Source organism: Dermacentor albipictus, chromosome 1 (genome assembly GCF_038994185.2).
Source record: "Dermacentor albipictus isolate Rhodes 1998 colony chromosome 1, USDA_Dalb.pri_finalv2, whole genome shotgun sequence".
Taxonomy (NCBI): Eukaryota; Metazoa; Arthropoda; class Arachnida; order Ixodida; family Ixodidae; genus Dermacentor; species Dermacentor albipictus.
In genome coordinates this window covers 402,730,967-402,791,914 of record NC_091821.1, presented here as the reverse complement: position 1 = coordinate 402,791,914, position 60,948 = coordinate 402,730,967, and the positions used below count along the sequence as shown (strand labels likewise).

Genomic DNA, 60,948 nt, shown 5'->3' with positions numbered 1-60,948 from the left:
CTCCCTGTTTTACCTGCGTAGTACTTGTGTGTTTTTGTTTTCAATTCTGACGACAAGAGCAGCAAATTACCGGAAATGCAAGTTGGTGAACTTATGGCGAAACAGCTCCCTTCCGATTAAGGCTCTTTGCACGATGTGATTCAGCGCTCCTTCGCCATATTTAGGTACAGTTATGCGTTCTTCGTCTCACGCTCTTTGGAGACCCGTTAATATCTCATTTCGCGCCTTGTTCCATTTGTGTTTCTCTCAAACCACTCGAAGCTCTCGGCCTAAGTATCGGCCGAGGTGAATGGAAAGAGCACTCTTCCGGTTTTAAGCTAATAAATAATTAAGCATATGGCGAATCTTTCAAAGAGTTGCTGTCTCCAACTCAAGTACGTAAAGTAATGAAATGTCTGTGAACAACAAGAAAAACAAAAAGAAACCTGATAAGAGTCTTCATTCCTGACGTTTTCAAGCAAGCGAGAAAGTGGTTCAACATCCCAAATAAAAATTATTCAATAATAATGAACAGCAGCCGGCTCTCGACAGTGTACTCATATAGTTCGCAAGGTATTTTATTCCTTGTTATGTTCGTGTCTGCCCACGTGATATCAGCTTCGCTTTCTACCTTCAGTAATTATATATCTGCATGAAAAAAATACTTTGCTTAATAATAAATCTTAAATAAACATCGTTTCTCTGGGAAGACAAAGAGCCGGTGGCACCTGTGAGCGTTAATATCTGACATCTAATTAGCCTTCCTGGCTACAAGAGGACGCAATTCTAGTTCTCCTTCCTTTCAGGCCACACGTGGCAGGCATAAACAAATGAAAACTAGCAACGAAACTCCTAATAACAGCACTAACTGCGCACTTGCTGCCCACAGGAAGGTTTTTTGTTCATGTCCCGAATGAAACTTTTGGAGCGCTGAAAGGCTTTAAGTTGCTTCTGCCACTTTCAAACAGTATCAGCCACTCAATTTTTCAACGAGAGAGAGAGAGAGAGATGTGTGTAATCAATGGCGCTGGTTACGACCGATTAAGAACTAGTAGTGAAGATACCAATAAAGCAAGGATAATGGACCAAATAAACAAATTAAAGAAAGTGAAGGTGAGCATTCCGAATAAAGTTTCGAAAAACCAGGAAGCTCACCATCTTTTCCCCTCTTCTGCGAGGACCAGCTGTCGCCTGTTTTAGGTGTTTGTATCCTTGTTGCACCTTGGCGTTAATGTGTTATGGTGTCAACTAAGATAACCTGGCAACCGGACATCCTTGTTGTCACAGCTATTCTATGTCGCAAGAAGCTGTTTGGCTCGCTACCTAATTTCTGCTTTGTTCCGCAACAAACCCGTTCTCAGAATCCATCCAGCCCAGTGCAGCAGTTAGGCGATTTGTCACGACGTATACCGGGCATTTCAGCGAACACTTTTTAAATTTCTTAAAGGTTGTCTGTGGCCGATAGCACAATTCTAGTCCATGAGCTGGTCTACCCGAAGAAGCGGACATTACACGCAAAAAAAAATTGTTGAAATGCATAATAGACTAATCATCAAAAATGAACAAATTATGTTTCTAATTACCTCTAGGCCCATATTGCAATGTATAAATTCTGAAAACGGAGTTCGCAAGACATATCTACTTGGAACGTATTGTCAAGATGACACCAGTTTCACGATATTAATTCCGGAAATTCACAAGGAAATGCATTGGCTTTCCAGTGACTTTCTTAACAAACCATCTTGTTATGCAGTCAAGCGCATAAGAAACTGGAACACCAGCGCATTCCTCTTCAAAGTTTGGAAATTAATATCTCGAAACTGGTGTCATCCTGAGAACTGGTTCCAAGTAGATCCACCTTGGCAACTCCACGGCTAGAATTTGTAAATTGCAATATGAGCCATAGGGTAATTAGTTTAAAAGTTACTTAGTGATTTATTGTTAAAAATTCGATTATATATATGATTCTTTTGTTCAAGTAGTGTCCGCCGCTTCGAGCAGACCTCGTCATGAAGTATAATTGCGCTATCTGCCACAGGCACTGTTTAAGAATTTTTTAATATGTTCGCTGAAACACCCTGCATATGTATATAAACGCGTTATATTGGGGGTTAACGCATGCTGCGTTTCTTTCTTACATGATAATGAGTCATGTCCGAAATCAACTTTTCCCGACGCTTATTTATTCCTGTGGGAAACAAATCGAGCAATCTCTCGGTGATATGCGCCAATGATTCATCATCAGCTCGTGTTCCGCGCTTTTCCAGCACGGTTACTTCTCAAAGGTGGCCAAAATTATTGCTCGCGACCCCACTGCGGCATTCGTCCTAATCCGATCTTAGTTTTTAATTGTAGAACCTGATAATTTATTTAAGAATTAATAAAGAAAGTATTCTATTTTATAGCGTTTTTCTAGTGCTGTCTATCCGAGTCATCTGCGAGTCTTCTTGGCCCTTTATTTGTTGTTTTTGACGTGCTTGTCAACAATGGGAGGCCCTCTGCTTGAACGTCACGCATTCGTACTTGTGGCAGCTCCTCGTAAAATTTACTCTAGTTCTCGTATTGTCGCTTATCTGATCTATTTTTTTCGCTACCGTTACGATGGCAGTGATGCACGGTCCTGCAAAAAAGCATCCCATAGAACGTGGTCGTCTCTTGCCACGTGTTGTGCGGTCGTCACCTGCTCCTAACCGCTGGGACACACGCTATATTTCCCAGCCATTGCTAGACCTAATGGTGGCATCGCATTTCACATTCAAATGAGGAAGTTCATCTATTCACTGCGCGTCTGCATAATGCGTAGCGCGAGAAGTTTGTCTCCTCTCCGTGCCTTTCGGGCCCCTGGCGTGGCGTTATCGTTGTCCTAGCGTAATAAACAGAAACAAAAATGGTTAAAATGCCCGCGGCAAGCCTGCTTATGGAAAGATTGAGTACGTAGAATCGTCGAGCATTTTTTTCCTTTTCAGCTCGTAATTCCGTATGTGTAGGGCGTTCGGTAGCTTTATTTTTTTTTCTTTAAACCTCTTGATTACCGCTCCAACGCTATGTTTGCAGTTGTCGGGCCCCATCGTTTAACTCAAGTAGTGCGCCTTACAACGTGAATAGGAACATGCCTAATGCAAATGGCGACAACTGCCCAACGTTCTTCTAGTTCTTCACTAGCGTACTTGCCACAAGTGGCGCACGGGGACGAACCTCATTGTAGGTCCTCGCGAAAGTGTTTTTATTTAGCAGGCACGTTGTTTTTAATTATTTGATACTTTTTCTCAGTGGCATATATCGAGACTGTTCATCTCCTATGTTCACAATAGCTCTGCTTTATTTCATATAATTTCTTCGAACACGTATATTTGTTTTTAATCGTCTGTGACAGATGCCGCTGTCCCACGTGTGACCTAGTGCCTGCGTCATTGGGCACGCAATGGCGCAGCCAATGGGGAGGAGTTCGCGCCACGTCATAAGTGTATAGAATGAGTGGATAAAATGAATAGCTATAATGTCCAATTAACCGCCACTAAGTAAGCGGTCCTTCGAGTGACGAACTTCTCGCGGGCATGGGAGTGCTTTCAGATGCGCCGGCACCTTTTGATTTTGGTCTCACCGAGCGGCAGTTTGAACGCAGGCGAAAGCTTGCGCGGGCTGGGAAATCGTGCAAAAAATTAATTCACAAATTTGACTACGATACGGATACGAAGAACCTAATTAACAGGATGCTGAGAAGCGCCGCCCCTTAGGGCGACGCCGTGGGCCGCCCCCAAGTGGGGACAGTTAGGCCTAACCTAACCGCCGCAACGCAGGCTCTCCGGACAGCCCAAAACTGATGATGGTATTCCGCGCTCTTGATGGCTGAGTTCCACTTATATCCAGTGATCTCCTTATCCTCTCGTAACGAAGGACACTGCCACCGCATGTGTTCTCATTTGCATATCGAATGCAAATTCGATATGCAGCTAAGGCTAAGGCCCCCGCAGCTAAGGCTCTTTGAGCTAAAAACGCAGGGAATAAACTAAATCAATGGCTTTGTACATTTGGAAATTTCGGCCTGGGTGGGAACTGAACCAGGGTCTCTGGGCTGCGAAACGAGCACAATTCTGCGACACCACGGTGGCTCCACTGTACCGGATTGACTAAAGGCGTTGAGGAAGGAAAAATATAGGATGCAGCAGTGCGTCAAGCAGATAGCCTTGGCTAGCGAACGCTCCGTGATGCCATTCCCTTTCACAGTGCATTGCTAAACGTCGGCCCAACGCGTGAGCTCCTGCGATGCTTTTTTTTTTATTTAGCGTTAGTTCGAACGCAGGAGAGAGCTCGCACGAAAAAAAAACAACAACAGAGAAACGTTTCAGCAAAGGAATTCTTTCACATTCCCACATGTAAGCAGTCTTAAAGGGACACTAAAGGTTACCAAAAAGTCAAGTTAAAGTGGTAGAGCAATGTTCTAGAACGTCTAAGGCGTCAATATAATCGCGAACAGAGCTTTAGTAACCGAGAAATTGAGGTAAATGCATGACACGATTTGAGACCCCCCAGCGACATTCCGGTACTAAACTGATGACGTAGGATTTCCCCGTAATTTATGTTACTAATACTCAACTACTTGTATTAAAAATATCATTTCATTCGATTATAAGACGGAAGAAAATGCTACTTGTCTACGTCTACTCGATTCTAACAAAATATAAGATTTTGACGTTACCCTGTATGGGTGGTCGAAAGGTTTCGTTTTCGCTCGACTCTGCGCCGCGCACGCTTTGGAGTTTCAGTAGTTTCGGTATCGCGTCGTGCTGTGCGGGTTCTGCTGGCTCGTGAAACTTTCATTTGGAACAAGCAGCGAGAATGCCACGTCCATGTGATGTCGTGGGATGCCCGAACGGTCCGCGGAACTTGGCCAAGGGCAAGGGCAACGGCGAATCCAACGTTACCTATCACCGTGTGCCAACGAGTGAACCTCTCCGTTCGAAGTGGTTAAGTGCCGTACCTCTGCTACAACTCCTTGGCAAAGAGCCGAAAAATCGCGTAGTGTGCTCGCTGCACTTTCTTCCAGAGGATTACGAGTTGAACGCCGACTTACTGAAGTCGTCTGGAGTGCCTATCAAAGCAATACTTTCCCGTAGCGCTGTTCCGTCGGTCTTGCCTGCATTCTCCGAAGCGCAAGAACAACTGCAGGACGAAGACGGGGCGGTGAGTGCGGCATTTTGTTTCCACGAATGAAAAGCTACAAATGTGCGAATATGTACAGCCATGACATAAAGTTGCTTGTATTTTCAGGCTGAACGTAGCGAATCACAAGCCAGCGCTTCGACAGTCGACACCTCCTACAAAAGCGACGTACAGGTACGCAAAACGCGCGAAAACTGGCCATTACTGGCGCTCTCGCTCGATGACTGCAATGACAGAAATCACTGCACAAACTTGTTGCACCTGACGTGTTCGTTATTTTCTAGGCGACTCGTGACGCGGGGACAGATGCAAGCCTCTCGTCGAGCCCTGCCGAACAAAGTTGCAGTAGCGTTGGAAATACGAAATCCGTACAAGTTCGTCTGCCCGGCAACAGCATTGGTGAGTTTGCTTCTGGTAATGTTGGCATCAGCACTTACATTCAAGGAATGTTCATTTTGATCACAGGTAGTCTCATTTCCATTTACAGTAATAGTTAAAGCAATTCTCACCTACAATGGTCAGTTGAATAGCTTTTTTCCAACGTGACTTTTATTGCAGGAGTTCAAGTTAACACAACAATGAAGGAAACAAAGGAAAAGGGAACGCAGGTTTGCAGGCGAAGGAAGCCCGTGACGTCAACACCTGTGAAGAGGCGTTATAGTGCTCGAAGAGCTGATGGAGCCAAGCGACGGCGACAAACATCTAGACAGGAGGCCAGCTTTCTCACCTCACCTGATGCATCACCGGTAGCTTGCAAAGCTGACAGGCATGACACGACATATGAGCCAGACAACTCGACTTGTACCTTGGATGCAACATTAGCTGATGAGTGAGTGGGACTTATATTTTACTACATAGGAACCCATGCTCAATAATAGTGACATGCAATGATAAAGAGATGAAGTAGCAACTCCCGACACTAATTCCGTTTCTTAGAACCATTCCCCTTTGCAAAAAAGAGCTCAAATGCCATAAGTCTTGGAGCTTGACATTGGACAGTGTTTTTTGCAACTTTAATCAACACAAATTAGAGAGCAAGGTTCAAGATTACCGTTAGAATTTATAAGGAAAAAAACCCTCACAATCAGGATGAAACTTTCACAAAATTATTTCTAGCGCTTTCTATTATGAGTGTCATCACAAGAAGTGTTTCCTGGAGTAATTGGTGCAGCATAATTTATGGAACAGTACCTCCCAGATATAGTGAGGCAATTTAATAATCATGGTGTAAACAGTGTGTATTGTCAAATGCATATATTTGTGAAACCTGACAGTGAGCACTTCCTTTTCCAGAAGCGACGAAGATGCGCATGCAAACCGGAAGGACTACTTCCTTGTCCACAGCACCTGCCTGGTCACCCTTCTGAGTCAGTGCCGCACTTGTTTATCAGCTTCGTGCACAGTGAAGCTGTTTTACACTGGCACACGCATTACAGCAGAAACTGAATGTCCACACGCACATGTGCATACGTGGTCCAGCCAGCCACTTGTTGGAACCAAGCCGAGGGGCAACATCGACCTGGCAACGGCTCTGCTTTTTTCCGGCTCAAGTCCTACTAGTGCTCTCAGGATGATGCGGCTGATGGGTGTGCAAGTCATGAGCGACCAGGCTTTCTTCAATTACCAGAAGGCATACCTTCTTCCTTCAGTCACCACGGTAAATGCACAACTTCCACTTTTCATAATGCCAACCTGCAGTACCTCTGGCACCATTCAAATATGCTCAAAAGGCACTTTATTTCGAACCTGAGTATTAGTTCTAAGCTTACTTTCACCAAGAGAGAGAGAGAGAAATTTATTTACAGAAAGGCAGAGAGGTCGGCCTGAGCTATAACTTGCTCTGGCCTGCTACTCTACACTGGGGAGAAGGGACGGGGAGGAAAAGGGCTGATGAGTGATGATGGTATAAGGAAGAGATGCGTATAGACAAATTCACAGAGTTGTGGCATCTCTAAAGCCTTGCCTCCAGCTCAGTGGCTTGGAGAAAAGCTATAGCGGCACTTGTTACCAGGGCTGCGCTGTTTGCATTAGGCCAAGGACCTAGAAGAAACTCGTCTGATAGCGGTCTCTTATGGATCGCTGCAATGGAAGAGACCATTTGCTGTCGCTGTTGCGTGTACGCAGGACACACGCAAAATGTATGTTCAAGTGTTTCTCGGGCCGCGCAGTATTCAGTTTGGGCTAGTATCACTGGCACCTATCGTATGTCTATAACAGTTGGTGAATGCGACACCATGGCGAATCCGGTGCACCGTGCTTGTGTGGCTTTTTTTGAACTTGTGAGGCATACGAAATTTCATTTCTTGGTCCCATCTGTGTAACCGCTTGTGTCGTCGATCTGGTTGGGTCCAGTGTTCCAACGTACGGTTGCGTATTACTTTCACCAATGTGAACACACATTATTATGATGTTGTGCAGTTCATTGCATCAGTAATGAAAGAACAGTAAATTGGATTGCCATTTTCATTTTATTCAGAACCTCTATATCGCTGATATTGCAGCTTTTACAGACTTTGGCATTCCACGCCAAGGGAACCAACATCAATTTTTTCCTTTCTTCTATTGCTGCCAGGAATGTAACTGAAAAAAATTGTAAGTGTTGGTTGTTGCAGGAAAGCATTTCCTTCAGCCAAAGGATATATTTTTTTCATAAGGCTATTCGGTGAAAACTGGTCCTGGTAGTACTGTGTAAGCTAATGTAATGCATTGGTGGCTCAGATGAGTATGGCTGAAGAATGTAACTTCGTAACGTCAGAAATTCAGCAAATTTGTCCTGCATAATTGAAAATGTAACTGCACTACTTGGGACAAGAACAAAAATCAATGAGTAGGCGAGGACAGGCACTGCTTTTCTGATGGGTCTCTGTATTATACATGTGCTACACATGTACATGCCGTATGCTAGGAACAAAGAATTGAAGTGCAGCATACATAGAACACCAATGAAAACATGACAAGCTTATGTTTCTGGCTGTTAGGCAGAAAGGGTAACTTGCAAGTATGACAAGGTATTACTAACACCCTACATGCATCTTGTTTCCTGCCTTAAAAAAATATCGAACAGCATGTAGGAGTGCAAATAGTTACCTTCCATCCCACATAAACACTATATTTCCAATGCAACACAAAAGAAAATGCAAATGTGTTGCCAGGCAGCAGATGCATTATGTTTAAATGACTCCCTGCATGAGCACAATAACAATGTGCACAATGATGAAGTAGGCATTTTAGTGAATCGTTGTCATGCCTGTGGGGTGCAATCTTTGTTTGAAGAAGCCCAGATAGTGTGGGAAGGCACACTGTGAATGAGCAATCCACCTATCTCATTACTGCAGAAATAAATGCTGTCTTCGACGATCATGGGCATGCTGTGCAGGCAATAGCAAGTCATGTTTTCACTGGTGCTTAATTAATCTGTGCTGCACTTCATTATTCCTTTGTTTCCAGTGTACAATGCATTTACACTATCGTTTGTAATAGACCGTCTCAATGTAATGTCACAGGCTGGCCTTCTCTGCTTGTCGACTTATGGTAATGTGCAGCACAAACGATGAGGACAACAAACTGTGCAGAATGATCCCCGATATAACTACATTTAATTCCCAAAAAACGCCTGTTGGAATACAAACAAAAAGTTAGTAAACCCAGCTATTACACAAGAAGGAAATCCAGCTATTATACAAGATGAACAAAAAGACAGATGGAAACAAACCGCAAGGACAACACGGATTTAAAGATATAAATAACGTATGTGTGGACACCAGGTGCATGAAAATGTGAGAGACTAGTTGAAAATCACGTTCTCAAAAACTATGCACCTGACCAGTCCTTGTGCGACAAGGTTACTTTGGATTGTAAAACAGATATTGATGTCTGGCTGACACGCATGATTCCTCTTTTCTTTATGTTGCATGCCTCTGCCAGCTTGTGGGTCCTCTGATTTCCGTGCTGCAAAACCACATCAGCATCACTAAAAATTGGCATGTGAACTAGTCAAGGTATAGCACATACATAAAAAAGGAATCGCGTGCATCAGGCAGACATCGGTATCACATTTAGAAAGCAAGTAACCTTGCATAGTTTTTGACAAGCAATGATTTTTAACTAGTGTCACTTTTTAATGTACCTGATCATTTTTGTTGCATTTATAAGTCTGCGTTATCCTCAAGGTTTGTATCTCTTTCTACTGTCGTTATCGTCGTGTCATAGCTGGGTTCACGTATCTTCTTTTCTATTAAAACAAGCAATTTCTGTGAATAAAATGCAGTTGGAGTTCAGTGCTCGTCCTGCGCAGTTGTTTGTCCTCATCGTTCGATCTGCCCGTTACTATGAATGCAACCAACTTGCCCAATGTTCCATTCTTTCAAGCATCTATTTATGTCCTCGTCCCCAGTCACATTTTGCATCACTGTGAAGCGCACTCATTAGGACTTTCTTGCTAACTAGTTGGTTCACACTTAAAGGAAGGTTAAAACTGCATGAACAAACTAGGGGAAGCAAAGGAATACACAAGTCTGCACTCATGGTGTATTGTGTGTTCCTTCTACTTGTATTTGTTTTTTTGCGCAGTTTTAACCTTCCCATGCTCATTAACAGCATGAATTCTTTTAGCAAACCTCTCTGTCCCCTGTGCCACTTTTGTGCTTGAACTCTACTCGTGAATTCCTTACAGGTCTGGGATGAGCATCAGAAATCTTTGCTGACAGAGCTCAGCGATACCAGCCTGCAGCTTTGCGGGGATGGGCGATGTGATTCCCCTGGCTACAGCGCCAAGTTCCTCTCATACTCCTTCCTGTGCCCTAAAAAGAGAAAAATCGTACATACAGAGCAAGTTCAAGTGAAGGAGGTAAGTCAAGCAAAAAGCAGTTCAGATGCTTTCATGATAGGTCTTATTATGCAAGCAACATTTACCCCAGCCAACTAAAATATGGCATGCAACGTTGACATGCAATCCGAGCCGTTCAGTGGCTCATCGCAGTAAAGAGGTGGTCCTTCTTTCGAGATTTCTGAACTGGGTATTGCTACGATTACATTTTTCAGGCTGTATATTAATACCTGAAATACCGGGCGCTGAATAAGAAACACCAATGTATGAAAGCCTCTAACCCTACAGCTAGAAAAGAACTAGCAGAACTTTCCAAGTTAATCAACAAGCGAAAGACAGCTGACATAAGGAAGTGTAATATGGATAGAATTGAAGATGCTCTCAAGAATGGAGGAAGCCTAAAAGCAATGAAGAAGAAACTAGGAATAGGCAAGAATAAGATGTATGCATTAAGAGACAAAGCCGGCAATATCATTACTAATATGGACGAGATAGCTCAAGTGGCTGAGGAGTTCTATACAGATTTATACAGTACCAGTAGCACCCACGATGATAATGGAAGAGAGAATAGTCTAGAGTAATTCGAAATCCCACAAGTAACGCCAGAAGAAGTACAGAAAGCCTTGGGAGCTATGCAAAGGGGAAGGCAGCTGGAGAGGATCAGGTAACAGTAGATTTATTGAAGGTTGGTGGGCAGATTGTTCTACAAAAACTGGCCACCCTGTATACGCAATGCCTCATGACCTCAAGTGTACCAGAATCTTGGAAGGACGCCAACATAATCTTAATCCATAAGAAAGGGGACTCCAAGGACTCCAAAGCAGGAGGCAGCAGAAAGTTAGGTGGGCGGATGGGATTCAGAAGTTTGGAGGGACAACATGGTCACAATTAGTACATGACCGGGGTGGGCGAAGCATAGGAGAGGCCTTTGCCCTGCAGTGGGCATAGCCAGGCTGATGATGATGATATCAATACCAGCGGTGTTTTCTGTGCATTCCTGTTTTGCAGAGTGAACAAGTGCAGGCAAGTGCCCAAATGGAAAAAGAGGGTCTCGTAAGAGGCCTCAACTTTCTTTCTGAGCAAGGCGTGACTGTGGGCTCATTGACTACGGACCGCCACTCGGGAATTAAGAAGCACATGCGGCTGCAACATCCGGACATCGATCATCACTTCGATGTGTGGCATGTTGCAAAGGGTACGAAAAAATTCATGTTGTTCGCTTGCAACAGATGGCCTGTGCGTCACCTAGTGCACTTACTGAATGTACATGCCATTGTATAATGGATTGTTCAGTGGATACGTATGCTAAGAAAAGGAAATTCATACAATCACGATTATACCCCTGCTGTGATGGTTATTGCAACATGGCCACGTTTGTCGTAATGTGCTCATTATACTGCTTTCGTCACCCCATCGTGATCATGATACTTTCGTTGTACTGCCTTCATCATTCCATCGGCATCATTATTCATAATTTCATCGTCCATGTCTCATGAGTGTCGTCATACACTTGTCATGCGATCATGATCATGGCTAACCCTGGTGATGAAAAAAATTTCAGTACGAAGCATAAATTCTTTAGCGTGTCAAATTTCACCAGAAAAGGATTTCAGATAAGGAGGAACAATTGTGCTTTGTAAAAAGTCGTACTTCTTATTCAGCACTTGGCCCATTTGTCTGCGTTGTTCTTTACACTATATTTAAATTTCCTGAAACTGAACTAGTCCATAAACAAATACTACTACATGCCTGTTGTGTGCTCATTGTTCGTTCAGCTCCTACAGGAAGTTGATTTGGGATTTTGAAGGAGTGGTATGGCTTTTATCGCGGTAGGCTATTCACTGCCCTCATGGCTCCTCTGTTCATACCCCTTTAGTATTCAAGCTGTATCAGCCTTGGTTATATTCTCAGGCACATGATTCCTTTAATGAGTTTGCTTGCTACCTTGGTTCATACAATGCATACCAGTGCTGCTATATCTTTACGAGGCTTATGGTACGCAAAATGCAGATCCACCTGACATGGAGCAATAGTGTATTGTGCCGTTGCCTTGTTGCAGGCATCAGGAAAAAGCTGACTGCAGCTTCCCGAAGGGCTGGATGCAGTGCCATTACAGAATGGACTCAAGCCATCACCAACCACCTGTACTGGTGTGCATGCGCTTGCGGTGGCAACGGGGACATGCTGGTGGCAGCATGGAGTAGCATGCTGAACCACATTAAGAACAGACATGAAGGACATGGTGGCCTGTACCCCCGCTGTCTTCATGGACAATCCCGCCGCATGCGATGGCTCACTGCTGGTAGGCATAAATAACCAAAGAGCACCAAGATAAAGTGCATGAAAGAGCTGTATTTATAATTCCCTTTCTTGTCAGACTCTCCAGCCTACAAGCAAATTGAGCGCATTGTGGCAGCGCCACTGTTGCTGAAAGACATCCGCCAGTTGTCACCATCTGTTCAGACATACAGCCTGGAGTCCTTCCACAGTGTTCTGAATGGTTTTGCCCCGAAGTCAACTGCATTCACATATGAAGGCATGAAGGCCCGGTGAGTTTGCATAAGCTAATGTTCTAGCAATGAAACTACAGTGGATTATTAATGCTGAGACAAAATAATTTTCTAGCACACTGATTGCTGCGCTTCATTTCAATGAGAACTCCCAGCGAGAGCAAGGAAGGAGCTGTGATGGTGCAGAACAGTGGCGCGTAAAGTCCTCCAAGGTCAGGCAAAGTACCTCAACAGCATGTGCACTCAAGACAGCTCCCACATTTGGCAAGTCAATTTGAAAATACTTGCTGTGCTATGCTTTGCCTACTATTGCAATATGTTATGCAGCAATGTTTGTAAAAAAGGGAATGTTTTAGTCCTGCTGTACTGTCTACCAAAAGCATCGATATCTCTTGCAATGGAGAGTGAAGTGACTGCGACAGCTGTTTTTCACAGAAATTTTCTTAACCTTCATGGCAGTCTGTCCAATGAAGACATTTCGCCAGATCAGTGGAATTTTGCTCAAGATTGCCATGTACTGCCAAAAGCTGTACATCATAGAGATGTGTCACTGAAAGGGTGCAATGACAGACACTTTGCGATACATAACGTGGAACATTTGAATGGCCAATGCTTCCGGAGCAACAATGAAGTCAAAGAGGTGAAACGTTTCCTCAATGGGCTGGCGGCGGAGGTCTATGACATTGGGGTACAAAAATTGGAGCACTCTGCAAAAATGCGTAGAAAAAAGATGGCGATTATGTAGAAAAATAGAGTAAAGTTTCACTTTTCCAATGATGTTAATTTTTATGAGATTAAACAATGTTGTCTGTTTGTGAAATTGATGGTAACCTTATTCCTGGATGAACTCTAGTATATGCCTTAGGACGTCCCCCCTTTTAGGTGTGTGCAGGTATGAAAGGGAAGAAATGCAATAATCTGTTGAACTTTTCTTTTTTTTAGACTATGTGAAAGACCTGCACAAGAAAGTGATGGAGCTGTGCGCAGAGTATGAAACATTCTCCAAAGCACTTGCACAAGTAGAGGAAAGTGTTCCAGCTGCATTCTCATCTCGGAATGACCAAAGAGTGCCCAAGAGAGACCTTGTAGCTGCACACAAAGCACGGTTCCTCAAGTTCTGATGCAGTGCACAGATCGGCATCACACATTTTCTTGATTGTTCCCTGACCGTTAACAATGTGCTCATTTTCAAAGTGATCATTTCATTCCAAAAAGCACTAGCCGCAACCCATACGATACAAAAATGTTAGCTTGTATGCTAGTTAGACGGGCAAATGTAGCTTCACTTTGAGCGAGTGCACCGTTAGTGTGGTTGTAAGAAATTACATTGTTGTGTCGCTTTAGAAAACAATGCCAAAACAAAGGAAACAGCCGGACAAAAGAGAACATTGTTATTTCCTGTTCTGATGAAACGTGTAAACAATATGTCAAATTGCTTGATTTCCTAAGTCCTGGTAAGGAAAGAGTTAAACATGCACACATGATTCTTCCTACTCTGCCATATCGCTGGCATTCTAGTCATCACTAACTTTTCCATTATGTCTTCAGTGACGAAACACATCATCAACAAGAATACAGAATGTTTTACTGCTCAGCACTTTAGCTTTAAAAAACCAACAACCTTGTGACTAGTGACACCTGCTGACAGGTAAGCAGAACATTTTTCGATATCTGATGAGGAACTCAAATGTGCACTGCGATTTATCGATGACACTGTGCTGCTTCCACAATTTTCTTTCCCTCTAAGACTCTGGGTACTTGAATCCTGTGGGCGTTTCTGTGGGAAACGTCATCCGAATTTTCGCGACAGCACACGATGGCAACACAAAACGTTCGCCTTTTCGAAGCCGTCCCCACAGCCAGCGCACAAATTGCCTGTACGCTGTGTACCGGTACCTTCTGTAAAGAAAAAAAAAATACAAAACAATTATTACACACTTGCATAGAAACATTGAGTGAATTGAAGGCACTTCACTTGGTTGGATGGATTGATGCTGTGAGTAGCCTCTGTGGAAGAGGCTGCAGGCTATGGCCCCCAAGCATTTTTTTATTGATATTATTAATACAATTTTTTGTGGCCTCAGGTAAACTTGCATCCCATGTTAAATAAGTGCCCTCCAGGCACTGAAAGTAAACAAGCACAGTTGTAGATCTATTCGTCAGCCAGCTGGAGTATAGTGGCTTTACTTCACAAGCCTAGAAGGGGGTGCTCTCTCCCTACAATTTTTTTTTCTCATAAAACTGCTCCATGTTCAATGTAAATACATTTATAATGTCTTTTTAAGTGGCTAGTTCCCTGCTCATATATTACGTTACATAATGTGCCATGACTTTACTTCAACATTAGGTAGCAGTCGACAGCCAGTGTACAAATCCAATGTGATATCAGTTTTTCATTGTTCGCATGTTTACTATAACATGAATGTGTTGCTCACAGTTCTATTAGGAGGTTCCTGTTGGTGTCAGTGAATCCATCCATGTCAACCATGTGTATTAGCAATTTTTTAAAAACACGAACTATTCTTCTACCCATCCGCTACATCTTGTTGCCGCCCATTTTGCCACTTTCAACCCAAAGATATTTTGTACGCATAAACCTTGACCTCTTTTGCCGCATTACTTTATGAATGAGCATACTCAACTGTCCATTTGTACTTTTATTTTGTATATCTAGCATTCTAACTGTCATTTTTAATATGTAGCAGTCATTATAGATCAATAGTCCTTGTAAATAAATACAGACTTATCTGCTGTTTGTTGGATTTCTTCTAAATTCCTAACCATCCTGAACTGCTTCTATCACTGCATGAATAAACAAAGTGTTTTGCCAAACAGCTGTTTCAACATCTATTAGCTTTGCTGTTGAGACATGTCATGCAGTATGTGTACATCAAGAGGCTTAGTGGCACAATGTCACAATGAGAAGGCTGGCTAAAAAAAAATAGAAAAATGATGCCTACAGACAAACCGACTAAGTATTCCTGAGTGAACCCTTGACAATTCCAAAGTGTGTGATGAGGCCACTATGGCAAATAATGTTAATAATGCAGTGCGCATGACCATTATAAATGAGACAATGCTTTGATGTGCAGCTGTTTCTTAACCAATGCTGAAATTAGGTGCACCAGAGGAGTAACAATCTGGGTGTAACAACTGTATGCAATATGAATTGCATTAAGAGCATCAGAAACATATTTGGATTCATTTGGAAGATCAACTTTACAACAAAAAACTATAGACGTCTCCCCGGTGGTACCTGCGGCCTCCTGGATGAGCATCAGCTTGATCAAACTATATGTATGCCAGGCACATACCCGGAATTTTTTTTCTGCTAGGAGGGGGAACACCCAAGGTTTCTATGCAAAATCGGGGGCGGGTCTACTTTTACTAGTACAAACTTTAAAATTTTCCATCGCTCACTTAAAGGCGCGTCGCAAACCCACAAAATGGAAAAGAAACAAGGTGAAGAAGAAGAAAGAAACAACAAACTCACGCAGGAAAGAGGCACAGAAATGGCACTGCCAAGAACAAGCAAAATGAAGATTTCTAGTAGTGTTTTTCTAAGTAGCTCTGGATGAATTATAGTGAAAGATGTGTTTGCAGAACAATCGCAGTTCTTTTAGGTCCCCCGTTTCCTGCTCTACCAAGTGAAGTACTAAGGCCCCTGGAGTTTCACACAATAATTACTAGATAGAACTCTGGGGGTCGTGTCTAAGGGAGCTGCAATGGGAGCAGTTGAGCCAGCATGGCAATTATGGGAAGTACACGGATTTGCCTAAACTTCATTCTTTCGGCTTCATACAGCTTTGCAAACTCGTCATTTTCGACAATGTACCGCACAGTAAATAATTAAATAAACAAACATTATTAAAATTGTACGACCGCAGGATTCAAACACAGGACCGCTAGGCATAGACGTTCGATACTGAAATCATTATGCTGCGGTGGTCCGCATCGACACGTGACAACGCCCTCATGAATTTATTGCGGGCACGCCAGTACTTTGAGATGCTAGGCGCGTTTCGATTTGGCCACCTCGACAAGCTGAATCGTTGCAATTAGCAGTGATTGTTTGCGTTTGTAGCATCTTCTGCACTTGGAAAAGTATACATTGCTTTGAAATTTATGACAATGAATGCATACAAGTTGTGGTAAACAAATCCACAAACACGAAGATCAGACAAATACGTGTACTTCCATCATTTCTATGGTGGCTCAACAATTGAAGCACCAGAGTTACTTATTGTTCGAAACTCTATGTCAAAACCGACTCGTAGTGTTATTTGGGAAGTTGTGTAATGATGCGTGGCCGCTAGTCCCATACAACCGTGTGGAGCACAGGACGCTATGGTTGTAGACGTACTGCGCCCACCGTGGAAGGTTATTATTATGGGGTTTTCATGTGCCAAATCCACTTTCTGATTATGAGGCACGCCGTGGAAGGTTAGAAAAGCGCCCACATAGGCACAGCAAATAAGTGCCTACGTCGGGCGGCTTGACTGATAACTGTAGAAGAGCAATTCAAAACGCACGGAATCATTCTCCACTTCTGGCGGCGTTTTCTCTACTTCCTTTTTAAATAAAAAGAATTTCATCCATAAATATTTTCGTAAACAACGGCTTAATTTTTTCCATTTTCGCAACTCTTTTTCCCGTTGCCACTTTTCCACGAAAAATACTCTACATTCAAGGGAAAAACCAGACGAGGTAACAGGTGACATTCACATTGCTTATGGGTTCAAGAGTTATTGCAAGGTTTGATTCAAATTTTGAAATTTTTAGGGATCACTAGGAAATGTAGATCGATGAAAATATATCAATGGGGCCTTCCTAATGGCAGCACCTTCAGATTTTGAAACAAACATCAAAATAATGAGAAAGGCGAAAACATTCCGCCATTCTTTAGGTGGGAGAATATCGGTCTATTTCATGCCCTCAGTTCAGTGACTTTTACCTTTCCCTTGACCTGATCAGGGATCGCTTCTATGCCTTGGCCATAACAATACTGTAACAGCAGCCCAGTGTTGACCACGGAATAGCTGGCAAGTCTCAAGATTGATTTGGCGGTGCTTTAGGCGTGGCCGGGAGGAGAAAGGGGGCACCCCCCCCCCCCCGGGCCCCTCCTTGGGTACGTGCCTGATGTATGCTCTCCTGCCCTACACACCCCTAGAGATTTGATGTGCAAAAAATTTTCATTTCTGATGCCAACAATTGTCGACTGGAAGTCTTGACCTTGCTGTGTTTGCAAACTAATTCTGCTAACACACTGAAAGAAATAGTTCATGTTCTCTGTTTGTCCCTTCCAAAACAACCCGAGTAGGCGAACAGCATTTAAAAAAGTTGACATGTTTGCTTGGTTAATAAGCTATGTGTTTTAGCGATCCACGTTTATTTCATTGGTCCAAAGAAAGCTGTGCAAGAACAAGAACTTACTTGTGCATTTCATCGTCCATGGTGTGCCCCCATGAACGAAGTTCCAGGTAGGCCACACGGAGCACGGCAACGTTCAAACACAGAACATTAAAGTCTGGATGTTCCGTGATGCAACCCTGCGGTTGGGCGAGACTTACGGGTGCACCCATCTCGCGACAGCACAGACACTCGTGCTCGAGGAAGTTCGCGAGCACCTGGCAGTGCCCACATTCGCACCTGTAATGTGTAATGCAAAAGTAACAGCAATGCACGAACCAGAAGCCGGTACAGATCACACACGCAATTCGCAATGTTGCGTCCGGCACTGTTGACAGCTCGACTCAGGTCCATCCAACACGAAGCTACAGGCACCGTGCTTGTTTAGGGCTTGGCCCTGAAATGCTTTCAATTGTTAAAACACGAAAATGACACGCCGCGCCATAGCTGGCCGCAAAGGAGAAAACGAGCAGGTTTCGATTAGATTTAACTGCGCATTGCGAATTGCAGGTAACGTTTCTAAGCGACCGATGCAGCACGTAATAACAAGCATCTGTACGTACCAGTCTGTGCTTGAAAGTCGGGACGGCATGTCCATACCGTCTTCTTCGCCCGAGGTCGCATCGCTGCTCCCCTCGATGCTTTCCCGCTCCGGAGAGCCGGTGTCGAGGGCGCCGTCGTAGTACGCAACGACGCCGGCAGCGCGAGCCCTCAGCAGCAGGTCGCGCTCGTCAGTGCTCAAATCGCTGAAGTTGAGCCCAGCATCGCGAGCCAATGTGTCGTTGTCAGGGTCCATCGCGACGAGCGTCGAAGTTTACGTCATAGAATGAGGTACCAGCTTATGGTCGCGCGTTTCTCGTTCCGCTAGCCATCATACTGCCGCCATGCTGCCGCTTTCACTCTGCTGTTGGCTCTGTCTTGGCTCCGTTTCTGGCCGCGCGTTCGCGTTTTGCGCAGAAAAGCCGTAGCGCCGTCTGTGGACGCCGTTCCACTCACCGACGGCGCAACGTCACTATGAGACCGTGATGTCACTTCTCCTCGATCGGAGGGCGGGCGATTTAAACTGTGCTAGAGGCACGCGGACGCTTCAAAAAGCATTTTCTCTTAAAATAAGTCTCTCCTTGGCACGAAACAAGCGTTTCGAGGTTTCTGGGGTGGTATTTCAACAGTCCACGTTGAATTAATAGTAACCTTTAGTGTCCCTTTAAGTATCTCTACTAATTTTTTTTTTGTTCTCTTGCTGTACATTTGTCTAGCATATTGCGTATACGAAATCTAGAAGGCAGCATCTTAAGACTTATCCGGTTTTCAAGCGACCGCAGAAAGAAGTCGCCCGTCGGAAACTAATTCCTACTGTAGCTAATTGCAAATAGCCACTAATTTAACCGCCCAATGCGATGGCTGCTGTATTTTGAGTAACACGCCTAATCAAACTGTGGAACGTTTACAGAGCAGGAAAGGCGATTGAGGCGCCGTATGCCGTCGTGATGGATAGCACCGGCACTAATCTCTCTGATAAGTACGGCAATTTTTTGTCTGGCATTGCCCCAGGCGAAGTACACTTTTCTTGTATTGAGGAGCTCGAGGCAGCACTAGCTCTCTGCAGGCGCTCATCATCTCCGGGCCCAGATGGTATATCATACCGAGCCTTGTGCTATCTCGGAGAATCCGCACGGATAGCACTATTGAGTCTCTACAACACCTCATGGCAGGAGGGAAATGTTCCTGACGAATGGAAAGTGAGCCGCCTGGTGCCAATCTTGAAGCAGGGCAAATCCCCGCTAGAGCTCGCCTCTTACCGCCCAATAGCGTTGGCCAGCTGTGTAGGAAAGATAATGGAACGGATGATCCTTGGCCGCCTGGAATGGTACCTTGAATACTACAAGATTTATCCGAATTCCATGGCTGGTTTCCGACGTGACCGCTCTTCCATCGACAATGTAGTTGATCTCGTTTCATATGTCCAGCACGAAAGGTCCCGTAAACGTTTATCTGCAGCTTTATTCTTAGATGTGAAAGGGGCATACGATAACGTATTACATGAGGCAATTCTCGACGCTCTTGTGACGGTTGGCCTAGGTGGTCGAGTATTTTTGTGGATCGCAAGTTACCTTTCTGCAAGATCATTCTATGTGTTAACCAACGATGGCCCAACTACGCGACGCTACGCCAGCAGGGGCGTTCCTCAAGGCGGTGCTCTTAGCCCGACGCTATTCAACCTCGCTCTTATTGGGCTTGCTGAACACTTGCCAACTACCACCAAAATTTCAATATACGCAGATGACATCTGTGTCTGGACTTCGGCAGTCACACGTCCTCAGGTACGTGCACGGCTTCAAAGAGCGGCTACTTTGACAGCGAGCTACTTGTGTGAACAAGGTCTGAGCATATCGCCAGAAAAATGCGCCCTAGTAGCATTTACTCGCAAACCAATGACGCCTTATGTCATCTCAATCAATGGGCGGACCATTTCCTATGTCAGAACCCACAGATTTCTTGGCGTAATTATCGACCTAGACCTCAGTTGGAGCCCACACGTGGCCTACATGAAACGGCGCCGGACAGCAACCTCCCAGTTGTTTAAATACTTGACAGGAAAGACGTGGGGGATGTCAGTAGACGCAATGCTGAGACTCTACAGAGCTCTCTTTCTCGGTTTCTTAAGATACAGTCTACCTGTACTGACCAACACCTGCAAGACAAATATTCGTGTCCTGCAGGCAGCACAAGCCCAAGCACTCAGAGTTTGTCTTGGTTTGCCCAGATGCACGTCAACTGAGGCAACTATTGCGATTGCTCGGGACCATCCAATGCAAACTCACATCACGGTGGAAGCCCTGAGAACGCATATCAGACATTTTGCACGTGCCCCCTATCACCACCTTGCAACACTACCTTCAGACAGGCACCAAGCATCATTCTCAAAAACTATCGTCAAGTACAACGACAAACTTCCCTCGGGCTTTACCGCTCCATCTAAGCCACCGATACCCCCTTGGTGCCTTGTCAGCCCCACAGTCCATCTCAGCGTACCAGGAATCGGGAAAAAGTCTGAGCTGTCGTCGCCTGTGCTCAAACAACTGTCTCTGCTTCTTCTGCACGAGAGGTACACGGAGAGTGCACATATTTATACAGATAGTTCCACAAACATCCAGTGTTCGTCCGGTGCTGTGGTCGTCCCAGAAAGAGGTATTACCATCAGCTTTAGGACTGACCACCCAACGACATCTACATCTGCGGAACTAGCTGCTCTTCGCGCTGCTCTTAGTTTCGTCAATCGGGAACCACCTCGACAATGGTCAATTTTCAGTGACTCCAAGGCAGCCCTCCAATCTGTGCTATCAGCTCTGCGTCGCGGGCCATTCGAACAGCTCGTGCTCGATATTAGATGCCTGCTTCATACATCACATGAGAAAGGACATCACGTGACGTTTCAGTGGCTGCCAAGTCACTGCGGCGTCATAGGAAATGAAGAAGCTGATAAAGCCGCTCGGACAGCTCTTGAAGACACACAGGAAGAGGCCATACCACATTCGCGGTCCGACGCAGCCAGCAGACTTCAAGTGCTTGCACGGGAGATCACGCTCTCTCTATGGTGCACACCAAGCAGCCAGACCAACCGCAGCAATCATCAACACGACCTGCCTTCATTGATGCGTCTCTGTATGCCAACTGGACTCCGCCGAAGTGAGGCCACCCTGCTTTATCGCTTATGGCTAGGGGCGGCCTTCACGAAATCCTACTCGTTTCGCATTGGAATGGCCGATAACGCTCTCTGCAATGTCTGTCTTTGCGAGGAGACGCTGGAACACATTCTGTGCGACTGTCCTGAATATAATGTTCAGAGACAGTCCATGGCATCTGTTCTAGCGCACCTGGACAATAGACCATTGTCAGTTGCAACCATTTTCACACATCGCCGACAGAAGACATCGCAGCTCAAGGCGACGAAGGGACTACTTCGGTTTATGAAGGATACGGGCTTGGACAAGCGGCTGTGACAGTGATATCGCGTACTGCGCAAGAGTGACGGACTGTAACTGACGATGTGTTCGCGGTGTTATGTGCTCTCTCTCTCTCTCTCTCTCCTCCCATCTTTCATCTGCCCCATCCCGCTCCCATGTGTAGGGTAGCAAACCGGTTAAGCGAAACTGGTTAACCTCCCTGCCTTCCTTCTCCACTTTTTCCTTCCTTGTATTGTGTATTCAACGTGGAATCAAGCAATTCACTAAAACAGAATAACTAAAAATGTGCTGCCCAATTACGTCTGCGCCAAATTTGAGCACATTAGCAAAAACGAACCAGCGATGCCACGAAAAGTAATGCTTCCAAGTCACTCGAATTTTCCAAAACAGTCAGCGTAACTAGATATCTCAAAACAAGCTAAGGTGGTGAAGGCCTTGGATTTTTTTTCTTTGTAAGTGTGGAGTTATATTTTATCCAATAAATGGCAGAAGTGCTGAGCTTTCTCTCAGGGAATGTTTGAAGGCACAGTGTAAGTCGATGAAAAACGTCTGGCTCGCCATTTAGGCGTCACCTGCTAGTTCTTGTCGCATGGTATACAAAACAAAATCACGAACAGCACAGAAAAACACTGAATGCAGTCGAAGAGTGCAAAAGCCCACTAAGATCTGCACGCGAGGGCACTATGCCAACAAATGAAATACAAGAATTTGCGCTAACGTGCACAAGTGCACTGCCTTTGCTCATTCTGGAAATGTACTGCTGGGCAGTTTTAAACCTGACAGTGATAGAAAACGTCCATTACCAAGGCATACAATGGAGGAAAGCCAGCATCTAGGCTGTGGAACTTCTCTCTTACAAGAACGGTTGTCCAAACTTCCGCTAGCCCATGCCACTACCTTTTTCAATCATTCATTGCTTGCTTCTGTCTTTTTGATGGCAAATTTTTATCACTCACCCCATGCGAACGTTCCTTTTTAGTTGTATTGTTGACGAAAACTCAATACAGTGCCGGCAAGCGTAGAGTAACTATTTGGTAACGAAGTCTGGTTCAGGTCGTAGAAAAGCATCCACTGTGCACACGTCGATTTGTTCGTTGGCTATTCTTTTGTAAAATAACTTATTTCCCGTTTTCACCGCAGACACCGGCGAACGGCGTCTCCGAGAATAAAAATTATGCTGTCCCTGTCGAATGCAGCTGCCTTTACGTGATGTTTTTTTCCACTCGGGGTGGACTTCAATGTGCCGGGAATCGTGTTTGCGCGAGGGAGCTGTGTCTCTATTCTTTCGTTATAAAAAAAGGAAAAATACCATGATGAATTGGTCCAAGGAAACGTTTATCATGAAACATTAGACAAACGAGGCGCTGACTTCCTGCCGGATTGGTGACAGGGTGCCTGTATCCGTGTTGGCAGAGGAAATTACCTTGCTTTTTTCACTGTCCTGCTCCCTACGCTGCCACGCTTTCTTCACGCTCGTTAACATCAGAAGGCGTTGGCCGTGATAGTCAACACGATTTTCCTTTGATACTGAGAGTGCAGCCGCGAGAAAATTTAGACCAGCTCTCTCTGTGCTCGCCAGTTATAGTTCCTTCCGTCGGCACATATTTGCCTCCTGGGTGCTTGCTGTCGGAGAGTACAGATTTCAGTGGTGCGTCACTTTACATATATTTTTGATTAGTACAGCTTCCCACAGAGTATGTTTACTCTGGCACGAGTAGTATCTGGCTACAGGCGTCTGTCCTCCACGCAACATGGAGCACAGACACGCGGAGTACAGAGTACAGCTTGCGCCTCAGCGACGCAAGTTGTAGACCCTCCACGAGGCAACGAAACTCATGAGCAAAGGCATGACGCCGCTGGTCATCTGTGGCCTAGCTTAGTAGATACCGCTCTCTTCACCCCAGCCAGCACTGCCAGCGCTAGCAAAATTTCGACCAGGCTTTTCTCGTAAAAGCGTACTCGAGCACGTGTTTGCGATTTTAAGTGAGGCCATTCCATTTCCAAGCGTATCAGTACCAACAATGCAAATGATTAGTATATGTTTTACGTGTCTGTGAAATATTTACTTGGCTCAAGTTTCTACAAACCTTCGCACTAGTTTCTGTCGTCTACAGCGTGTGTGTCTATGAGAGCGAAATAACATTTGTTATTCCCAAAGAAACTAAGGCCCCAGTCCGAGCCTCCTGATTGACTCCTGCCTCCTAGCCCAGTGTGTTCTTGGCGTACTGCAACATAAGTCGTCAGCACAGTTATTTTTTTTATTTTCGTGGGGGAGCGGTCTACTCCTTCCAATTGTCAGGACATTGGTTGGGTGGTAATGCTGAAATTATTCTCTTTCTGAAGATGGAGTTGGCGGGGCACTTCAATCACAGATTACTCGAGAGAGAAAGACAAAAAGAGTTGAAGAGCAAAGGCACGGAGGCTAACCAGATATTATTCTCCGGTTTGCTACCCTGCAGTGGGGTTGGGAGATAGTAGTTAGAAAGTGTACAGAGAGTAAGGGGTTAAAAATATTCTTCAAAATTACTCCAGTCACATATTGAATGACCACTGGGATATGGTGCGACTACGGCAGGTTATAATTGTCTTCATTTGTGTTGTTTACTCTGAAGGAGTAAGGGTTATTGTTTGAAAATTCGTTTGATAGCTTATTATATACAGTAGGAAAGCGATCACAATGGTATCGTGGTGTTTGTGTGGCTTGGTGACATTGTTATTTTGTTAGGCAAGTTGCACCGTGTATAACATCTCCATCAGAAAATGAAAACGAGGATTAATTGAGACAGTGTTCGGCTATTAGGTTCATTGAAGAAGCAGTAAAATTAAGAAATCAAGAATCAACGGGGCTACTGAGGGTGTCGAAACTGCGAAAAATCATCAAGTTCAACAACTACATGCAGCATAGAGGATTGTTTACATAGAAGTAGTAAAGTAGCATTGATATAACCAGCCCGGCATGGTATTCTCAGCCCATAAAGCACATATACACATGTTTACTCACAAGTGTTCATATGACGTCTCAAATGCCCATATTGGCTTCAATATTATGATTCTTTTGAAATTTCAAAATGTTCTCGGTCGTCCGAGGAGTCGCAACTGTGCCTCTTACAATTTTCCACGAGCGAAATACATTCCGGCAGTAAAGTGATTTCATTCTTGCGGTATCTGTTGTGATGTAGGATAAGTGAGGCGTCTTTCATTTTTGTAGCGCAACTCGGAAACTATTGCCTCAACATCGTGGCGGCGTCGGTATGGAGACATTGAAACATTTCGCACTGTCGACAAAAGCTCACTGGGGTCGTCAGCAAACTAAACGGTGTTAAAGCCATAAAGCCATTTTCATCATCTTCAAACATGTACTCAGCAAAGATGTTGGTTACTTTTTCAACCTGCTATACTGGAGGCTTGTTCTCATAAATGACACCACATGCGACTTGCACTCTTTTATGGCTGTGAGTGAATAAAACATTAGCAGGTGAGCATGAGCGTGTACAACGCAAAACCGGCTCACTAAACCCACAGGAGCAAAGTGTTGCCAATGTCAATTTCATTTCGCAGTTCAACTTGACGGCATCACTTGGGTGGACCAGCAGCATAAGTTACTAAATGATGTCGACATCCACTTGGGTATAGTACATAACCTCAACTCTGTTTTAACGCGATAGCGTTAAGGAGCTCGTGTCGCAGAAAAGCTGGTGTAGGCGACGCTGGCCATGAGCGAAAAATCCCGGAAGGCAATTCATAAATGAAACCAACTTGCAAGATGGGCTGGGTGGGAATCGAACCAGCTGGTCTCCGGAGTGTGAGATGGAGACGCTACTACTCAGCCATGAGTTCGATGGTTCAAAGCGCGACAAAAACGCCTCTAGTAAATGCGGTGTTGCCTTAGAAACCTGCCGTAGAAAGTTTTACTGCGGTATATATCGGTAATTATGAGCATGTAAATTACAGAAGTCACAGTTAAACGAGTGCCGAAGTACGTTTCCACTACATTTCTTCTGCGGATGGATGGATGGACGGACGGACGGACGGACGGACGGACGGACGGACGGACGGATGGATGGATGGATGGATGGACGGATGGGTGCATGGATGGATGGATGGATGGATGGATGGATGGATGGATGGATGGATGGATGGATGGATGGATGGATGGATGGATGGATGGATGGATGGATGGATGGATGGATGGGTGGATGGATGGATGGATGCATGGATGGATGGATGGATGGATGGATGGATGGATGCATGGATGGATGGATGGGTGGATGGATGGATGGATGGATGGATGGATGAATGGATGGATGGATGGATGGATGTTATGAGCGTCCCCTTTGGAACAGGGCGGTGGGTTGCGCTACCAAGCTCTTGCTATTATACTGCCTAATGTCGTACCTAGGTTAAACAACGAAAAAGAGAAAAAAACACTATGAACTACCCCACCTAAATTTTCTGATCCCCTATTTCGAACTGTGCTTTTGTATGTCTCAGCTTTTTGTCGTTCTCCTCCTTTTCTTCCAAGAATACTCTAATCGCCTCTTACTAATGCCTATTGCGGGCATGTTTACCTTTCCACTGCTCTCGCTGAACCCAAGTTCTTCAAGGAGGCCAGTGGCGCTTAAATCGACCGCTGGGTAGACTTCTTCACATACCAATAAAACATGCTCCATAGTCTCCCTAGCTTCACCACAGCAAGCACATGCTACTTCTTCCGCCTTATATCTCGCTTTATAGGTGCGTGTTCTAAGGCGTCCCGATCTCGCTTCGAAATGTAATGAGGTTCCCTTTGAGTTATCATAAATTGTTTCTTTCCTGATTTCGTTTTTTCCTCCTAAGTAGTTACTCATGGCAGGTTTCTTTTCCATTGCCGCCACCCATGAGATTATTTCAGCCTCTCTGACTTTCCGCTTGACCTTCTTTGTTGCTGTGTTGGCCGCCCTACAGGTCGAATACTTGCTGCTAAGCTTCCTAGTTCTTTTCCTCCACTGTGAATCAACATTTTTCCTGTACAGATACCTTGACACTGTCCCAGCCCATTTACTTTCTTTCATATTCCTCAGCTGTTCTTCATACTCAATTTTACTGCGAGCTTCCCTCACTTCAAAACTAACCCAGCCCATATCACCCTGCACAGCTTCATTTGTAGACTTCCCGTGAGCGCCCAATGCGAAGCGACCCACTGACCTTTGGTTCCCGTCGAGTCCTGATGGTACCCCTGATTTAAGGCAAACAACCGCATTTCCAAAAGTAAGTCCTGGAACCATTACACATTTCCACAAACCTCGGAGGACCTCGTACCTATTGTATCCCCATAGCGCTCTGTGTTTAATTATGGCTTCATTTCTCTTCCCCTTCACTGTGATTGTTTTTTTCCTGTGTTTCCATATATCTATAGCCTTCGTTTATCCTTATACCAAGATATTTATATTCTCTTACCCGAGGTATTTCCTGCCCTTGTATCTCCGCTGTCTGTTCACTGTTTTCCTTGAATACCATAACACCTGATTTTCTAACACTTAATTTCAAACCTAAATTGTTGCCTTCCTGCCCACAGATATAAAAAAGTGCTTGGCGCTCAAGCAGAGCCATCTTGCGGCAAAGACAGAAGACCCCCTCCTCGCAATGTACGGCGCTGCCCCGAGAGGTGGCGAGCCATTCGCCCGCTTCTGCCCTTCGTCTCATTTGAGCGCATTGGGGCCGTGCGGGGACCGGTGCGAGGATGTCCCAATACCCTTGCGTTTTATAAGTTTTCTCGCTCTCTCCTCTTCAAACTTCCAGCGTGCGTCACTCGAACCCTCGTGTTTAGGCGACGCGGCTCCTTTTTCCGCTCACAGCGCGATCCCTAGGTGCAGCGTTCGATGCGGGATGCCTCTGACGTGGTCGCTGCGCCGTAGCGCATCTGGTGAAAAAGCGTCCCCTGCGATGTGCGAATGGGGTGCGACAATGCTATCGTGTTCGGCTCTTGAAGGCGGAGCTTAAGCGTCCTCCAATTTGTTTTTCTCCAATAATTTGTGAGTAATTTAATATATATAACCACCCCATCTGTGTCAAAACAAAGAAGTCAACAATTTCCTGAACAGGTGTCCGTAATAAAATGCGGTAGATGCTTCACCCCCAGTGTATCCACACATCTCTTCTTGATGACATGGCGCACGAGAATTTACGTTTCCTTCTCGAAATTTGTCTTCGGAACATGCAGGCTCACTTCTAATTTTTCCACTGACATCCGCCTAACTAACCCATCTCTCACTATGTGCACACACTCATGTGTCCCGCTTCTTTCTTCCCCCCGCTTCTGTCAATGTACGCAACAAAACACCATCCACAATAAGTTGTCGGTCAATTAAATCCTCAATTTACCTAATGTGGCACGTGTTCAGTGTTCTGGATATCCTTACGGACGAACACTTTCTGTAGGCACCACCATGTCTGATAGGGTGCTCGACGTGCTACGCTCACTAAGAATTTATGAAGGAACAATTTTTTCTTCGTATTAAAGTCTACAGCCAATAAATTAACTTGCGTATTTGCTACAGTCCAGTGACACAAATGCTGGTGTTTTTAGGATAAAACAACGTAACATTCGCGACGACTATGCACAATGCCACATTTAATAACGGTCTAATTATGAGGACTTGCCAGAACGTGCAAAGTGATCGTTCTGCCATCCTTGAATTCCTTCGAATGGAGGCTGCAGCACATCGGGGTCAAATTATGAACACTTGGTAGACTATTAAATTCCCTCGTTGTCATCAGCAATGTAGCGCCAGAAGAAGCCACAGGGTAGCATCACTTCAGAAGCGCAGCTTGCGAAACACCGTCACACGTGCGTTTCGGCTGCTTCGCTGTCCACTATAACTGGCGCGTGTATGTCATGCACAGGCTAGGATGAAAACACTAAACATGGCCACTAGTGCCTCAAGAAGCGCGCAAATTGTATTTGTTTAGAAAAAGAAGAAAGTTACCTAAAAGATAGCTGAGCTCCGAGGTGAGGTCACCCACTTTGACGATGCGAGAAGAACCGCCAGACGACGAGTACGTCATGTCTAAGTAGCACCAACCAGAGAAAATGAAGACAAATCGAGCGTGTGGACTCAACGCCTGCATAAGTGCAGGCATCATGGAGCGTGCAATTGAGAGCCACGTGCTTAGCCTCTGCAGCCGAGCAAATGCAGAGTGCCGCAAATATAGAGTTCAGAGCTCCGGCCTGACTTAATGTCCAGAGGCACGCCTCTTGGATATTATCAGCCGGCTACTTTTGCTTGGTTGCAAAATCGGCCCTAGATTTGCTGCATGTGCTCTTTCGCGTTGGCGTCAATTGAATTCTGAAAGTTAGTTGCTACGTATACAAGCAACCATCCAACTCGAGTGCTACCCTTTTTGGCGTCGTTCTCACTGGTTTGCCGTGGGCATATTCACTCGTCCCTCGATGATTTCAAGCTTTAGTTGTTTCTCGTTTGTAAGGAGGCAATACATTGACCTCAAAACACAAGAAACTAGACATGGTGTTTCGGAATTGCAGCACACCGATAAATGTGACAGCAGTGCTTCCGTGCTTTGGATTCTGTGAAAATGCAACATATACATATTCTGTGGTAAGCAGTCATGAAAAGCTAGAAGCCGTCTTGCAAATTGTTCGTTTTGTGTACGCCAGATTTCCTTGTGCTAGTTTTCGCGGCCACCGCTTCCCAGTTGTAGACTGAGCATTGAATTCTTTGCTATAGGGGAGATGCATAAAGCCGACAACACTCTACTACAATCACGTAACGTTGCACTTATCGGCCACCATTATGAAGGATAGACATGGACCGGTTGTAGTAGCCGATACTTCACGAACACAATCACGTACTTATAGATTTTATGTTCTTTTCTCCAGCATCGTTCATTAAAATTCCACTTGCCAACCTACAGCTGCGCGTTGCTGTTGCAAGCATGTGTGTCAGAGGGCACAGCTGCGAGGCGTAGGGTATACGTACATTATTGTGGAAAAATAATTATGACGCTGAATTATGACGCTGAAGTGACCTCACCTGTGAACTAGACCGATTCACGGTTGTACCACCTTGCTTCCATATTCTACCATAATTCCAAAAGTTAGGTGCTGCTGAAAGGAAATGTTGACAACACACAAATGTCTGGTTAGCAGATTCTCCAGGCCATTCGCCACAGCCATCTTATGAGTTGCGCAGCACGCACATGTTTAGTTAGCCTTTTATCAAGCCCATTCGCTACAGCGATGTTATGAGCTGCTCGTCACTTCCCTAAACCAGTACAGGCGACAGCAGTCACGTTTCCTGAGCCAAGGAGGATTTGCTGGGCAGCGGTGGCGGCGCCGAGTTGACGCGATAGCGTAGCGAAAACTCTAGCGCTTATGAGACCACTTTGGCCGTGCTAAATGACGGCGCTTGAGTGGAACACCAGTTTGTTTGCTTCCCACTTCTTCGCGTAATAAGCTCGTATGAAATCGGGAGGAACGTAAGACTCGACAAAATTTGCAGTTCCTGTTTCCATGGCTACTTCTTGTCGCCGCCTCCGCTTTGTAGCAGCCAACGGCGCCTTCGTGACGCCATTTCCGGGAGCAAGCCAAGGTATTCTTCTTATCCATTTGCAGTGAACCAAGCTTTCGTTCGCATGGCCATATTGTTTAGGGTCATGACATGCGCATGTCAGAACACCGGAGCAAACTTAATGATACCTGTAACAGGGAGCCCGCGCAGCATATAAACTTCACTTCCTGCGCTCACCTCGCGTACATCGTTCACGGTAGTAACGAGAGCCGAACATCCACGTGGGGCTGCCTGCCTGATGCAAAAGGGTTATTCGATACATAGCGAAATACTTGACTGAAGCTAAATGCCTTATGGGGCGACAGTTTGGACAGTTTGGCTCTTTCCCCATTTGCGGCTGTATACGTAATCAGTTTATATGCCTCTGCAAATAGGTGGGAACAGCCCTGTAACTTTGGTCCCGCGTAGCATTTCTGCAGTAGTCCTAAATCTGATTTTACGATCCGACAAACTATGTGTTAGTGGAGCAAATGACCATTTGCACTGTTTAAATATCATTCCTAAACTGCAGCATTGGCACACTACTAACACGACAGGAATTCTTAAGCGTTTTCTCATGTTTGGGCTGTTGTTTAGAAAAAAGTCGCAGTTCCACCCGCAAGTCGCAGCATTGATTGTGATGGGAAATTAGTGCACAACTATACAAAGTAAGGGTAGCAGTTTTATCGGCCGTATACCGTTGGAAACATTCGCTTACTAAATCAATTAACAGGCAAACGGTGTTAGGGCACTCGAACAAACATGAACACATCACACTCGATGAGCGCGAACACTCGCTGTCACAACGCGGCAGCAGCAGCGAGCGAAGTGACCTTCGTGCGGTATACCGCTTCAGCGTGACAGTGGCGAGCACACAGCGCGCAGAAAGGTACGAACCGCGTGCAGATATTTTTCAAGATACAGCGCGCGCGACCGCGCCCGGCCGTACAAAGCCCACATTGTTGGCGAAGTCTAAGCCGACCCGTACTCCCTTCCACGCTGCTTCCGCGCCTGCCTCCATATAAGGCGCGCGAGACTGATCCGGGATCGTCAGTTCCCCTTGCTACCGGTCGCAAAATGCGCAGTTGCTGCCGGAGCACAACACCAACCCCCCTCGCTCCCTCTCTCCCATCTGCCCACGCCCTCTCGCGAGACGGAAAATGGCCCGTTTGCTCTCCGCTTTCTCCGTTCGCGTACGCCCGATTTGGCCGTGATCGTCGGCTTCTCTCGCATGCTTGCACTCTCACATAATAATATATGGGGTTTTACGTGCCAAAACCACTTTCTGATTATGAGGCACGCCGTAGTGGAGGACTCCGGAAATGTTGACCACCTGGGGTTCTTTAACGTGCACCTAAATCTAAGCACACGGGTGTTTTCGCATTTCGCCCCCATCGAAATGCGGCCGCCGTGGCCGGGATACGATCCCGCGACCTCGTGCTCAGCAGCCCAACACCATAGCCACTGAGCAACCACGGCGGGTGCTTGCACTCTCACATACAGCATGCGCCGCACGACAAAGCTGTTATCGCCATTGCACTTGATACAGAACCTCGCGGCGAGGGCGACGCCGACGACGACAGCAAAAATGCACTTGGTGTGTTCATGTAATTGCCATTGCAATAAAAAGTTCCAAAAGCTCTTAGGTAGTGTTTTCAGATTCCTTAAATTTCAATGTGTCTCTTCCTTGTTAATAAATAATCACACAGTTTGGAGAAGGTGCTAGAGTTTCAATTTCACGACGACGTAGCACGTGAAGTACAAGCCCATATTAGGTTTTTAGAACTTTCCCACGTTACAATAACTTCACTCCTTTGCGACCTCATCAATATTAGTAACTAAGCATAACTTACTAATCCAGCTTAACAACTTCGTTGAAGGGACCCTATATTTAGGTATGTCAAATATGTCCAAATACACTAATTCAATTATTTATAGGCTTTGCTATGAAATTAATGAGAAGTAAAATAGTCTTACAAAATAGAAAAGCCATGATCCTTTCTTGACCAAGCTATAGCATTGTTTTCGTATGGCGTCTACGTAGTAGTGGCGGCGCCATCACATGTAGGTTGGGGAAAGAACATCACCGTTGTATGCGGCTGCCAGTGATATTTTGTTAAAATATTGTGAACGCGATAAAAGTGAACAATGGCAACACAAGCCACCTCAATTAACATAATGAAATGCGCACGTCTTAAATTTTTGCTCTAAGCTAAGTTTACAAAGTGTTTCGGTTTACCCAATTAAATTTTCAGGAATAAGGTCTGCGCACGACATTTGCCAAGTGAAGTCGCCAGAAGAAACAGAATTCATTACCTACAGCGGGATTATCGTCTTATTTACCATAGACATGCTACCAGCACCGAATCAATGTTTGCCTAATCACAATGTGCGCTAGAGCTCTGGAGCATGATTAAGGTGGCTCGCACTCGCTAGATATTGAAGCTCTGTGCATTTTCGGCTCAGATAATCTATATAGGGCCGTGTAGATTATAGGACTGAATAAAGTCAGAACGTGTGCTTCGAAAATAAATTTCCTCTAGTCCGTCTTCTCTCCGTCTATAATGTCTTTTTGTATCAGCACAATTTCTGGTTCTCATTATAAGATGTCAATGTCCCCTCAATAAAAGTTCGATGTGGATGTTCTAGGTGGTGGACGAGCAAGTGTAACTTTCTGTATGCGTCTACCTGTCTTTTTTTTTCTTTTTTTGGGGGGTTGGGGCGACTTTAAGGCTGATCTATCAGTCACGGCTCTATGAGTGAGGTATTTCATTATTAACTGGATTACAATCTTTCTCCTGGCACTGGTACACATGTTCTTAAAAAATCCATTCTTGTCATTTATCTTTATAGGTGTTCCAAAGACTCAACTGAGCGCCATACAACGAGGAGTCAATTTATACTGTTGTTACACAATGGCGTTTGTAAATAAAATATTGATAAAAAGTAAACACAATAGAACGAATATTTGAAAGCCGCACAAAGTTACTATAAATTAATAAATTAAATTATGGTGTTTTACATGCCAAAACCATTGTTCGGTTCTGAGGTACGCCGTAATGGGGGATGCGGGAAATTTGGACCACCTGGGGTACTTTAACGTGCACCTGATGTAAGTACACAGGTGTTTTCGCATTTCTCTACGTGCGAAAATTGGCCACCGTGGCCGGGATTCGATCCCATGACCTCGTTCTTAGCATCCCAATACCACAGCCTCTAAGTAACCGCGGAGAGTCACCACAAAGTTGTTATACATGACAAGCCTAAAGAAAAATAACATAAAGTATGTGGCACATATTACAACAATTTGTTCAACCATATACGTTCCCAACTACTGCATTTCAACACAGTTCGAAAAAATTTGAGAAAGAAGCAAACAAGAACTTTCTTTTTACAGCCATGCAAAACAGCTTGCCTATAACCATTTCAAGGGGACAAAATATTCTAGATTTTTTTTATTTAGACAGCAACAGCAACCAAACAAATGATTAGACATATTGTAGACGTATTGTAACCATAGGCTATAAATAAACAACGGTAATGTGAAATTGTTAAATGAAATGTCATGTCATGGAACCGCAGACAAATTATCCAATATGACGCCATGCCTAACAGACAATTTACATGCATTATGACATGCAGAGAGGTCTCTCACCACCCCAATACATTTAATTGCTGATTTATATTGCTTCATTGTCGAAACTGAGAACAAATTTTGAAAATTTAGTTTCTGCAAATAAAGACGCTACTTTAAAGAGAGGCTTAAAAAGGGAAGAAGCATTACTTGTTGGGAAAATGTGCTGTGCAGTAAAAGACAGTTGAGGGCAAAGGTATGACGGTGAACCATTTCTTCGTGTATTTAGAACTTATTTAGAAGTGTGCTCTGTCTTGCATATTTTTGAACAGTACCATAGGCTGATGTTTTTGAGTGCCAACCATATGACGGCCCAGAAAAACGGGGTACAAGAAGCATAGGGAATGACTAACAGGTATGTATATTTGAAATACATATATATTAAGAAAAATATGAATGAGAGTGGATTATTCGTCCTGGTTGGGTTGTCCTCTCAGGAGTCGCTGATTTCCCAGTGGACGCTTTGTCTACTGCTCCCACAGACGGTGTCCAAGCTAATCCTTCGCCCAAAACCATCATTACTTATTTTATGTTTTCTTCCTGTTTCATATTGTAGTCATGTCACCCTACGCCTTGTGATTGCCTTTGCTTTTGCCTTTGATTTTTTTCATTATTTATTACCTGCCTTTGCCGCTCTATCATATAGGAAGCTTCCCGGTCTTAGATTACTTGTGGACCACACCATTTGTTTTTTTTTTTTTACCGCTCATCTCTATGTTCTCGTAACGGGTTTCCGGTTCCTGGAGGGTGGCAAGCTATATTTCTCGTGGATTTGGGCTTCGGAACTGTGGATCCTCTCTCTCATTCGCATGAAAGGAGCATCTCACCGAGTGCCGCAGGTCTGAAAGCAGTCCGCAAACCTCTCGCCTGGCATTATTGCGGGTTCTCCGTTATGAATCTTTCGCAGACTGAACCCTAGCACGCTATTGGATATCTATTCCTAGTACGCTAACTTTATTATTTCTTCTGGTGAAGTGAATAGAATCGCTAACAATTGTGTTGCTGATTTGTACCTATTGTTTTACCGTTTACCTATTGCGATGTGCATCTAATTAAATCTAATCCTCGAAATAGCGATTCTTAGTCCCAGATACGTCACAAATACATCACATAGCTGCAATGTTGAGCAAATCATCCCTCCCATCTGTTACTTCCCTCTTAAACATAAAGCTTACGGACCCGTTAAGCTTAGAATATGCCTAAAAGGACGAGCCTGTACTTAGAGTCACATATACTAAAAAAAACTACACGAAATGCCAGCGTTAGCTTGAAAATATTATTTATTTAAATATTAAAAGAAAATATGTAGCTTCTGACGATAAAAACGGCAAGAAAAGTACAAGAACGAAACTATATAATCGGGTCATCAGCTGACCCAGGCACTTCTAAAAGGTACATTTCTTCTTTTTCTTTTTTTTTCGAAGTAATGGCAACGACAAACAATTGATACGCTCTTCTCGCTTTGAATTGAATTTTGGTCACTTCGGTACGTCGCGTTCGTCTGTCATGATATAATCTCCTTAGCACAGTTTCTATTGTCTTTTATAACATGTACATATATCAAACCAACGACTACTCGGTGTTACGGAAGAAAGAATGTTTAGCATACGGCGAGCAGCAACAGCTTGATTGTTGATCCCTCTGTACGATGTTGTAGACGAAATGAAACGTGGAAGTACTTTTTAAACGAAAGTCAGAGTGATCATTCCTTCAATTGGCCAGCTACACACCAACGCAATAATTTTCTTTGTGGCAGCGGTATTGCTCACGAAGAGGCAAACATGAGTGACACGTGACTCATAACGCGCTTCGACACCCTTGAAACGCGTAACTTGGTTGCTACTGGCGAACGCTGGTGTGAATATAAACTGTACAAAAAAAAGCGTTAGCCATTGCCTTCAAACACAGACCGGAACGACAGCTCGCGTGAGTTCGCGCCTTCGTCGTGACAAATGGTCAGCCACACGTAGACGCGATAATATCAACGGGCTCTGCGCACACCTCCTAGTCACTCTGCTTTCTTCAGCGACAAACAAACTGAAATTTGTAAAAGAGGAACGTCAATCAATGGCTCTACCAATAAAAGAGAAAATGTGGGTTCAACTTGGGCTCAGTTTTCTTGCTGATGAATCTGGCGGCCTTCCCCACCTTCGGCGGCCGACAAGGTTTTCAATATTGCTGCTAGTTTTTTTTTTACCTCTTCATCTTATTCGCCATTGAAGAGTTAAGTTTACCGAGGACTTCTGTCTTGGACATTTAGCACCAAAACCGAGCAAATAATTCAAAGCATAATGCAGGTTAGAGAAACGTAGGCAAAAAATCCGAGAACTGTTATTGAGGCTCTTGACAAATGGAAACTCTCGGTTCTGTTCCTATTTGTTCTTTCCTGGAAGTCTTGCACTCTCCTAACTTGGGCGAAGTTGCCATCTTTCTTTCGATGTTGTACTTTCTGTTCAAGTTCCTTTTGCAAGCTTTCTCCGTCTGTCTTGGGCATGTTGGCATTCCTGGAGTGGGTCACATAGGCACTCAATAGTGAATAACAATATCTATCACTTAATTTGGTAGCGAAACTAGTCTAGAAACTAAACAAGTCCTCTAATGGTGACTTTCGAGGCATCACATTTGCATCTCCCAGTGCTCAATGTAAATAACTATTTCTGAATGATTGTGATGAATTGCGTGCGACTTTGGGACTCCAAAAATAAACGTGTTCTCATTCAGCCTTGGTCTTGGTCTTCCTCTATAACTGGAGCTCATGCAAAAACTCCCCGAGAACTACTGTAACACAGCTGTTTGTTTGCTGTGAATCAATGTTAACGCGCATTATATTCGAAAAAAGAAGCAAAATTGTTGCCCGAGGAATGATTAGGGAAACTTGTTGACGCGCATTGCTCAGTTTGCCGAGAGCTACAGGAAATAAGGCTTCAAGCAGCACGATTAGATCGTGAGCGTAGGTCCAGGAAGAAAACAGGTGATCATAACCTCCTTGCGGTCAGTGCATTGGGAGGATATCTGCAAGCGCAGTATAAACGCCGACAATTTCTTTTCTGCGGCTACAGATACAATATTGCACTGCACTGGGAAGCTTTATAATGGTCCTGCAGGACCATAATACAGTTAACTTATTTTAAGAAATAGGACACAGCTACTTTCAGGCATCAGCTGAACAACCTCCACTTTCTGCCACACCAACCTGTAGGACAGACACCTTGTTGAGGTACCGTAGACGCAGCAAGAATTGCGGCGAGCTGAAATAAAACGATTCGAAAGCGTGAAACTTATGGAAAGCTACGCGCAACACAAAGCATCGCGTGAGGTTCAGAACGACGGGTGGTACTGTTGGAAACCATTGGAGAAATACCAGATCATGCTACAAGGTGCGTTAAAGCCGCTACCCATAATAAGCAGCACGTTGCGGAAGTTTGTTGGGCCTGCCACTTTTCCGAGGCCTCATTCTCATGGCAGCGACTTCACCATTGAGCTTTGGTGTGTTCTACTGGGCGTTGACTTTATAGATGTGCCAGTCAGTCTTTACATATAGGCTAACGTACAACCAGCATACAACTGTTAATTATGTACCAGGAAGCAAAGTTTCTTACAAATATTTTACAAAATACAGGTCCTTACTTTTAATACCCTAATATTGATGGCACTTGGATCGTCTTTGTGGTGCTGAACAGATTAATAAAACCAATTACGAAGGATCAAGACTATCCGCGGTTCACTGCAACTAATATATTTGCATCAATGCTCTTGCCAGGACAACAAGAACATATCTTATCGTGGCACATAAAATCTTCCTGGTTATATCGCTTAATGAAATGTGGCAACACAGCTGAAGCACAGACCGTCACAACAGGGATACGAAACTGTGAAGCTGGCACGTTTTCATATGTACTTTTCTGGACTAGAAAAAAGCAACATAATGTAGAACTTCAAAACCTGTTATATTTAGGATCTTACAAGTACCTTATAGGCAAACGTATTTATAGCGTGAAGGAGTGGACAAACTAGTGTTTATTATCGCGGGATGTAGTCGCGTTGCTATGGCATGTAATAATTTAGTTACACTTTGCACTCGTACCAGAACGCACATCAACCTCGCCTTTGCGACGCAGCTGAACTTGATTTGCAGAATTTTAGCTATTGTTCTGGTTCACGCGCCAAGAAAAAATTTTCAAGAAGTGGGAAGTTAGCAAAGAAAGGACTTCGGAATTTACATGCAAGCTACTTTTCTATGCTTTAATGCAGAAAAGAGTTCGAGAGAAAACGCTGTGGAATGGAACGTAAAAAAAGTTTAAAAAATACCGTGGCGAGAGAATGAGTTCAAGTGGTGACAAGGTAATTGCGTGCATGACTTGTCTTATTTTCTGTCGTATTCGTCTTACCGTTGTGGTTTGCTTGGCCTTTTTGCTTCCATCAAATAATACGAGTGGTTAACAGCTTTCAATTTCTCGCGAATGGCGTTGTGAGAAATAGGCACTGCTGTAGCACACACGTAAATGTATGCGTACGGCAGTGCCGTGCATGGACCCGAGCTATAGGGTGCCCAAAAATCTACCATCCGCAATACCATGTCGTGTCTGCACTTTGAACGAGCTATTACTCGGCTGTAACTTCCCAAGTAAATGAAAGGCAATTCGTCATGAAGCCCCGGTCCATGATGTGATTGAAAAACTGAGAATTTTATTCAGTGTCACTTCCTTGCATCTAAAATTAGGGGCAGCACTGCACATGAAGGTCGTCTTCGAGAATGCACATCCGCACGAGGCCAGCCATGAGAGTTTTTTACCAGGCAACTGTACTGATTGGGAGTCTCTCTTCTCTTTTGTCCCCTCCTAAGCTCGCTGAATGACGTATAAAAATTACCTCAATTGAAAGCCTCTAAGGACGACGAACTTTGCATATTTTTTTTTCATCTTATGAAAAAAGGAAGTGTTATTTTGGCCTGATAATGCAATGATAATAAAAAACATTTTCGTCTCATGGGGCGAAAAACAAGTGGAGAATTTTAATGTTGTTGAACTTAGCTGCCTGCGAATATGCTCGTTGTCGCGCCGAACCAAACATGTCTGCGGATATATTAATGGACGTATGAGCTTCATACTAGAATGCATTGTGACAGTATCTCAGAAATTAGCTATTTTATTATGAAGATGCAAGAAATGTGGCTGCCCATGGCTTGCGCTCTGATATAGTTATTGCGTATTGTAAGTCCTACGGGTAGTGCTAGCGCCGGATGGGCGAGTGGCAGGTATAACGCTTTGCCAAAACATTTCGCTATTATGAGTCGACACACTGTGATGGAAAAGAAGCTTCCTTGAAATCCTCCTTTCTGTCAGTTTGAAGACAGCCCTATCTGTGAACCAGGAAGTATGCGCAAATTTGAATCTCTTTATTTTTTTTCTCGGTGGTTGAGTGGCCACTGTCTGCTTCCCATTTCACTTTGTTTCTAGCCTCAAATGGTCCCCATTTATTCGAAACCCTCTTCTGCATGTCTACGGAGCCTGCCAGAGTGCTTGCAAAGATAAAGGTGAAGGTGGGGAGGGGGGGAGGGGGCAGGAAGCAACGCGGCAAATGCGAGCGCAGGAAAAACGCGTTCTCGATGTTTTATCTGGCCTTTTTTGTATCAGCGATTCTTGGCTCAGCTGCATAAACTTTAGTGAAGCCTCCCTTTTTCTCTTCTATTTCCAGCTGACCAATGACGTGATTACGCGTGGCTACCATATTTCTGGCGCCGTGGATTCTTTTAGAGAAACGAATCACTCTCTTTCGTCTTGATTTTGCATTCTGTGCTCTTAGAAGACGGAGCGGTGCCACAGAGGGTCACAAACTTCGAAAAAAAAGATGCAAATAAAGGGGGGAAACTTTTAAGGTGGCAGTATATCAGGGAAACGAAAACGAAAGAAAAAAAACTTAACATAGAAAGACATGTGAGTGGGGAAGGTCGCCGTTATTTATTTGTTCAGCGAGAAAACGAGCGTTCCCAGAAGACATATGAAAACGGAGAGAGATTTGGGCAGACAAGTTTGACATTTGATGAACAATAAGTGATCGAAATGAAAGAATAGTTCTGAGGCAAAATTCGCCTAGCTTTTCGTTCGCAAGTGCTCTTCTGCACTTGCCATCCGCCTTCACCAAGTTTAGGTCCAGCTTAAGGTTTGGCAGAAACCTTCTCTAACGAAAAATGTACAGAACGTTTCGTTACCAGGTGATCTTTGCTGTTGGCTGGCAGTTTTCGCTAATACTTCCGACATCACCATTGGTGCATGTCTTGTCTCATAAAAAATGTTTGTGTAAGAGCGCTTTCGAGAACACAGACCCAGAATTATCGGTGACCATCGTGGCTTATGACACTCAAACAAACATCTGTTGTACCCTCTATGAGCAGGACAACTAGACAACAATTATTTACCGAGTGATGTATTTTGACGTACGCTAAGCATGGGTCACCGCCTGAGCGTAGAGCGGATGGCGAAATTTCATGCAGGCACCGCGGTTCGAATTGTATGGTAATAACCTACTTTCCTCATCACAAAAGTCACCTACGCTGTTAGTTCACCGGTATTACCAGCGTGAACCATCGAAGAAGTATGCACTAGGATTTCCCGCAGAAATACAAAAGGCTGCCATGCTGAAAGCTACTAAACCATTAAACAACATAATGTGAATTTATCATTATTAAACAAAATTCATACATGAAGGCGAGCAAAACCTTACGTATCTTTCCTTAAGGAAAGAATTGGCAATTACGGATCCACGTTGTTTCTCAATGCCCCAATGTGTCTCTTACATGTTATGTTGGCAGATTTCTCTATAGAGCGTCCCAGCTTACGTTAGCCAAGCTGTCCAACAACAACATCAACAACAGCATAAAATTATTTAAAGACAGGGTGCAAGATATGATTTTAAGATCTATGGCGTTCGGTTTCATTTCATTTGACTTTATTACTTGAAAAACCTGCTAAGGGTGTTACATAAGGGGTTGCCCCAACTCCGGCAATGAAACGACGTTCGTCCCATAGATGTATCTTGCACCATGTTTTTCATCCTTTTGTTGTTGCTGTTGTTGTTGTTGTTGCTGTGTTGCTGTTGTTGTTGTTGAACATCTTGGCTAACGTTAGCTGGGACACACGCTTTATGAGTGCATTCGTGCGCCCCTCAGTTGTGTGGGTGCACACATTGCACGTTTTCCTTCAGTACCGACGAATGCCGTTGTTCAGTTAATGTTCCGTGATAAGCTCAAAAACATTACTAGTGGGTGCCCAAACGCCACATTTTGTGACATGTAAGCATATATAGCACAGCTCTTGTTCATTTGTCTTGCTGAGTAAGAATGATAAGAAGTACACAGTTAAGTACGACTGAAAATCTATTAAAGCTAATTATACAAGCCGCATAGGCACAATTTATCAGCTGCAATTGCAAAGAAAATTTTAGATTCTTCATAAGCAAGATATGCCGCTGCGCATTCTCGTTAAAAATGCTATGTAACGCCTTTGCCTAAAGTATTCGGCATTCATTTTCGGTTCTCCCATGCTAATCTTTACAGCTGTAACCCGAAGAGCAACATTTACACGTGATGGTGATCTCGAGGACTATGTTATGCTAATCTTTACAGCTGTAACCCGAGGATCAATATTTACACGTGATGGTGATCTCGTGGAATATGTTGTTTTGGTTTTCCAAATAATACTCATACATTCTCGCGCTAAGCTCTTGTACTACAGGGCTACTGTCATACATTTGTGCTCTCTTATTTTGCTTAGGAAAATAACTTAGAAATTATTTTCCCTGTTTAATGTATCTTCATCTTACAAATATACACATATGCGCACTAAGGCAACGAAACACTGCATATACGCTTACGTATAATGCTGCCACGTAGGTATCTCATATTCTTACTTTTTATATTCGGAATTCTGCTTTCCCAGATCGTTTATTCTCTTTCTCAAAACGTTATATGTTATAAGTGCATCTCATCGCACGGATGTATAGTTTATTGTCGCCTTAAGTGTTAGTTTTCCGTTTGTTCCTATTACATGTAAAAAAGGTCACCTACGTGTTATTCAATGCTACTTTTTTTAATATCTTGCTAGTTAACTTTCATGTGGACGCATGTATTTGTATTTCTAAACTCAGCGTCCTTTTTATATCACAGTTCTTGGACGATTGTTGTTCTTTCAGGTAACTGTTTTCTCTAAATGTTCCTTCAGCATGTATTATACTTAAATCATACGTACTGACATACGTGAATATATACTATATTGCCCACCTGTCATGCTCTCGAATCAGAGTAGCAGTACTGTAAATAAATAACAGATAAGATAACACCATGCACAGAAGAGCAAGCATTTACCAGAGACAAAGTACGGTTGAACAATTCTGCAGGCAGTTATAGAAGCCATACGGTGCTTCACTCATGCTTGCGTGCTGGTTGCATATTCACGAAAAAAATAATAGTGATTGCCAGCAGCAGGCTAATAATTTTTAAGTAGACTACTGTGTAGATAACCAACCTCGCTTACCACTTCCCATGCTGTTTTCGTTTTTCTTTTTTTTTTCGTTTTTTGACAAATGAATCTGTTTGCGTACGAACACCCCTAGGCACCGGAAACAGAAGATTTATGCCTTCTGCATTGCGTGAGAGCCCTTTGCATGGTAATTTTTACGCTGTAATGCGCGCTTTTTGCTAGATCACTAGGTCCTCATCATTTCACTTTCATTGAATTTCACCTCATTTTGGAGGCTCAGCAGCTCATATTCTCCACTATTCTTGTCCAGATGCTCGCCTGTGTCGTAGTTCGCATCTTTGTTGGCTTCAAACTTGTATACGCTCCCCGTTCCCGAAACACTTATGCAGAAACTAAGGGTGTCAAAACTAAAAATGCAGAAACTAAGGGTGTCAAAATACTTTACCAAGGAAACGCTTCTTCTCAGCATCAAATACAAGAAGAAAATGTGGCGCCTAGTGATCCGCCTTCTGCCCGCTCTCACGAACACGAGAGTAGGTGTCTGGAAGCACTGCACACCAACAGCTAGGCAATATATATTGAACAGCATAATTGTTTTTCGGCAGAAATACTTGGACCTTGGTTCCATCTTGCCTTGCTATGTTGTCAGCGACAGCTCACGTCTTTCTTCAAAAGACTTCGTACAGAAGTAAAGTACAGCAGAAATCACTTTCCCTAGCTTACTCATTGTGTTTTACTCTCACATTCTACTTTGGACTGGCCACAGTGCTTCCTGCATATCGAAAAAAGTGCGGCCCTGTTATAACTTTTACCATCGAAACGAGCGTTAAATTCAAACATATTGACCCCATCAAAAAGCAGATAAACTTAGGGAGCACAGTGTCGATGTGTCCATCAGACGCACGATGGGTACTGGAGAACAGCGGGGTATTTTTTCGATGACCTTCTGTTTGTTTTTATTCAATATGCTCTGAAGAAACAGATATATATATGTCAAGGTGTTTCCTTCTGCTTCTCCTATATTTCTTTTTTGTTGTTGTTCACGTAGAATTCTTATACCATTTAAGGGCAATATGTGTCCAACTGTGTCTTTCCACTTGTAAAGCATAATTATGCTCACAATGATAATTATTGCAAGGTAGCCACTTTATTAACTTCTTGAGGGCCGAAATTCTACAATGTTTCTGTCGAACTTAAGCATATCCCCTGAAAAGCGTGCTTATCCTCACGTTGACTTGCGTTGAAAAGGAGCCATCTTATCAAAATCTTATCAAAATTTGAAATCGAGCTTATAGGAATTAAGTCCTCCCGTACGCTTCCCATTTATTGAAGCTGTAGCAGCTCAGCTAATCTCGAAGCTTCGTCGAAGCTCACAGTCGATTACTATGAACAACTTTACAAGACAGGCCAATCCCGCGCTCTCACGCCAAGTGCCCGCTTGACGTTGTTTTTTAATCTGATTGATGCTCATGAACTCCATGCAATATATTGTGCAAACACTTGCCGAAACTGATTGGTTGCATGGGGGAATAAAATTTTTTCCCTACGTTTTATGGTCAACATGATAGATTCACTAGCCCAACAATCAGTTCTTTTGAAGCAATTAAAGAAACATAAGCAATGGAAAAAATTAAGAGTAGGTTATGCATCGACAGTTTGTGCATGAAAAATACAAGATGGAAAGCGTACGGGGAGCTTGCGCCCCTGCGTCATTCATAAAGAAAGGAGCGAGGGGAAATAAGTGATGCTTGTCGATCGATTGCCTTATTATGTGAAGGACGTACACGCTGCCTAATATTGGGCTTTCTGCGAAATTCACCAAAATAATAACATCATCAATCCTCTTGTCTACTCACACAGACACATGAGGCATTCCAGCTAAAGACGTTCCCAAAGGGTGGTAGATCGCAAAAAGTGCAATAGTACTTGCACGGCCTTCTTCTCTGCTTTTTTAACGCTTTCATTTCTGTCCTCTTTTTAACCCCTATCTCCCATCCCCAGTGTACGGTAGCAAACCGGAGACTGATATCTGGTTAAAAACTCTGCCTTTCCTCTTTATCTGTCTCTCTCTATCTCTTGTCTCCTACAAAAAACTTATTTCGCGTTGTCAGTTCAATCTTTTCAATAAAATAATAGACATGACGATTCTGTCTTATGACGCTTCTAATTAGGGACCCCTAAATGCATGTGCTCTTTGTTTTTATACTTATAAGATGTTCCCTTCGTCGGCTATTTAAATGCGTAGAAACTTCCGCACGATGTCTGTATTTCAGTTATTGACACAAAAAACGCATGTGCAAGCAGTCAAGAAACCATGTCACCACAACATCTAAGAGAGCGTTCAGCCTAAATTAGTCACACTCTCCTGTGCATTCATACTTCTCGCATCGATAACAGTGGTGTCCGTAACCCTGCTCAAGACAGTACAACCTAAGTGGCGGATGCTTGAAATAGACGAAAAAGGTGGGTTGGCCAGGGTTCACCGGTGTAGCTGACAATGTGGGTGCCGGTTTGCTATCACAGTGACACCATTGCATAACCTCGTTACTCAAACAAGCACTGCTATAGTGGCTGAGCCAAATAAATCATCGCAGCCGTTCTGCGCTGATCTCTTGAGATTCCTAACGGAGTCACGAGGAATGCTGTCTTCGCACTTTACGAACGTTATGGCATATGTTTTTACTGGCGTATCTGCCGGAGGGTCGACCTGCGTCAGATATACCTCGTCGGATATCGGATAATATATATATATATATATATATATATATATATATATATATATATATGATGTTTTTCTCTACTGACGACTGCCACCTGTTTCGAAATATGCGCCATCAAACTCGCCGTTAAAATGCATTATCGATCTACTTACCTTTCATTTAACGTTTAATGGCTGCCTCTTTCTCCTGCAGCTGCCTCTATTTGTTACATTAACTGCCACCCTTACTTAGCTTTATGCATATTATCCGCTGCAAGCTGGACGTGTTGGCATCAAGCACTCATGGTCCACAAATGCGCGATAATTTTATTTGTGTTGCTAATTCAAGTTATCCTTCGCCAAGGAATTGCAAAGCTGGACCTTCAGTCTGCTGTTTGCCCACGTTTCACCGTTCCATTCAAATCATCGCTGTTATTGCAACTAAGCGTATAATTTTCTCTTTTTTTTTACAGGAACCTATTCATGTGGTGAAGAATGAGCAACAGACCCATTTGCATCCCAAGCTCTCACATAAACCACGTCTCCGGCCACTGCCGCAGGTGCTGGTACTCGTAACCTCAAGCATTAGCAGATCACCGCTCGGAACTGGATTCCCCTTCGGTGCCTCCTCTCTCTGAACCGCTCAATGCCAACATTGCTACTCGGAAAGACAGCCCCAACCATTCACCCTCGCCTAATGCCATCGGCGCCATTCACCTCCATTTCGACAATCTCCGACGCCCCTCTATTCCGGTCACTCTTTTGGAAACAACAGAATGCAGTTCCCAGAGGGGAAGCTGCATGAACAACCTGGACTCCCTTTCATTATGTGCTCAGATCTCCGTAGCTGTACCCGTAAAGTTCTGACTCTTTCCGTTTCACTTACTCTGCCAGTAGCCAATGGTATCACAGCAGCCGTGATGGGAATGCGTAACTCCCGCGTTACCATTACCGGTCACTCAGCACCTCTTCCTTTCGTGGTCCTCTTGCCATGCGCTCATGAACTGCTCTCTGGAATTGACTTGTCGACTTGTCTTGTTGACCTGTCTTCCACCGTAAGCTGCACCGTTACTCTATCGACGTTGCCGAAGACGAGCCTCGACTTCATAGCGGCTAATTTGCTCGGCTGAAACAGGACGCTGCCGCTTGCGTCTCCATGCCACCTTTTGCACCCCTTCCGGATGGCCAACACATCACCCATTCAATATGTCCTCCTGAGCAGTCACACAGTGCTTCCGAGCACTATCGCCACAGTCATTAACAATTGTACGTTATTGCCTCTCCTGATATTTTGGTCATGTAGGTAAGTACTTGCTCAAGGTGCACAGTTTCTGCCTTAACTGCTGATCTCTCGTCTCATTCTGTTGAAGCTGCGGTGCCACTTATCCCGTGTTCTGACCCGCTTGCCGAAGCAGTAGCAGCAAACATTTGCCTTGCCGACGTTGACGCCCTTCGCGGTGTCTTGTTTTCTTACCACAACTTATGTGATTTCGGAGATCGTTCACTGGGTCGCACCAACGTTGTCACTCGTCCGATTCACACCAATGGCGCTCCTCTAATCTATCGTCGGCCTTTTCACGGGTCAGGAGCTAAACGACACAGACTGCACCAAAATTATGAAATACATTTCGTAAATAACTGCAATATATTTTGTAAATATTCATCCCCGCATCAATATGTTTATTTTTTTACAAGATAATCCAGTGACAGCGCTTGCTTTAGGAAGCATTACGGCGGGAAATTATAGTTTTCGAGCTGCCATTGTACGATACCGCGATTGAAATAGCGACGCAGCGCAATGGCTCGTACAACAGAATCGTTTCCTGTGCTGCTATCACCGTAAAGCAGCTCGTTTAATTAGCCAGCGTCGTCCCTTAACGGCATCAGAATTGAACACCCAATTAGTAGGCGTCAACATTCGTGGCTTCTGTTCAGAACACAATAGAGTGAAGCTGTCGTTTGCGGCTAGGGGACTCTGTTATACGGCTTTGACAACGCTTCAAGAGAGCAACCCGTTGTGCCAGCAATGGGTCGGCTGCAAACTCTCGTGAAAGGCGTCAAAGGTCACAGAGACAATTAGTGCGACCACGAAAGCGTCGTCCGCATGCCCTTAACTGACTGGAATAATTACGGCAATTTCAGATAGCGCCACCGAGCGATTGCGTTTTTTTTTTTCACGTGTTTTAGCGACCACCATTTTATGTGTTCTTTCTTTTTTTGAAAAGTATGGGAATCGAGAGAAAATTAAAAGTTTTGCAGATTAAACGTCTCAGTGTGAAATCAAAAGTATGGTGGAATACCGTCCGTTCAGTGCGGAACATTATGAAAGGTGAGGACTTGCACGGACCACAGCAAATTTAGTAATGTTAGAGTTGCGGTTCTCGCACAGGAGTATTGTTGACGATTCGAGTAAAAGACGATGAAACAGTGAGTTAAGATTATCGCCTGATGCGACCATAAGAACTAGCATAGATTGGTGGCAAATTTCCACCGTTTCTATTGAAAGGGTCAGCTGTATGGTTTAGTTTTGCAGCGATTCTACAGATAAAGACACACGGCCACGCGTAAATTCCTTTCCTTCCGAAGGCGTCCAAGCACAGAGGTGCCTGCTCCAGACTTTCGCAATAACGGGTTGTGGTCTAGATACACATTCACAAAGGACGGTTCATAGTTTTAATGCGACAGTACTATATTCCCCATTACGCGTAAATCCGCAGGCGTGACCGAAAGATGATACAAAGAATGGCCGACGCCGCAGAGAGTAAAAACCCGCCAAGCATGCTCGGATCGACGTCAGATTTCCCATGGAGGCTCCTGTAAACGAAGTAAATTAATGGTTTTGAAGAGGAAATCTTCTAAATTTCAATCGCGGTGGGAATCGAACCCGGGCCCCCGGGGTGCTAGACCAGCAGGCTTTTTGGACGCAACAGTGGCTCCAGGGTTCTAGTTGACAAAAGGTGTGCGCAGTGCATGCCTCACTGTACACATAGCAGACGGAAAGCAGGTGGGCTCTCTGCTGAATATGAACACTGAACGAACAAGTATTTTCTTAAATACAGCCTAATTATGGCATCCGTAAGCTATTGAAATCACAATGATGTGATGCTTATTTTTTTTTCCTGAAAAGTTTATGGCATGAGGTCTCCTATATATCAAGAGATAGCTCATGCTTCAAAGCCCGTATAATTCGTATTTTCAGTATTTTCTTTCTACAAGTACGCCGTATGGAACTACATGGTACTGGAAAAATGTGTATCACTGCCCAAAGAAAAAGCATGGTGCCATGTCCGCATGACGGTTGCCCATAATAACACACGACAACAAAATGCGCTTGTCGTAAGTGAGAGGTCATAAAGTCAAGTTTACTTGACTACTTGGAAGTTAAGCCACATTTACAAGAACTATGCATAAAGAGCCTTCTCTGAGCTTTCAGCGATTTGTAACGTTTCTTCACTTATCTTAGTACACACTCCAATGTCGCGTACTAAGTTAAGCTTCATGCAAAAGAAAACAGGTTTGCCGTTAGCGTCACTGAAGACTTCGAGCAGTTGTAAAAGGCAACATGTATTTGCTTTCACAGTCGCTGCCTGGTTTACCTTTCTCTGTATCCGGTCATTTTGCACCATCGCACTGCTTCCCCTTAACTTGCCGACAGCACTGAGGAAAGCGGGAAGAATGCAAAGCGAATACCAGCGCAACGGCGCAGCAGCAGAATGCCCCAGTGCTCTCCGTGCAACGATGCCGGCGAAACGCGGTCCGTCGTCAAGCAAGACGACCGCCCGCCCCCCTATCGGCCCCCGCCAACCCCTGCGTCCTCCCAACTTTATGACCGCGCCCACAGATTGGAATCCCCAGTGGACGCAATAAAGGCGTCGGGAGGTCTCTCGGGAGGATGTCCCGAAAGTGCCCCCAAACGAGGCTCTTTTCCACTTGGTCCTGTTCGTGCCTCGCGTATCGCGACTATCGTATATGCGGCGGCATTGCGCCCATCGTTGTCTGCCTGATCTGGGACCAAGAACTTGCGTCTCCGAATAATCCGGTCGGTAATGAGACCTGTAAAACAGTAGAGGTCTGTATAGCCTGGCATGCAAGACCGGGTTGTTGTACTTCCTGAGGCAGCAACTAGCCATCACCCGCGTATTGTGTGGTACATGATGGCGCTGTTGCCGCATGTGCTTACAAGGCAATTAAATGCGCGTAGACCATCTGAATTGCAAAATAATCGAGAATTGAGAAAACTGGCTTCATTCGTCTGTATCGCTGCATGGCCCTTGAACAATCTGTTTGATAGAATGGAGTTTTGCAACATATTGTTTCATTTGGTCTTCGTTGCAGAAAACCAAGCAGTATACAACAGACAGAACTGTTTCAGTAATATTTCTGCATAAATGCATCAGCGCCTTTTGTTCCACTACTCACCCGCCGTGGTTGCTCAGTGCCTATGGACTGCTGAGCACGAGGTCGCGGGATCGAATCCCCGCTGCGGCGGCCGCATTTCGATGAGGGCGACATGCGAAGACACCGGTGTACTTAGATTTAGGTGCGCGTTAAAGAAAGCCAGGTGGTCGAAATTTTTGGAGTCCTCCACTACGGCGTGCCCCACAATCAGAAAGTGGTTTTGGCATGTTAAACCCCATAATTTTTTTCCCACTACTCCCGCAATATTCATTTTCAATACACTGTCAGCACTGCAATATGTACTGCTCAACTGCTTACTAAAACCACACAACTTGTGAGCAAACTAGAACATTTTGCTGCCGAGATAAGCATCAGTTATCCACCAAATTTGTCGCTTGCGTGTGTGGGCAATGCAACGCATGCGCAATTTCACACTCCTGACCTGCGCAAAAATATCTTTTTTTCTGTCTGCACTGCCGTGGTCTTTAGACATAATGCATTTCTCTGTGCATAAATTGTTATGACATATAATCAAGTATGCGCTTCGACTTCATTGAACCGCATTCAAAGAACTGTTCATTCTCTTTGCAGTGCTTGATAGCGACAACTACTATGCATTTTTGTTCTGTTGGCCACACGTGCATGCAAGCGTGCGGTAAAAATAATTTGCCTTCATCGCTGAGACTTCCCCTTCTCTTTTCCGTTTGCTTGATACCTACTTCAGCAGAACTTCGCGGAAACTTACGACTACTTTAACACCAAAATCAACCTAGTGTCAGGACGGCAATCTTCAAACAACCCTACCTTTCTCCTAGCGTCCGAAGAAATTAACCATAGCAACGACCGCGCTGAGTCTCTGCTGCGTGTGCATCGTTACTGCCGCTCACATCTTCAACAACGCGGCAAGAAAACAACACAAACGGAGATTCGTTAGTCAGGACTTTATAACCAGCATCTGCACAAAGGTGCTTCGCTCGCGAAAATTAATTGCACGAGGAGAGAGCCTCTATCAGCGAATTTACGCGGCCTAAGTTGGCGAATAAGTTATTCAGCACTCCCGCGGAAGTTTGTTTGGCATTTCCCGTGGCTCTCACCGGCCTCGCTTAATATAACTTTTCGCGTCACCCTAGGTAAACCGCAGTACTGTGTTTTGTTTTCCGTTTGTGCATTGAGTTAGTCGAAAAATAATTAGAAAGAAAAGAAAGAAAAGAGATTCTAGAAGCTGAACCAGCCGTTCAGTCTTCCGTTTACATATACGGGGTGTTACAGCAAACACTTTCAAAATTTTTTAATGGTTGCCTTGCGGCATATAGTTCAATTATAGTTTATGAGTCGGTCTACTCAAAGCGGCGGGCACTACTCGCACAAAAAATTGAAATTCAAAATTGATAAGTTAACAAGAATTTACTAATGTGCTTTATAGCTAATTATTTTATGACCCATGTTGCAATTTAAAAATTCTAGCAGTGGACTTCGCAATGCGGATCAACTTGAAGCGAATTCTAAGGACAACGCCAGTTTCAAGATATAAATTCCCGAGCTTTGCCGAGCAGTGCATTGGCTCTGCAGTTACTTGTGGGCTTCAGTGCATGAAGTGACGTTATTTTAACAAATTAACTGGAACGCCAATGCATTTCTCCGCAAAGTTGGGGCATCTATATCTCGAAACCGGTGTCATCTTGACAATTCGTCCCAAGTAGATCAACCTTGCGAACTACACGGCTATAATTTGTAAATTGCAAAATGGGCCATGATGTAATTAGTTAGAACTTAATTAGTGATGTTCTAATAATTAGATGGTTTGGCATCTAATTTTTTTCTGCAAGGACTGTCGACTGCTTCGAATAGACCAGCTTACGAACTAGAACTGTGATATCTGCCACAGGCAACGTGAAAGATTTATGAAAGTGGTCGCTGAAACAACCACATATATATATATATATATATATATATATATATATATATATATATATATATATATATATATATATATATATATATATATATATATATATATATATATATATATATATAAATATATATATATATATATATATATATATATATAAAAACCGGCGCCATCTTGCTAAGCAGAAGCACCCATCTGTCAGTCAGCCGCTATGCCAGTTTTTTAATTGCGAGCTAGCAAGAATCAAAGTTAGAGTTTCGCGTCATTTGAAGTCGCAATAAGCTTTCATATCATATTCCCAATTATCAGGACTTAGTTATAATTTTACATACTTTCGCGCGCTATGCAGTTTCAAGGGCAACTGGTCATCTCTGGTCTTCAACATTTCAACAGAGGGGTAAAGTTCCGCTCATGCTCTTTTGTTATTAAGCCATATCTGCCTGTTACTTTATGCGAATATGGCCACGTACTAAGAGTGCACAGTTAGAAGCTAGAAAAAAAAAGCACTCCTTGAAATAAATAGTCATTGTTGAAGTGTGCAAGAACGATGCCCTTTTTACGTAAAGAGATAACCGACTAATCTAAAATCAATTATACTGCTAACCGGTGTGGGCACTCGTACCCTGACGTCGATGTGTGTACCACATGACCCGCCTATTGCTATCGAGGCAAGCTCATTTTGCCCCGTTTCATTAGCCACCCGTCGCTTTACAGAACAGCGATTAGGAAGAAACACGGCATGTCTAAAGGAAGGTATTTTCACCGCCACGTTAAGGAAAAAGTGAGGAAAAAAAAGTGAGTCCACTTTCAATTCTTAAGTACCACTCTTGCTTTAAAAAGTTAGCAATTGATTCCTTAGCACATTATTCTTCGCGCTAACGGGAATTGGGATGGTGTTTTATTCATTCTAAATTTTGACCGCTACTTCGCTCTGGCGGGATGTAAAATTTCGTTAATGCGTTCCGCTGAAGATTGGCTTATTCGCGGCTAGCAACCCTAATGGTGTCTGTATGTATAAAGCACAAGGCGATAGGTCAACGTGATTAGGATAAAGGCTTCACCGTAATCGACGCACGAGATTTTTTTTCTGCATTAACGTTTAGGTGCGGCACAGTAATAGCGCTGACTGTTCGTGCACCTATTCTTCTGCCTCATTTGGTAAACTTAACCTAAGTGCTTTTGTGACGGCAGATGTTCCATTGCAAATTTCCTCGGGCTGCTGTTGGGAACATTCATTGTCAAATGCTATGTTTTACTTTAACATAGGCCTCTTTTCATCTTTGTGTGAAACACCGTTTCCGAGAGATCTTACTTTCATTCTGAATTCAATGTATAAAAGAATAAGAGAGATAAAGAGAAAGCATGAGTGCAATATATATGTGCGCCGGCATTCAATTTGTGAATATGTGGCTATTGGCTGCCTGCACGTAATTATTTCATTTCAGTATTTTATGGTGGCCTTGTTATCGGCATACATTGCTGAATACCACGTTATCTTGTAGTTTGATTAGCTATATTCCTAAATGAAATTCAAAATTTATTAGTTACCTGAAGTAGAAGTACATAATATTTTAGTTTAGTTATCATCGGAGATCGTTGCAGCTTCCTATAAGTCCTCTTACTTTCTAAGTAGCATTTATTTTGATGATTCTCTATTTTCAATGCCACGTGGTGGATTACACAGGGAAGCAGAGATTGCTATCACTAGCAGAAATTGCAATTTTCAATGATGATGGCATAAAATATGGTAAAGCAAAGGAAATAGGTATGATCACAGTGTGTGGGGCGGGGGACAATGGAGCTAGAATCCATCTTAAAGTGATTGCTTTGGACATGGTCCTTGAAATAGTAGTCAATGCGAGATAAGGCTGATTGACGTGCTAAGTACAATAACTTGTACAACACATCTAGGTCGACTCTCTTCTCGGCACAATGGAGTTAGAGTACATCTAAGTATGACTGCTTTAGACATGGTCCTTGAAATAGTGGTAAATGTAAGGTAAGAGTGACTTGCTTGCTACGTCCTATAATTTGTGCAAAACATCTGGAGCGACAGTGTCCTCAGCACAATGGTGCCGAGAACAGCGTAATGTGGTGCTAGCGTAATGGATAGCGGGCTCAGCTCCCAAATTCAAAATGCTGCAAATACATAGGCTTGAATCCCGGTGGCTTGTACGTGAAGACGGCTTTCTGTGCTCTCTGGTGAAGGCGAAGCTCAGAATCAGGCGCTGGCCTGACGACAACGGTCGCCGTTAGCGAAAAAAAAAAAATAATCGGCCGTGGAAATACAGTATGCTCCTGTCCAAACAAAAGGGACGCATAACGAGCGGTGGTGTTCAGAGAGGCTGTAGACCGATAATATCATAAAAAACAGGGCCATATTCCTATAGCGGTTATCAGCGGACATGCACATCAACAGCATGTCAGCTAGCATGTAATTCGTACTTTACTAATGACGTTACAATTTTCGGAACTATCAAAACTGATGAGAAAGGCGAAAGTAAGTGATATTCGAAATTATAACGTGAGAAAAACTGAAGAAGGAGGAAATATGGACCCAGCCTTAAATCAGTAAGAAGGAAACTTGGCATAGGACGAACCAAGATGCATGCACTGAAAGAAAAGGAGCATAATATCATCAGCAATCTGGAAGCCGTAGTGAAAGCAGCGGAAGAGTTCCATACTGACCTGTACAGCACCAAGACGACTTAGGATAACTTCATTTGCAACAGTAATTAACAGGATACAGAAACTCCTATAACTAGTGATGCCATCAGGATGGCCTTGGAAGAAATGGAACGGAGAATAGCGGCAAGATAAAATGGAATAACAGTCGGTTTAATTAAAGATGGAGGAGACATAATGATTCAAAAACTGGCGGTTGTCTATACGAAGTGTATAACGACTGCAAGGGTCCCAGAAAATTGGAAGAATACAAACATTATACTAATGCACAAAAAGGGGCATGGTAAAGAATTGAAAACGTATAGGACCATTAGGTTACTCCTAGTACTATATAAAATATTTACAAAAGTAATATACAATATAATAAGGACAACACTGGACATTGGCCAACCAAGAGAGCAGGCTGGCTTCAGGAAAGGTTACTCTACAATGGATCACATCCATGTCATTAACCAGGTTATCGAGAAATCCGCAGAGTACAATAAGCCTCTCAACATGGCTTTCAGAGATTACGAAAAGGTATATAATTCAGTAGAGATACCAGCAGTCATAAAGGCATTGCGTAATCAAGGAGTACAGACCGCTTACGTAAATGCCGTGGAAAATATCCACTGAGATTCCACAGCCACCTTAATTCTACGCAAGAAAAGTAGGAAGATACCTATAAAGGGGTTCGACAAGGAGACACAATCTCTCCAATGCTATTCACTGCGTGCTTGGAAGAAGTATTCAAGCTGCTATTGAACTGGGAAGACTTAAGAGTAGGGATCGACGGCGAATAACTCAGCAACCATCGGTTTGCCGATGAGATTGTTCTCTTCAGCAACATGCAGGTGAGTTACAAGAAATGACTGGGGACCTTAACAGAGGGAGAGGGGGGTTGACGAATAATATGCAGAACACAAAGACAATAACGAATAACATGGCACGGGAACAAGAGTTCAGGTTTGCTAGTCAGCCCCTAGTGTCTGTGAAGGAGTACGTTTACCTAGGTCAATTATTCACAGGGAACCCTGATCATGAGAAGGAAATTCATAGAAGAATAAAAATGGGTTGTGTCGCATGCGGCAAACATTGTCAGCTCCTGACTGCAAGCTTACCATTATCATTGAAAAAAAGGTGTACAATCAGTGCAGTTTACCGGTGCTGAGATATGGGCAGAGACTTGGAGACTGACAAAGAAGCTTTAGAACAAGTTAAGGACCACGCAAAGAGCGATGGAACGAATAATGCTAGTCATAACGTTAACAGACATAAAGAGAGCGGCTTGGACTAGAGAGAAAACGGGTATAGCCGATATTTTAATTTAAGAGGAAGACTGGCGCTGGGCAGGTCATGTAATGCGCATGTTAGATAACAGTTGGACCACTAGGGTACCAAGAGTACCATTGAGTACCAAGATTGAGTACCAAGAGAGGGGAAGCGCAGAGAGGACGGTGCTTCGATGAAATTAGGAAATTGACGGGTTATAATTGCAATCGGTTGGCGTGGACAAGTGTAATTGGAGATCGCAGGAAGATTCCTTCACCATGCAGTGGACATAAAATAGGCTGATAATGATGATGATGATGATGATGATGATGATGAGGTCATTGCATGTTTGTGTTGTGTTTAGCACGAGCGAGTAGTGTAAGCGATGACACTGAAGGGAAAGCGGTGAGCGAAGTCTGCGAACATCAACGCCGTGTTGAAGAAAGTCTGCGACGCTTATGTCAATAGAATGGCTTGTGTAGCGGCAAACAGTTGGGCGTATTTGGTGTATTTGGCGTATTTGACACGCACTTTGGCGAAATAAACAGAGAAAAGGGGCCGAGTGAGTTTGACCGCCTTTGCGAACTCTGGCATAGTTGGAAAAATGAATGTGGTGTAGTATGATGCACAAGTTAGTATACGCCAACCTAAATGAATCAGCGTGGTCATGCTTGCGCGACACACCACGGTGGCCTGCCACCAGGACATCATCCAGTTGCAGCTATGACAGTTTACACTGGGTGCTTAAGATAAAAACGAGCACATCAGAGATGTCGGCAGGATGGTACTACGGCAAAAGGTCAGATGCACCCCCCCCCCCACCAAAAAAAAAATGGCCAGGCTTAGCTTGGTTAAGCCAAGAATGTGTTGCATATTGCGCGAGTGGGGGCCCAGCTTTTCCTCCGGCTGTCCCGACGTCACGTCACGTGGTTGCGCTAAAGGTCAATGGTGGCTGCCCGGCCACACCCAAGGGATAAAAATAGAAACAACTTAATAACAAACATAACAAACTTAAAAGAGAATAGACCCACATATGAGACGCGCAGCAATGAAAAATGGCTCATACCCTCAATGGTGGCTGCCCGGCCGCGCCCAAGGGCCGAACTGAGTGATTGCAATATGCAACGCATAAAAAAAGTTAAGCTTGCGAATAGGGGCATCAGATGATCGAGCTCTACGGCACTTGTTGATCTTGGTCAGGACGACGGCAGTATTTCATTCAGCGTTTATTTCTGAGAAAATGAGTTCAAATTACGTTTATTTGCATCGCAATAGCGGGCGTAATCAGGCAAAAATTTAAAGCGCTTTATTAGAGGGTGACGGAGTACTCTGTGTAGATTGCGTACGACAATGATAGAATACAATATTGTTAGAGAATTTAATTTGAAAACAAGTTTACTTCTTATTGCAGTGTAGTAAAAAGGAAGTACCTCCACAGTATAGCTGTGGAGGGTGCAAATAATGAACAGGCTCAAACAAAAACAATCTTGTTGGTATTTAGTAAATTGCATAGACCATTCGCGTCTCGGCAGCAGGATGAGGTTGCTCCTGAAGGGAGAAAGACTAGTGGACAAGTCGGCCAGTTGGCTCTCGCAGCTTATAAATCCCGCAAAGGACACGATGACGCTACGACAACACACCACTGCACGCCAACAAATAAAGAAAACTTTTTTAGTGTGAAGCTTTCTTTGCTTCTTCCTTCGACTTTTCCACTGGTGCTGTTGAAATGCTCTTGAGGTGCTAAGGAAGGGTTCGAGCGTGCATATACATGGAAGGAGCGTGTAAAAGAGAAAAGGTGGCGCAAGAAACTAGTTTGGACCTTTCCATCGCATCACATGTGTACAGTGCCCTCTGGAGCTCCCTGGGCATCATCAGATTAGCCTCTTGACAGCTGTAGTAATCCGTGACCGCCAGCAAAAGCATAGCAAGAACCGCAGCGCATACCTTTTTAATAACATGCAAGCGTTGAAGAGAGGTAGATAGAATGGTAGAGAGCGTGCAGGGAGAAAGGTCAGAGATTGGGTACAACTGGAGTATTGGTGAAATGAGTGTTAACGTCCTAGCCATTCTTCGCCCGCAGTCACGTCACGTCCTTTCCCCATAGAGGGGAAAGGACGTGACAGGGAAAAGGAAACGTGGTCAGGTAACGAAACTGTACTACTATATACAGGAAAGTGGTTGCTTGCAAACTGAAGGCACGATACCGCACGTTCCTGCTTTTTCTCAAAAATAAACAGCATGCAAATTTGTGAAGAGGACAACTGACACAGGGAGTGCAGACGCAATGCCATCACTTACCACCGTAGGGTAAGGGAGACACTACTAAGGCGGTCGCACGTCAAATCAACGCTTCTGTGCCCACCATGGTAGCTTGACGCTATGGCATTTCCTGAGGTCGAGGGTTCAATCCCCACCGCAAGAGCCGAATTTCGACGGGAGCGAAATACAAAAACGGTCATGCACTTCGATTTAGGATCACGTTAAAGTACACCAGGCTATCAAAGTTGATCCGGAGTACGCCACTACGGCATGCCTCCTAATCCGATTCTTGTTTTGCGCGTAGCGCGCCATAATCCTGCCGACACGTCTGCCGCGATGCGATGTGCTATGTGAAGCAATTACAAAGCTCAATCCGCTCATAGGTTACAAACAACAAAGCCTCAAGAAAACGCGGCTCGGCGTATGTTTTGCACTACCCAGTCAAACAGCAGTAGTGCACACAAGGTAACATTTGTCATCAGCTCACTGTACTCGTATTGCGCTTTTCGCTGAAGAAATTATACATTCGCTGTCAGCATTACCGCTAATTATCCTCTATCAAAGCGAACAACACAAAAAGCTTCGCTTACATCGATTCGCGCAGTGCGTGGGATCAGCATAATTCTTTAGACTGTTAATAATGTGCTTAAGAATGGTGCTCATTATTACAATATTTTCATTCCCAGTGAGCAGTAGTCGCTGTCGTTTAATCAGGGCCCGTATTCTGAAGCGTTCGCCTTCCGTGAAACCATCGTCTTCGCCACGCCTCCACCCGCGGCACGCACTGATTGGCGGTTTTACCAAAACCGGCAATTAAACAGCGCCTGCTAGTAGTTCCGTCGTACGTCATTTTGACGTCATGGTGCCGATGGCTGCTCTCGACATATATTGAATAAAGGAACAGGTTTTTTGGCGTATTTTGGCGTTCGATTGGTGATAGAGTGTAATAGAGACAAGATAGGTGGTCGTTTATAATACGCTTTTTGGTAGCGTCTTACACGCGTTGTTTCGCGACCATATTTGTTGATTCATTTAAAAGAAAACATTTCGCACTTCCTTATTGAATTTATTTTGCCTAAAGTAGCCGTAGCCAACCGTGCTAAGACCGCAGAACCCGTGCTGCGGCCGACTACACTAGAAAACAACACACCTGAGCCGCTCTGCACTTGCGCGGCGCGGTCTCTCATGCGATGTGAACGTTCAAGAGCGCGTATTGGTAGTGCACGCTGACGTCACGGGTAAGCAGTCACTTGATTGATTGAACGTGACTATCGCGGGATGTTTCAGAATATGGCCCCAGCTTCTATCCCATGTCTATTACATCATTGCCAACTTCCGTGGGATCTTAGTCGTCAAAATGGGGTACAGGCGACAGGGAAATCAGGACGCTGATGAACGGTAAGAAAGCAGAACGGTAAGAAGCTTGCACTAGACCTGAGAAAAATAAAACGACTTTTTAAGCAGCCTGGTAAGGGAGGCCTGTTATGGTTTCAACGTGCATTAAATCACCCAAAATACAAACAGAGGCCGTCTAAAAATGCGGGCATTTTAGGAAAGGTGAAACCGCTGGATATCTCAAAACAGCACTAGCTTAAATACATTAAAAACCATAACGTTGACACGGTGGTCAAATTTTGGGACAGATGAATTGGCTGTTGAAGCAGTTCAGCTGAAACCCGATGATGCAAAATAAGGCGAGAATGTCGGCCAGTGCTGAAGAGAAGTCAAGTAGGTCCTGTGGCCCACGCCAGCGCCCGGCAGCTGTCAGGCGACTGCACCTACAAGCGAGAGTCGTCAGTCGTTAAAGGTTGATACGGGTCTGAAATTTTTGCCGCCAACTCCATCACTTTGGATAGATTCAATGCACTGCCCGGTGCCATTCTTCGACGGCTCGTACCGATTCCCGCGCAATGAGGATGGGAACAAATTGTCTCACGTGCCTAATGTCACCTTCCCGGAACTGCCAACATTCTTTACCCGCCGTAGTTGCTTAGTGGCTATGGTGCTCGTCTGCTAAGCACGAGGTCGCGGTATCAAATCCCAGCCACGGCAGCCGTATTTCGATGGATGTGAAATGCGAAAACACCCGTGGTTTAGGTTTAGGCGCACATTGAAACTTAGGTTTAGGCGCACATTGAAAAACCCCAGGTGGTCGAAATTATTCCGGAATTTCCTACTATGGCGTGCCTCATAATGAGATCGTGGTTTTGGCTCGTAAAACCACATAATTTATCATTTACCATTCCTTATGGATGTCCTTCGCAGTCAGCCAACTCTTTAGTGCAAGTAAGAGTCAGGCGTTATGCGCCAGGTTTTTGAGTATATGGGTAGCCTTTATGGCGCTCGATATCTGCTAGTCTACATTGGGCCTATATTATAAAGGTGAAGCGGCAACGTGGTAGACAATATAGAGAACAGGCAAATCCCGCAGATATGTGGCGGTCTTCCTTCACACACGTGGATAACTGTAACATGAGAGTATACTTTGGCAACTAACTGCAACTGCTACATATGTCATAGCCAAAGGTGTACCTGGCCCGGTGGCCAGTAAATGTGACGTAATATTGCGAGCAGCTTCGGCCATAGCATGCTAATGGACGTCGACACAGAGACAGTTTGCACAATTCTTGTGTCGTGCTTTTTGCCCCAAGGTGTAAAACCTGTATATCCATGTATAAAGCTAAATAGTTTGGCACATCTCGATTTGCAGGTGCAGCGGTAGCCCATGAGTGCGGATAGCAAAGTCACTAGGGAAATAATTGGGGGCAGCGTAACAAAATCGATAGCTCAAAATCGAAAGCCATCAACGATCCCGTCTCTCGTAGGCTCTGTGCGATGTTCGGGCGTTAAGAATGTGTGTCAATTAAAGAAAGGCTGCCGCGGAGTGCTTCTGACGGTTACCCTACCTTGTTTACTCCGTAGCATCAAAAATAAAGAAAAAAAGAGAAAGAAAAAAAAAGGAAGGAGTTCCGCATCAAAAGCCCTGCATCAATCATTGCTCGACGCCACTAAACGCTCTTAGGATGATAAGTCATTTCCAGCCTACGAGCGGCCACGCTTTATCAAGAACACTGATAACGTCGGTGGGACAAGCATTGTGGCGAAGTTCAATGCGCAGGGATAGCATTTAATTATTTTATTGTTTTGCTAACGTCATCACTGAGTCGCAGCGCGACGGTTCAAAAGTTTAAGGTCAGTATGCCACATGGTGGCACACACGCGAACTAAACCCTCGTGTCCAGAAAA

At 44.2% G+C, this 60,948-nt stretch overlaps 2 protein-coding genes across 2 annotated transcripts; one reads left to right on the top strand and one right to left on the bottom strand.

Annotated features, from left to right (window-relative positions):
* The first annotated feature begins 4,696 nt into the window (after positions 1-4,696).
* Positions 4,697-13,740, top strand: LOC135903577 (uncharacterized). The gene is made up of 10 exons (XM_065433899.2): positions 4,697-5,160; positions 5,248-5,313; positions 5,424-5,538; positions 5,698-5,968; positions 6,433-6,796; positions 9,812-9,985; positions 10,973-11,159; positions 12,024-12,266; positions 12,342-12,513; positions 12,590-13,740. The coding sequence occupies exons 1-10, from the start codon at positions 4,816-4,818 to the stop codon at positions 12,750-12,752; spliced, it is 2,100 nt and encodes a 699-aa protein (XP_065289971.2). The 5' UTR covers positions 4,697-4,815; the 3' UTR covers positions 12,753-13,740.
* A 435-nt stretch (positions 13,741-14,175) lies between these two features.
* Positions 14,176-18,554, bottom strand: LOC135903600 (P2X purinoceptor 7-like). Its single transcript, XM_065433916.2, has 3 exons — positions 18,447-18,554; positions 17,908-18,123; positions 14,176-14,373 (listed from the first exon to the last, which is right to left on the bottom strand). Exons 1-3 carry the CDS (start codon positions 18,479-18,481, stop codon positions 14,217-14,219), a joined length of 408 nt encoding a protein of 135 aa, XP_065289988.2. The 5' UTR covers positions 18,482-18,554; the 3' UTR covers positions 14,176-14,216.
* Positions 18,555-60,948: the final 42,394 nt, after the last annotated feature.

What these genes read in the sequence shown, in the direction of transcription:
- LOC135903577 (XM_065433899.2), top strand. Translation starts at nt 4,816, where the DNA reads ATGCCACGTCCATGTGATGTCGTGGGATGCCCGAACGGTCCGCGGAAC. An exon ending in TCTGCCCGGCAACAGCATTG is followed by an intron (nt 5,539 to 5,697) that starts GTGAGTTTGCTT and finishes CTTTTATTGCAG; the next exon opens with GAGTTCAAGTTAACACAACA. An exon ending in GATGCAACATTAGCTGATGA is followed by an intron (nt 5,969 to 6,432) that starts GTGAGTGGGACT and finishes TTCCTTTTCCAG; the next exon opens with AAGCGACGAAGATGCGCATG.
- LOC135903600 (XM_065433916.2), bottom strand. Translation starts at nt 18,481, where the DNA reads ATGGACATGCCGTCCCGACTTTCAAGCACAGACTG. An exon ending in CGACTTTCAAGCACAGACTG is followed by an intron (nt 18,124 to 18,446) that starts GTACGTACAGAT and finishes TACACATTACAG; the next exon opens with GTGCGAATGTGGGCACTGCC. An exon ending in ATGGACGATGAAATGCACAA is followed by an intron (nt 14,374 to 17,907) that starts GTAAGTTCTTGT and finishes TTTTCTTTACAG; the next exon opens with AAGGTACCGGTACACAGCGT.